General features: G+C 38.4%; 1 protein-coding gene across 2 annotated transcripts; it reads right to left on the reverse strand.

Annotated features, from left to right (window-relative positions):
• Positions 1-5,668: 5,668 nt before the first annotated feature.
• On the reverse strand, positions 5,669-38,614 carry LOC122726819 (p53 apoptosis effector related to PMP22). Of its 2 annotated transcripts, none has more exons than XM_043964809.1 (3): positions 38,209-38,614; positions 9,314-9,454; positions 5,669-7,147 (listed from the first exon to the last, which is right to left on the reverse strand). In XM_043964809.1, exons 1-3 carry the CDS (start codon positions 38,426-38,428, stop codon positions 6,924-6,926), a joined length of 585 nt encoding a protein of 194 aa, XP_043820744.1. In that variant the 5' UTR covers positions 38,429-38,614; the 3' UTR covers positions 5,669-6,923. The 2 variants fall into 2 exon arrangements, with proteins under 2 accessions (XP_043820744.1, XP_043820743.1); XM_043964808.1 differs by lacking the exon at positions 38,209-38,614 and adding an exon at positions 24,971-25,359.
• Between the last annotated feature and the right edge of the window lie 33,475 nt (positions 38,615-72,089).

Here is a 72,089-nt window from a genome sequence, read left to right on the forward strand (position 1 = left end):
AACAATGCATAAGTGTTACTATTTTTTTCATGCTTCCTCCAGGAGTGAATACTCCTACCATTTTATCACCTTTGTCAATTTATTGGGCATGAAGTGAAACCTCAGAACTGTTTTGATGTCCAGTTCTCTTTATTATTAGTGACTTAGAATATTCTTTAATATGATTTTTAACAGCTTAAAGTTTTCTTTTCAGAATTGTTTGTTTTTATCTTTGGCCAACTCAATTATTGGTGGTATGGATTTTGGTCTTATCTATTTCTGTTCATTATCTATATCTCAGATATTGAGCCCTCATCAGAAATAATTGATGCAAAGTATTTTCCTGTCAAACACTTGTCATAGATGTATTAATTTTGTTTGTTCAAAGCTTTTTAATTATATGTTATCATAATTTAGTTTCTTTTTTGTAGTTGCCTTGATCTCTTGCTTTATTGAGAGTTCATCCCTTACCTATATCTGTGAAAAACATGTGATCTACTTCTCTTCTTAGTGTTAAGATTTTAAATTTTCAGGTCGTGTGTCCATTTAGAACTTATCTTGGAAAATAATACAAGGGGGCAGCTAGGTGACACAGTGGCTAAAGTGCTGGCCTTGGGATTCAGGAGGACCTAAGTTCAAATCCAACCTCAGACACTTGATACTTACTAGTTATGTGACCCTGGGCAAGTCACTTAACCCCTGTTGCCCTGAAAAAAAAGAAAAGAAAAGAAAAGACAACTATACAAGATGTTGTTCAAAGCCTAATTTCTGCCTGACCAGAAAAAAAAATTAATTGGGAAAAAATTGGGTTTCTTCTCACCAAGTCTCAGTAATACATATGAGGTTAAATTTGCCTCTGTACATTAGACTTCCAGGTCTTGTTTGTTGCTTAACCTCTGGGAATTTGTGAATATGTTTGAGGCCATGGGTTTTACTATGGACTCTTTTCTTAAATTTTGCTTATTATGAATTTCTGACTATCTTAGCTGCTATTCTTTTTTTTTTTTTTTTGCGGGGCAGTGAGGGTTTAAGTGACTTGCCCAGGGTCACACAGCTAGTAAGTGTCAACTGTCTGAGGCCGGATTTGAACTCAGGAACTCCTGAATCCAGGGCCGGTGCTTTATCCACTGCGCCACCTAGCTGCCCCAGCTGCTATTCTTAATCTAAAGCTTTTCTGTTCCCTGGCTGTTAATCCTTCCTGCCTCCTGAAATGACATATTTCCTTCTCTATGTATATATTGTATTTTCCCTACCTTCCAGCAGGGTGCAAACTCCTTGAAGGCAGGGACTGTTCCATTTCTATCTTTTTATCCTCAGTGCCTTATATGGAATAGACATTTAAATGTTCATCAAATTTATTTAAATTTCTTCTGTAACCTTTACTTGGGTTTTAACCTAAGGAGCAGAATATATATTCAAATTATATTTTTTCTTTCCTTGAAAACTGAAAAAGTAATATAGTATCTATAATTGTGACTTCCTCTTAATTCTTTTTTTTTGTTTGTTTTGTTTTTTTGTTTGTTTTTTGTGGGGCAATGGGGGTCAAGTGACTTGCCCAGGGTCACACAGCTAGCAAGTGTCAAAGTGTCTGAGGCTGGATCCAAACTCAGGTAATCCTGAATCCAGGGCCGGTGCTTTATCCACTGCACCACCTAGCTGCCTCCCTCTTAATTCTAAAGGAAATCAGTCAAGCCTTTGATTTATCATGGAAGTATAATTTGAGGGGGTTAAATAAGGTCCCAACTACTCCAAATTTCTTTTCCTGCCATACCTAACATTTTTCAGGCTTTAAGCCTCCACAATAGTAGTTGAATGATGGAATGAATGGATAAAACATTTATTAGGCACTTACTATGTGTAGCTAGGTGGCAAGTGGATAGAGTACCAGACCCAGATCGAGGAACACTCATCTTCATGAATTCAAATTTGGCCTCAGACACTTATTAGCTGTCTGACCCTGGGCAAATCACCAAACACTGCTTGCCTCAGTTTCCTCATCTGTCAAATGAACTAGAGAAGGAAATGGCAAACTACTGCAGTATCTTTGCCAAGAAAATCCCAAAAATGGGGTCACAAAGAGTGGGACACAACTAAACAATGACAACATGTGCAAAACATTGTTCTAAGTACTGGGGATACAAATAGAAAATATGACAGTCCCTGATCTCAGGGTGCTCATATTCTAATGGAAGAGACAACATATATTGAGAGTTTCAGCAAACGTCCCATGGTCCTTAGGCTACAACAGTAAAGCAGATGGCAGTGCTTCTTCTTTAATGTCATTTCTACTGTTAAATCCTATCAGTTTCTGATGAACTATTTGACTGTGCCAAGGACTTTGGTAACAAGAATATTCTTTTCTGGGTCTTTAGTAGCTGTAATTATAGCATCTGCAAAAGTAGTTGCCAGGTTGGATCTCTACAGGAGCTGTTTCCCAAGATGTAGCACAAAATAATAATAATCTAATTAAGTTATTACACTAATGTTCTCTCTTTGTGTTGATCCTTTTTTTTAAAAAAAAAATCAAACAATGTCATCACATTTTACTGTCATCCTTGCAGTACAATTTTTAAAGTTAAGGTTAATTACACCATGGAGCTCTATTGTGTGACTACAGAAAAGCTTGATGTATAATTTCTTTGTTCCATCCAATGGTTAATAGCACCAAACATACTGGATTATTTAACAGCTTGAGTGTGAGATAATTGTTTGGGAAACTCTACCTGCTTATTGAAAGAAAATAAAGGGAAGAGGGTGGGGACTTGGACAGTAATGACAGTGTTACTGCCAGCCCAGCTTTACCATGGGAAAATTGCATGCGAGATGTATTCATCTCGAGATAGCTTCCTAGCCAAGTACTTCATTTCCCTCAGGCAGTTTCCAGAAGGTTATTTCTCTGGGTTTGACATATGAGGATCTGCTCTACTGAGTCTTACCCATCAAGGTGTGGAGGACCCAAGCCCTTGCTTCAGGCCAAAAGAGATTTCAGCCAAAGAAATGGTGATTTGTGTGTCATCATCCCTGGTGTGTCTGGTTGAAAGGTTTCTGCCTCATTGTCTCATAAGGAGCAGGAGTTCTATTTTTCTTCTAGGTTCACATCAATAGGATTTTTCTTAATGAGATGAAAAATTTTGAATTAAAAAAAAATCTCATGTTCTTTCTCCAGAAAGATGTTCATTTTAACTTTTTTTTGGGGGGGGGCAATGAGGCTAAATTTGAACTCAGGTCCTCCTGAATCCAGCAGGGCCGTTGCTTTATCCACTGTGCCACCTAGCTGCCCCCAAGATGCTCATTTTAAATAACAAAAGAGATTTTTCTTTTGAAAAACAAACTGGGGGCGGGGCAGCTAGGTGGCACAGTGGATAAAGCACTGGCCCTCCTGGATTCAGGAGGACCTGAGTTCAAATCAGACCTCAGACACTGGGCACTTACTAGCTCTGTGACCCTAGGCAAGTCACTTAACCCTCATTGCCCCACCAAAAAAAACCAAACTGGGATGTGTTATTTAATCATCCCAGTGAAAAACAAATCATTAACTCATAGCAGATAATTATTGGACTCTCTCTCTCTCTCTCTCTCCATATATAGATATGAGGTTTCTAAATACTTATTCTTTGCTTTTCTTCTAATAGGATAAACTGAAATGAGCTATTTATAAATCTTAAACAAGTAACTCAAATCTTTTTCTTTTTCTTTTGGCAGGGCAATGAGGGTTAAGTGACTTGCCCAGAGTCACACAGCCAGTAAGTGTCAAGTGTTTGTGGCTGGATTTGAACTCAGGTCCTCCTGAATCCAAGGCCAGTGCTTTATCCACTGTGCCACCTAGCTGCCCCAGTAACTCAAATCTTAAAGCTAATTTTTCCCCCTGTGTAGTAGTTACATCTTTCTCATCAATCAATTTTTTAAAAATTTAATTTAATTTGCAGGGCAATGAAGGTTAAGTGACTTTCCCAGGGTCACACAGCTAATAAGTGTCAAGTGTCTGAGGCCAGATTTGAACTCAGGTCCTCCTGAATCCAGGGCTGGTGCTCTATCCACTGTACCACCTAGCTGCCCCATATCAATCAATTTTGTGTGTGTGTGTGTGAGGCAATTGGAGTTAAGTGACTTGCCCAGAGTCACACAGCTAGTAATTGTTAAGTGCCTGAGACCGGATTTGAACTCAGGTCCTCCTGAACTCAGGGCTGGTGCTCTATCCACTGCACCACCTAGCTGCCCCCTCATCAATCAATTTTAACACACAGTCTTTCAGTGCCTCCCATGTACTTAGCCATATGACTGACTGGAGGAAAGTGGTAAAGAGCCACTACTCTTTTCCTTGAAGAGTTTGTGATCTTGTTAAACCCATTCTGGAAAGGTGGAGGTCTTGTTTGTCAGAACTTGTGTCCCTATTATCTCACTGAGCTATACTATTTCAGAAGTGTTGTGGTTGAACTGGTCATTGCTTACACTGAATGTCCTACGACCATAAAAGAGGTAATTGTTTATTTTGTTTTCAACAAGATTCACTCTGTCCACATTCCTTTGAGCTTATGTTAGGCAGCACAGGACGTACAAAGCTCACTGGGATACAAGGCAAAGTAACCAACATGTTTAAGGACTTGCCTGTAGCTTTGGACACACGCACACAAAATCTCTATTTTTCTCCCTTTCACCACTATACAGTTAATTCAATTCAGTTTGATTCAACCAACATTTACTAAGCTATTATTCTTCACCCACTAATATCTGATGACCTCTATTAAAGTGTTTCCTTATATGTGCATAATCGAGTCTAATACAGTGAGGATAATTTAAATTCAAGTACATTCAGAGGATGGAGAGAAAGGGGAAATGCTCTATTGTAAAAGAAGAAAAAGGGCAAAAGAAGTAAGGAAAGATGGGTCAGGTAAAATACACAAAGTGAGAATAGCAAGGTCTTAAAAGCTTCATTCCTCTTTAGGTCTAATGCCACAGTAATTCTCAAAGTGTGGTCCAGGGATCCCTGGTGGGTTCCCAAGATTCCTTTAGGGAGTCTTCAAGGTCAAAATTATTTTTATAATAATACCACCAAGATGATTTAATTTCTGATATTGATAGATATAATCTATGTAGATCAACATTCATTGGAGCAAATGAGGCATATTTTCACAGAGACAATGTAGTAAAGTAAATAAAGGATTTGACTTAGAGTCAGAGGGACTGAGGTTCAAATCCTACCTCAGACATTTGGTCAATGTGTGACCCTCAGCAAGTCACTTATGCTCCTAAGACTCAGTTTCCTCATCTTGAAAATGGAGGTAATAATTTCATGTGTTTCCCAAAATTGTTGTGAGGATCCAATGAGATAATACATGTAAAGTACTTTGTCAATCCTATATAGATTTCAGCTATTATTATTATACAGTGTCTTTGCATATAGCAGAACCCTGGTGCATTTCCTTTTGTTGCAAATCAGCATGGAAATGGTCCCATAGTTATGGATGTCTGCAAATCAGCTAATCTTTCCATGCTCCAGTTTTCTTCACTCCAAAGTGAGAGGATGGAGCCTGCTGATGTTTAACATGTCTCCCATAAGTCTATGATTCTATGTGTTAAAGGAATGGAATTCTGAGTGAGTCATTAGGAGGGATCAAAGTTTTGTGAGAATAATAGAGAAAGAAATATTTATTTGTAAGCTTTCTTTTTTTGGAAGTAAACACAACAATCATACTAGAAACAAGTAACAGGTGACCTGGTTTATTAGAAAGAGTTCATAATGAAAACATTTGCATTTGCTTATTCTGCAATATACAAAAGGATAATTTGATAAATAAATTCAGTTTTGACTTCCAATCTGTTGGCTAATATAAATGGTAAAAAAAAAAAAAACAAATATATCATGGTATGGTCATTTATAGAAACAGCATTTCTTACTACTCTTCTATTCAGTGCATTATATTTTTTTTACTTAAAAATTTTAACCTGTACATTAATTACCAAGGACCACCAGACTTTTTGCTGCATTTAAGGCTTTAAGGTACAATCTTTAGACTATTTTAGGCCATAGCAATAAGAATGCAGCCAAATCAGACTGGAACTGAAAAATTGTTGTGTGCATGACATATGCTGCACAAGTTAAAATAACCCCCATTTTTCCAATCTGGTCTAATCTGGCCAGAGTCATATAAACAAAGAAATAATACAGACCAATGAGCATAGTGCTTTTACCTTAGCCCAACCCAAAGTACTACTTTAAAGAAAAAAAAAACCTCATCTTAACACTTTACTCCAAAATGAGGGTTCCAACTCCAATAGGCAGTCAGCCCATTGGGAAGAACAACATTGATCTTCTTTTGTTTTATTTCCCTAAATGATATTTTCAACAAAATGTTGAATTTAATAAAAACTCATGGATTTGTAAGGTTAATAAGAAATCATGAATAATGTTAGGGATGCAGGTTATCACCATGCTTTTTAAAGAGACAAAAAAGGTGAACTGGAAAAAAATACATTGCATACTATAAAATATTCAGCTGACTTTAAAAATATTTTCTCTTTCTCCTTTGGTCCATCATAGGAAACCCAGTCCATTAAATAAAGACAAATAGAAATTTGACCTGACTGTCTAAAGCAATAATTACTTTAGGTTTATAATGTTTTTTACAAACTACATACTAATTTAAAAGGCAGATTTTGGGGGGAACTTTGGCATATTTTCAGCAATGAATTAAAAGGAACAAGTCATATTTAATACAATAATTCCCTTGAAACATGAATATAAAAATATAAAACCACTTAAGGTATTTAAGGTCATCTCAAATTTTTATGGCATTTAAAAAACTTGCTCAAAAACAGCTGAATCCTTTGCATATTACTGTAGACATATGAGTTCGGTATGGTATGGGAAGAAATTAGTGTCTTTCTGTCTCTGGAATCCAGTTGTCAAAGTAGTAATGATATTCTTCTGCTTTTATTCTCAGCTCTTAGGCTGAAGTGTAGAAATACCTGGGTTTAGCATTGCCCAGGAGATCATCTTCATAGTTGGGGAGGCAGCAGAAGAAGAAGGCACAGCCTATCATGATGATGGTAGCTGCCCAGCCAAAGCCATAAGCCCAGTTGTAAATATACCTGGTATCAATAAGACCTTGAAGGAATTGCCGGGTGTACATCACTGGATAAATAACCAGAGAGATGATCTGAAACACAGCTAAAGGTAAGGGGAAAACAGGAAAAAAAATTAATAAAAACAAACATACTAATTTTCTAATCTTTAATATTTCTTTCCTTATATAAATATATCTTCTACTCAAGGGGTAAGAATATTGATCAATCAATCATCCTTGATTGAGCAGCTATCATATACCTAGCACTAAGTGATAGAGTACAAAAGAATTACTGGAGAGCAATGTTTTACACCTAATAGTAACTCAGTAAATATTTGTTGAATTGAATGACATGAAAACATGAAACAAGGAACAAGAAATTATTGTATGGTTGCTTGTGAGTTCATGTAGTATATGTGCACCTTCTCATATACTATATACTATTTTCTAATTTTCTATTCCCAGGGTCCAAGCTTTTTTTTTAAAAATCAATCACCCCATTTGTAAAAATATTGTAGAGTATATATCTACAATATACATAGAATCAAATGTAAATTATATACCTGTACATAAATCTAAGTTTAGTTTTAATGTCTATCATAGCTACAAAATAATGTAGAATTAAATATGAAAGCCTATCATTGGCTTCACTTATCAAATCACAATACTCATTTTCCAGTCTCATCAACCAATTAATTTTGGATGAATACATAGAAAACACAGAAACATGAGAAGACTTTTATGAATGGATGCAAAATGAAGTAGATAGAACCAGTAAAACAATACATACAATATCTAAAACAGTGTAAATGAAAAGAATAACAAGAAATTAAATACTGTATAATTATAATGACCAAGTCTGGCCCCAAAGACAGATATGAGAATGTATCTCCCTTCCTTCTTTGTTGACTCAAGGCATGGATAACTGCATATAATGTCAGTTTTTGGATATGTTACTTAGTTTTGCTAAGCCAAAGTTCTTTCTTTTTTATTCTTTGTCACACGGAATGGCTCTCTGGATAAGGGAGAGGAGAGGAATATAGTAAAACATCAAGGTGATTTAAAAAAACAACAATATAATATCAATAAAAATATGATCTTTACCTCAAAGGGACAGGTTGTGTGTGTGTGTGTGTGTGTGTGTGTGTGTGTGTGTGTGTATGTTTTAAAATATCTGCTAGGTAGCATATTGCTACTTGCCACAGAATAGCTTGGCACTTATAAAAGAAAAAGGGATAAGATCTTTGTTTGATAATTCCTCTAAGTACTTTGTCAGCAGAGTGCCAGCTTTTGGCAAATGCAATCCTTTTGGGACAAAGTTTTTTTGGAGACTTTGTTTGTTTTGGAAACTCTTGCCAAATAAATGCTTCCTGAAGATATACTTGTATTTTTCGAATACCTGAGACTAGAACTATGCAAATATTTTTATGGTTTATTAGATATCTCCCCATATGTACAGATATCTATATATGGAGAGAGAGAGAGAGAACATAGTTGTCTATATCTATATATTTTTTCTTATTTCTTTGTCTTATTTCACAAATTTGGGTATTCAGCTAAGTTTTTAGATGATGAAATTAAGTAGGCAAATCTCTCAAATACTGAAATATATCTGTGATCTTGAGAACTTTTCTCAAATATTAAAATGTATCTGTTATCTAGAGAGATCATAGATATATTTTCATATTTGAGAAAAGTGCCCTCCATGATAACTTTATAAGCAGTATCAAATGCCAAATATGTGACAAGTATTCTAAGTACTGGAGATACAAAGACAAAATTACATAGTCCCTGTCCTCAAAGAGGAGACAACATGTACATAAATATGTTTAAAATACACATAAAAAAAATAAAAAAGGAACTTGGGGAGGGAAGGAACTTTGAGATGGAGGATCAAGAATGACTGCATGTTGGGGCAGCCAGGTGGCGCAGTGGATAAAGCACCAGCCCTGGATTCAGGAGGACCTGAGTTCAAATCTGACCACACTAGCTGTGTGACCCTGAGCGAGTCACTAAACCCTCATTGCCCCACAAAAAAAAAAAAGAATGAATGAAAGAAAGAAACTGAGGGCCCAAGGGGTTAAAAAAGATGCTCAAGGTAACACAGGTAGCAACTGGCAAAAATGTGATTTGAACCAAGGATCTCTAACTCCACAGCCAGAACTCTTTCCACTACACCATAGTAGGATACAGTCTCTGAGAAGATATATTATGTTATTGATGTTCACAGAGATTAGAGAAGAAAATTACTTTTTCAAATACAATCTTACCAGCAAGGGCCAGGAGGCCTCCAATCACTCGCAGGAAAACAAGCATTTGCGGTCCACAGAGAGCAAAAAAGGAGAGGATGAAACAAATCACCAGGAGGATGCAGCCACACATGAGCATGGCAGCCGCTGCTCTTCCCCAGGCTACCCAAAAAAAAAAGAGAGAGGGAGAGATGATAGTTAATGACCAATAAGGTTGCAAAAATATCAAGGACAACTTGTTGAAACACTGGCAGTAATCTACTTTGTTCTATCAGATTTTTTTGGAGGGTAAAGGAGATATTTTCCTTCTCGATTTCTTCATTGGCATCCCCACACCTCCCCCTCCCCCTTTCAAGAAGCATATGATTATGTTCATCCCGGTTAAAAATGTAAACACAACAATGAAAAGCAGTTCAGGAAAATGGCACTTCCTGTATTTCCAATCCCAGGTGTTAGAGTTGTATTCTTTTGCCAGAGATCATAACCACACCCCCTGGGAATCCAGAGCCAAGAAAGAGAATATTGCAACCTTTGTTTCATTGAGCAGGCAGGGTCTGATAGAGCAACCTGTGGCCTCGTCTGTCCCTACTTGAATAGGTGAAGGCTTAGTGATTTCATCCCTGTGGGGAACTAGGGGGTTGAAATTTCCTTTATCCCCTAGTCCTTTCACCAGTTCAGACCTTAACCTGTGTATGACTCAGTCCATATGGACTTCGGAGTTGCCTGAGGCACAAATAGGTTAAGAGATTTGCTGGCAGCCTCAGGTCATCCTAATTCCAAGCCTAAACTCTTTGGTCTTCCATGCAGTCTTTTACTGCTCTCTATAACTCCTTGTTCCACCCACCTCACCCAATATTTCCATATATTTCCAAGGGAAAGTGTTTGCTTCCCTGAGATGAGAATTTCATACCAACTTTCCCTGTTAATAATTTCCTAACCTACCATAGATTGAGTTCAAGTCAAACAAACACTAAATTTCTAATCTGTACAGGTCCTATGCTTCATAAACTGGATTTACAAAGCCAAAAAGGAAATAATCTCAAGTGCTTTGAGGAAACTCTATAAAGGAAACGACACATGACATGCGGGTAACATGTGTACAACGTGTAGATAAATAGCAAATGAACAGTGATATTGGGATGGAGTCGGCACTAGTAACTGGTAGATCAGGCAAAGTCTAATGGAAGAGACACCACTTCACTGAGTTTTAGGTGAAGGGAAGTATCTGAGGTGAAGATGGAGTACATAGATAAAGGTACTCATTTATATGTATATGAGGACAAGATAGAGTGCATTCCAACAGAGGAGACAATCTGTGCTAAAGCATGGAGATAGGAGACGAAATACCATGTGTGTGAGACAAAGTTGCAACAGTCAAAATGAAAACCACATTTTGGTGGGCAGGGTTACTGGGCAATCCAAAAGAGAATATCTTTTGGACTAATTAGAAAAAAACTTATCTTCACATGTATGGAAGCCCATGCATCCTCAACATGTGAGCTGCTTTTTCTGCTTCCTTTTAGACTCTGTGATAGCTTTCTGGGGGTGTAGCAAGCAGAACAATATTCAGTTTTCCAAGTTAAGATATCTTCCAGTTCTGGATAATGTTTCTGGTTGTGTATACCTTTAGTCAGGATTCATATGGTATGTATGTTGCAAACTACACCCACCTCTTTGGAACAACTTAATCTAGGGTTTGTAATAAATAGAAACTTACTGACCTCATTTTCACTTTTAAAGTGGCACCAGTTTACAAGTATGGATATAACAACTATTATCATTTTCAAATTAATAATCACTTTGCATGCTTTATCAAATTCTTTTTGTTCCAACAGGAAAGAGGTAGAGAGCATTGTGTAAAAAGGCCAAATAACTACCCCTTTTTCTAAATTTCATATGCAACAGGCCCTCTACATCGAAAGAGAAGTAGAAAAATGGTGAGGATATAGCAAAAAAATCACAAAAATTGTTAAAGTGATAGCTAATAAGTTTTTTGATAAAGTGTCAATGAGTTTCCAATGTTGAATGTGGAGTACAGGAGCCAAAGAGGTAATTGATTGACTTTGCTTGCCGGGCATTCAGCATGATGCAGCAGAAAGCAAGCTGGATTTGAATCTAGAAGGTCTAGCTAGGTTCAGGCTCTACCTATGCCACTTACTACCTATGTGACCCTGGACAGGATATTTCACCTCTAAGGGGTTGGACTCAATGACTTCCAAAGATCCATTTTGTTCTATTTCTATGAATCCCTGAATACATATTTAGGGAATTCCAAACTTAAGAACTCATACATTATTACTCTAAGGCATCATTCTTATTCTAAGGAATAATACACTAAGTTTAGGCAACTGGGAAGTCCTGTAACCCCATTCTGTCCCTACCCACTCCTGTTAGTTCTAATGCTGTGCACAGATTCTATCAACTGTTTAATGTCCTAAAATTATGAGTACATTTTGAAGCTCCCAAACCCCCAACTTGATTTTGGGGGGGGCAGGGCAATGAGGGTCAAGTGACTTGCCCAAGATCACACAGCTAGTAAGTGTCAAGTGTCTGAGGCCGCATTTGAACTCAGGTCTTCCTGAATCCAGGGCCAGTGCTTTATCCACTGCACCACCTAGCTGTGCCCCCCCCCCATCTTGATTTGCTAATATTTCCAAGGAAAGCATCAGACTTTGGGGATGAAAATAGAATAGTCACGTAAGACACAATTTATTAATTTTCTGACCAGTCAGACAGACTACTGTCAAACAACCACATATTCCAACACACATGACTTCCATTGCTGAGCAATAGCCAGACATACCGATCTATAAAGCAAAACGAATTACACAGGTGTCACTGGGCCACAATTAATTCATGGAAAAGTGCAAAGAGCTATCATGGTATATTGGAAAGACATTTGGAGTCAGAGGATCTGGGTTCAAATCCTAGCTCTGCTACTTGCCTTTATGACCTGAGGCAAGTTTTGCTGCACTTTTCTAGACTTCAATTTTCTTGTCTGTAAAATGAGGGAGGTGGAGCAACCTCTGGAAGTAACCTTTGAAATCCCTCTGTAATATGGAAGAGGAATTAGGCTTATTGGACAAAACAGGAGCAATGGGCAGAAGTTTCAAAGAGGAGAATTTAAGTTTGATGTTGGAAAAAATGCCCAACAATTGAACTGTCCAAAATTAGATTGGACTGCTCTCCTTTGTTGTTAAGTCATTTCAGTTGTGATTAAAACTCTGTAACTACACTGGGGGTTTTCTTAGCAAAAACACTGGAGTGATTTGCCATTTCCTTCTCTAGCCCCTTTTACAGATGAGGAACTGAGGCAAAGAGGTTAGTAAGTGACTTGCCCAGAGTGGCACAGTTAGTAAGTGTCTGAGGTCAGATTTGAACTCAGGAAGACGGGTCTTCCTGACTCCAGGTCATTGTGTCACTTAGCTGCCCTGGGCTCTCTTTGGAAGTCTTTAAATAAAAGTGTACCTGGACATATTATAGTGAAGATTCCTTTTATATTTGGGTTGTACTAGAAGGTTGCTGTCAGGGCTCTTCTAACTCTGAAATTCTGTGATCTCCTCAAACTCTAAACCAATTAGGAATGAATTTGGAGGTAAAATCAGAAGTGATCATCCATTTTGAGGTTGGTGAAAACACCCAATCTACTTGAAACAGCTTTAGAGACTGTTGCCTTTTCAAGGAGGAAGAAATTGAGACAATCACACCACCAATTCCTAATACTCTTTGTATGTTTCATGTACATACGCACATATTTAAATGTGTGATTTTTTGAGCCCCATTAATATTTAACATTACTGTTTATATGTTGAGCATAATGTTAATATTGTTAATGTTTTATTAAAAACTTTTTTTTTCTCCTTTGCTTGGCCCCAGTGAAATTCAGTTTACAGACATTTCTATTAAAGAAAACTGCCCCAAATATTGGAATATATCTTATTGGAATATATCTATTCAGGTAAGTGAGGGATACATCCCTCTGAAAGGATTCTACAGGGAGGATAGTGATCCTCAGGCACAGAACAAGACAAAATGGGCTTATGGCATAGCAAAAAGACTGGGTTGAATATAACACAAAATTTCTTAACTCTAAGGGTAACTGAGGCACTGGCATAGCCTCCCAAAGAGAAATAGTAAATGTCTTACTCTAGAGGTCTAACAACCATCGAACTTGAATGGCTGAGGGGTGGACCTAGTTCTGAGGTACTTTAGATCCTTTCTGTGTGGTTCTGAAAAATTATATATGCACATGCCTGTCTGAAATAGAGCAATGTATGATCATTTCATAAAGGTTTTGTTTTATTTTTCTTACAAGACTGTCTTTGTTAGATAAACACATACACATACATATACACATATAAAAAAGATGCATACCTACATATACACACCCCCATGCAATTCCTACATCTTAACTTAAGGCCTAGTTAATGGGGCTCATTCATCTGAAAAATGACATCATGATGGCTGATGCACAGAAGACCTTCTGCTAACCACTCCTGAAGCCCACAGACTTCAGACCTCCAGATCCACTTATTATCCAAGAACAACAGAGCAATTTGCTGAAGAACTGGGTAGAAGAGGCAGCTAATTAAGATGATTAGACCCCAAATGTCCACTCAATTAGCTAGCTGACCTAATTCATTAGATTAACTATATTCCACATTATGCTGAAATATTAAAAACAAATCAGGGGATATTTGCTTTTTTTCAATGTCTCACCCTAGGATTTCTTCCAAATGACATATTCCTTTAGTGTATTTAAAATAGCTGCTACTAAAAATTCATTTTTTTACACATTTTATATGTGATTGTTCAATCCTTTTCTTGGCTATATTAATAGAGAAATGATCTATTCAAGAGCTGTCATTTTGACTTTAAACTTTACTAAAAAGGTACAGAAACGAGATTACTTCATGTGCACAGGGAAATTGTTTTCGTACAGAGTAAACAGACACATAGACAAAGGGTGTGTGGGGTTAGGGTTCAAAGGGGCATAATATTGAATCATTGATAGCATTCTAAGCGTAGTTCACAGTAAAAAAAATCTACCAATAAACAATGAAAAGAAGAACTTAGAATTATCCTCCAAAAGGAGGATAACAAAAAGAAAGACCCCACATGCACAAAACATTTGTATAGCAGAATTTTTTTTTAAGCAAAGACCTAGAAATAAGGAACTTGTTCATCAACTGGTAAACAGCTAAACTAACTGTAGCACCAGAAGATAATGGAATATTATGAGGTCATAAGAAATGATGAGCATGAAAAACACAGAAAAACATATCAAAATTCTTATAAAGTGAAGTAAGCAGAGCCAGAGAAGCATAACATGCAGTGATGATGATATAAATGGAAGGACTAACCCAAAACCCCTAATATGTAATTATAATGACCAAGCTTAATCTTGAAGAAGAAATGAGAAAATGCACTTCTCTCCCTTCTTTTCAGACATGGGGGACTATGGACACATAAACCTTGAATGACAGGTTGGTTAGTTTTGTTGAATCACCTCTGTTGTTATCACAAATGGTTCTATGGGCAGAGAAGAGCCCAGATATATGTATATAGAAATATTAGTGACTTAAAACAAAAGCTATCAATAAAAAGGTTTCTTAAATATCCTATAAAAAAGTAAAGGGAAAAAAAACCACACACAACAGCCTGCCACTCTTATAAACATTTAACCAAGAGGTTTTCTCGGCAAATGTAATGGGCTGAATTCTCCCTATTGAACTCTGTGTGTGTGTATGTGATCTATTTTTCATTTATTCAAATCTTACCATTCTAAATATAATTGAGATAATTAACAATATAGTAAACTGGTTATTATAACATTTAAAATGTTTGTGATTTTAAAACTAGTTTAACACATTCACATTCATAATAGCTAAAGTGAAGCAAAGTCCACTTTGTACCTTAAAATGATCTTCTCTTTTCTACTTATATCCATGATATTGATTTATTAGCAAAGTAGCATCCAGTTCGTGAACATTTCCATATAAATTTGGTGATTTTTTTTCTTTTCTACTGTGAGGCTAAAATCCTACCACTGGGGCTATACTGTTTTATTTAAAGCCTCAGGCATGAATTCTACATTTAATTTGACAAACATATACACATAAATGCACATACCACTCTCACTAATTTTTTAAAAGTATGTCTACTCATGAGTTGCTTTATTTATTTTTTTATTAGAAACAACTCTAAAAATCACTGCAAATGACATCTGCTTAGTAACTTTTTACACTTAAATTACCTAATTTCAATAGATAAAAATCGAATAACATTTTTCAGTCCTCTCAAAGTACCTATCGGTTTTCCTTGACCATCCATTCATTCAATTTTCCTACCATAATATATTCCATTTCTAAGCTTCTGCTTTTAAAAAGAAAAAAACTTACTTTGGATTATTTCATAAAGGTATTTCCAGATTTCTTTGTAGTCTTTATACCTAAACATATAAACTGCTTTATAATATTAGCAATGAATCTGGGATTTCATTTTTTTTTCTTTTTCTTTTTTTTTTTTTCTGATGAGGCAATTGGGGTTAAGTGACTTGCCCAGGGTCACACAGCTAGTAAGTGTTAAGTGTCTGAGGCCAGATTTGAACTCAGGTCCTCCTGAATCCAGGGCTGGTTCTCTATCCACTGCGCCACCTAGCTGCCCTGGGATTTCATTTTTATAGGAAACCCCCAATAAGAAAAATCCCTCTACTATAGCATATCAGGGGCAGCTAGGTGGCACAGTGGATAAAGCACTGAGCCTGGATTCAGGAGGACCTGAGTTCAAATCCAGCCTCAGACACTTGACACTTACTAGCTGTGTGACGCCGAGCAAGTCACTTAACCCTCATTGCCCCGCAAAAAAAACCCAAAACTCAAACCCTAAAAGTACTATAGCATATCAGCACCAACTCTACAATTTATAGGCTAAGAGAGTTGCCTAGGAAACTGAAGATTTAGTGACTTGCCCAGAATCAGAGCTCGAATTTGTCAAAGGTGGGGATTATACCTAGGCTGTTCTGGCTCCAAGGTCAGCATTCTTTCCACTTGATCAATTCATATCTCATTCCATTATATTAGTGAAGTGCAATTTATTTAACCACATTCTTCTATTGTTGAACATTTGGGTTGTTTCTAGTTTTTGTTTTTTGCAATTAGTCTTTGAATGAACATTTCATTCATTTTAATGGAAATAATTACTTCACTACAAGCAGAATCTGATTCTGAAATCTGAAATATTATTGCTAATTAAATAGCTTTGGGGCAGTTCAACAAGAAAATGAATCCTTTCCTACCCTCACCCCTGTTTAAGGGTTGATTTCATTTCCTAAAGGTAGACTTATCATGTAGCCTCTCATTGATTCCATGAATAAATTTAATTCATTTTGTTAAATTCAATAGGTTACAATCTCTTTACACTTAAACCTTAAAGTAAACAATCAATCAACAAGCATTTATTAAGAGCCTACTACATGCTAGGGACTATGGGTATAAATATCATTTCAATACATATTAATAAAGACTATGACATCTTCTGGCATTGTTGCTATTTAATTTTATATGAGCACTTTGTTGTTATTGTTGTGGTTGTTGAATCTTATTTGACAATTCATGACCACATTTGGGGTTTTCTTGGCAGAGATACTGGAATGACTTGCCATTTCCTTCTCCAGCTCATTTTACAGATGAGAAACTGAGGCAAAAAGGGTTAAGTGACTTGCCCAGGGTCACAGAACTAGTAAGTATACAAGACCAGATTTGAACTCAGGAAGATGGGTCTTCCTGACTTCCATTTAGGCACTCTATCCACTGTGTCATCTAGTTACCCTATGAACACTTATAATATGTGAAGCGTTTCTAGAGTATGAAATTTTATATGGGGACTCAATTAAAAAAAAAAAACCAGACACACAACTGAGGGGCAGCTTGGTGGTATAGTGGATAAAGCACCAACCTTGTAAGACCTGAGTTCACATTTGGCCTCAGACACTTACAAGCTGTGTGACCCTGGACAAGTCCCTTAACTCTGCATAAGTTCCTCATCCGTAAAGTGAGCTGGAGAAGGAAATAGCAAAGCACTCCAACATCTTTGCCAAGAAAACCCCAAGTGGAGTTACAAAGAGTCCGACATAACTGAAAAGCAAATGAACTGATCATATGGAGACATCACTTAACTTAAGCATAACATTTCTTTGCATAACATGCTTTCTAAGCCTTACTACACTATGTAAATGTGAGTTCATGTTATCATTCTCTAGTTTCCCCAAGAATACAAAATGTCTTTATGAAAGGGGAGATTAAGTCTCAAGAGTTTGATTCCAAATTCAGTATTCTTTAACTGAGCCATAAAGACTCTCCATTTTCTTTCCCCACAAAGAGGGAGTGGTTCAAACTCATGTTCATAATTTCCCTCCCTAACATGTAATAGCTTGCTTAAGAAGCTAAATTCAACATTAATTAATTCCCCAAAAGGCATCCACATGATGCTCTTTCCTTTCTCAGAAGACTGGAAAGGGAGGAACTTTGGGTGGAGCAGAGTACTCCATGTAGGTGCATGCTTAAACACTAAAATCAGAATTTTATTTACACAAACAATTCAAATCACCATTTGGATTTCTTTGGGACTAATTTTTTTTGCATGTTTTGAGAAATGCAAATTATAATTCAGGCTTTTTTTAAACCCTTCATTTTACTTAGCATCATTGCTATGCTTCACTTTGCCTGGAAAGACTGTGTATTTATCACCAAATTAATTACACTGGTGTAACTAATGAAGGTGATAGTCAAGCATTTTGTAAGTACAAGGGTAGCCATTTTAAATAATGGTAAGAATGATACCAGCATATTCTCAGTAGAATGAAAATTCCTTGAGGGGAGACTTTTTTGTTTTAGTCTTTATCTCTCCAAGGCCTTGTAGTAGTTACTTAACTGTTGTTTGGACTGAATTGCTAACATACATTAGAAAGTATTCGTATTAACACTGTATTATTTTAAAACCATCTATCTCAAGCTTCCATTTCAGTTAACCAAATTAATCCTGGTTCTAATTTCTGTAAAGTATTTTGGGGTTTTTTTAAGTCATTTGCCTCATTTAAAATTCAATGGCATCTCATTCAGTTCATATCAATTTAGCAAGTCTTTATTGAGCACCTATTACATACCAGGCATTATTCTAAATCCTGGGAAAATAAATCTGAAAATAAGACCGACCCTGCCTTCAGTTAATTGAATTAAATATAATTGACAATCTGGGAAGTCTTGGAAAAATATCTCAGATTCACTTCCCTTGCAGAAGTGAGTTTCACTATGCCCAAAGGGCTATAAAACTGTGCACACCCTTTGGTCCAGCAATACCACTGCTAGGCTTATACCCCAAAGACATCCCCAAAAAGAGAAAAATACCTATTTGTACAAAAATATTTATAGCAGCTCTTTTTGTGGTGGCTAAGAATTGGAAATCAAAAGGATACCCATCATTTGGGGAATGACTAAATGGCTAAACAAGCTATGGTATATGATTATAATGGAATATTATTGTGCTATAAGAAGTGACAGGCAGGATAATTTCAGAAAGGCCTCGAAAGACTTATATGAACTGATGCACAGTGAAGTGAACAGAACCAGGAGAACATTCTACACAGTGACAGCAATATTATTTGATGAATAATTGTGAATGACTTAACTATTCTCAGCAACACAATGATCCAAGACAATCCCAAAGGACTAATGATGAAGCATACTATCCACCTCCAAAGGAAGAACTGATGTTGATGCTATTTTTCACTTTCAGTTTTTTCTTTTGTTCTAGCTTTCTTGTACAAAATGACTAATATGGTAATGTTTTACATAATTGCACATCTATAACCTATATCTGATTGCTTCCCACCTCAGGGAGGGGACAGGGGAGGGAGAGATAGAATTTGGAACTCAAAACTTTAAATAAAAATGTTTATTATAAAAAAAAAAAAGAAGTAAGTTTCAGAGTCCCCCACAAAATGTCAGGAAACAAACTGGTATAATAGAAAGGCCACCATATTTAGAAGCAGGAGTCCCAGCATTGTATCCTGGGTCTGTGACCTAATAGCAACAAATCCTTGAACAAATAGCTTAACCTCTCATGTTCTTGCTCATTTATATGTAAAATCAGAAAACTAGACTAGCTAATCTCTAAGATCCACTCCAATTCAAAATCTTAGGATTTTATGTATAATTTGACCTGTCCCCCAACACCTTCAATTCCTAGGTGATTTACAATTTGTCCTGAGGTTGGGGATGGAGGGCTTCTAGGAGAGCATGAACTTGCACAGCAAAGCAGGGTCAAACTAGATACTGACCAGCCTGGGGCTAGACCCCAATACTTGAACTTTCATATATAAAAAACAAGAGTAAGTACGGTGGAAAATGTGATAGATTTAGAATGAAAGAACCTGGGTTCAAATCCCTGCTACTACCATTTACTACCTTTTAGGCCATGGACCACTTGACTCCTTTGGGCATCAGTTCCTTCATCTGTAAAAATGGTGGTATAGGACTGTATGGCCTCTAAGTACCCTTCAAAGTTTAAATCTACAATATTATGAAATACACTGATGTTTGCAGCAAATCCTTATGTCTCATTGCCTGTGAACAGCAATTAATGTCTCCATTGATAGTGCATGATAACTAGTTATAGCAGTTTCCTTTCCTTCCTCAAAACAGATTAGTTCAGTTACATCAAAGACAGCTCTGAGTAGTTTTACAGATAAACACCAGGTCCACTAATTAAGGTTCATTTTCCCATCTCTTCAAAAAGCAGTATATATCTATCCCTTTTAGGTCACTGTTTTTATGTTCTCACTGTAACATCATTCATAAAACCATGGCCTTTATAAAAACTGAAACTGAGATGGCAAAGGATTGAGGAGCCTGTCCCTTTGGGAAAGTAATTCTGAGACCTTGTGGTGCCACAAGTCTGCAAATAATTTTTCCTAATACTGGAGATTTAATGGTATAGGGCTGTGAGACACCACTACTACTACTTTAGGTTTCAATTCTAAATATCAGGTAAATCATCCACTCATCAGTATTGAATGCATCTCACCAGCTGAGTTTTAGTTATGATATCATATTTAGAAAACAATGCTGTGCCCAATTTGCAGGTCGGTTGCTCAAATAAAGAAATGCAGTTCTACTGAAATAGGTTAAAGCAAGGATTCTTAGCCTTTTTGTGTCATGGATTTCTTTGGGAGCCTGGTAAAGCCTGTGCCCCTTCTCAGAATATTGTTTTTATTTTTATTTATTTATTTTTATTTTTTTGCGGGGCAATGGGAGTTAAGTGACTTGGCCAGGGTCACACAGCTAGTAAGTTTCAAGGCTCTGAAGCTGGATTTGAACTCAGGTAAATGCATGAAACAAAATACACAGGAATACAATCAGTTATATGGAAATAGAATTATAATTTTTTAAAGTTCATAAACCTCAGATTTAGAACTCCTAACAAAATGATGAAAAGCTCTAAGTTTTTTCCCTATGATTTCATTGGTATTAGAAACTCCAAGCACAAAGATTCTTCCCATTACTGCAGATTAGCAACTATCCTCTAACTTCTAGTCTTTGAGAGTTGTCCCAGGCATTGAGAAGTTAGGTGACTTGCTTATGGTTGAAAAACTTGTATGTGTCAGAAGCAGGATTTGAACCCAGAGTTCCTTGATTACAAGACCACTATCTATCATTTGTGCCAGTCTGCCTCTTGAAAACTTAATTAGAATTTCAAATAAGGAATCAAAAAACATTCATACTTTGATTTCTTCTATCCTTAATTCTAAAACCCACAGAGGTATTTTCAAAATTGCCATTTCCACAGATTTAGTAACCCTGGACCAATGGAGTATATGAGTATGTTGGAATCATAGACTAGGAAAGACAGGTAGTATTCTGGAGAACCAAGTCAATATTCAAACATTTGCAAAGGATTAGAGGAGGCTGAATCTAAAAATTTGAATTTAATTGGCATAAGTTTAAAGTCCTATCCTTATTAAAAAGACAAGAACAACTACACAAGTACAAGATAGGGAAGATGTGAAAAAAAAAATTTAGGGGGATCTGGGGTTCTTAACATGACAGACAAAAAAATAATGCCCAGAATAGTCCCATTGAACTTTATTATATTCAGTTTGGGAGATCACATTTTCAAAAGAATATTAAAAAACTCAAAACTATCAGGAAATGGTCACTAGGATGGTGATTGGGGCTAGAGATCATGCCATAAAAGGATTTATTAAAGAGATAGAAGACGTTTAGCCTAAAGAAGACTTGTGTGGGTCATGACAGCTGGGTTGTTTTTCATGGCCCCAAAGGGCAGAACTAGGAGCAATAGGGTTCCAGTCTATTTCTAGGGTGGCTGAAGGGCTGAACTGGGATCGTCAGGATGATCTTCCTCATGGTTCTAAAGGGGTGTCTAGGAACATTCCTTTTCATTTAGAAGTCTTCAGACAAATACTGGATGGCCACTTTTTAGGGGTAGTGTAGAGAGGAATTCCTGTTCATAGATTGTACTAGATAACTTCTGAGGTCCCTTAAATTCTAAAATTCTGTAATCCTGGGAATGTTAAACTTGGAGGTCCAACACCCTTAATTGTATAGATAGGGAAAATAAAACAGGGAAATTGTGACTTATCCAATGTCATATAAAAAGCTAGTGGCAAAGTCAGATATGGAACTAGGTTGTTTGACAGTACAATACCCTTTCCATTATAGCACTCTGTCTCTCATGTACCTAGACCTAAAATTAGAGGGAGGAAAATCAGAATAGCATCATATTAAGACTCTTCTGACTTTTCTTTAATGCCCAATCTGATAATATTGTACCAAAGAAGCTAACGACTTAAAAGAACATTTGAATTAAGTGTGTCATCTTCAATCTGGGAAAAGTTGCCAATAATTTAAATCTCATCAATAAAAAAAAAAGAGGACACTTAATATGATTATATGCTTTGATGATATGTATTGTCCACTGTGGCTCTATTTCAGGTAACCATGAATTTAGGTGGGATGTTGAATATTTATGGGGACAGTTTAGTGCCAAGTACAAATGACCCCATAGCTAGGGGACAGGGCACAGTACTGCATCAGAGCACAAGCAACATTACAAATGCTGGGACTAAAATGGCCAGAGATTTGCTCTGATGATTCAAATGAGCTACCTTCTCCTCCCTGCAGTTAGTTCTGTCCCTTGGGGCATAAGCCTCTCCTTTCTTTGGTTGTGACTTGGGTCCTAGTCATGGTAGGAACTGTGTCTGGTACATTGTTCATACTTAGCACCCTTTGTGTAAGTAAGGAGAACAAACTCAAAAGTTACCCGGATCTTGCAAATTTATTCTTGTTTTTCATAAAGAAAGGTTTTTTGATACACTGCGATGGAAGGAAAATGGGGCTTTCTAAAAGTGCAATTCTAAAACTAAATCCAGTATAGTCTAAACATTTGCAATTTTCCCTTTCAAATGAAAAAGGGAAAGGCTATAAACTTCTACCGATTGAGGAAATATGTATACATATGCTTGTATGTGTAATTTAAATTACTTATGCTCTTTCAAAGTTCAAGGTATTGAAAGTATCATTCTGTGGTTAGTTCAACTACACCCTGTTTAAAAAAAATTAAAAAGTTCAACCTAGCAGTGCACTAAAGAACAACAACAATGAAATGGATGGTGCTTCTTTCATCCTACGGGTCTTTACAAAAGCACATCAAGCTAAGTCATGCTCCCGCAGGAATGAACCTGCCGGATTTTTTCCCTGGAGGCTGCTACCACTCCAAGTACCATAGATCTACTCTGGTGAGCTTTTCTGTTTTTCTGGGCAGGTTACTATAGCTTTTGTTCACCATTAGCCTTTGTAGCTAAATATCTTTGAAAGCCTTTTTTTTCCCAATTAAAAAATGTTTTTGACTCCCTTCTAACTTAGTGATGCACCTCCTATCAAACAAAAAGAAAACCCAAACCTCTGAAACAAATTCTCACATTGGTCTATGGCCCCCCCCAAAATGTCTAGAGCTGCATTGGGAATCCATTAGATCTCTTCTCATCTCTCAGAAAGTTAAAATTGTAACTAGGATATGGGATTATATTCTTTCAAAGGAATTTATTCTTCTCTCTGAAACAGAAGTGTCAGTAAGGGTTTGGGTTTGCTTTCAGGAAAACGTGTAAAAATATTTGTCTTAAAGAAGAGAGCACAGACATTTAGCAAAGTGCAGATTCTATTCAGTCCCTAGCTTTATCATCTTTCCCAATTTACTCCCTGCCTGAAGGATCCCAGGATCCCTTTGAAGGAATTATATAAGGGTCTTCTAAATATTTGTATAGGAGATAAACAAATGAGATCTTCAATAAAGATGATCTGCTGAGAAGTCCTCATATTAGAGACTCGGGGATATTTAAATTTAGTCACAACAGGCAATGGAAAAGGACAGAGATACTTCCTTCTTTTTTTTTACAGTTATCAAGCTACTGTTAGGAAGGCCTTGTGTCAGCCTTGATTAAGTAACATTTAAGCACTATGGCTAGGGCAGTTAGGTAACTCAGTGGATTAGAATGCCAGGCTTTGCATCAGGAAGACTCATCTTCCTGAGTTCAAATCTGGCCACAGACACATAGGAGCTGTGTGTGTGAGCTGGGACAAGTCATTTAACCATGTTTGCCTTGGTTTCTTCATCTGTCAAATGGACTTGAGAAGGAAATGGCAAACTACTCCAGTATCTTTGCCAAGAAAATCCCAAATGGGGTCATGAAGAGTCTGAAACAAATGAACCAACAACAAGCACTGGGGCTGCTTCTACACTGAGAAAGTAAACACTAACATCTTATAAATCCTTGGCACTTAGAGTGCAGTTTTAAAGGGGTAAAGTGAATGGCTTGGAAAAAGACAGGTATTGGTTCTTTTGTTACTGCAATCAATTTAACATTCATCTGCCCACATTCAGGAGATAATAGATCCATTTCAGTACTGAAATACCTGCATGTGGAAATCCTATAGTACAACAGGAAAGAGGGTATCAGGGCATTGCCTGGGAAAGATTTCTGGTTTTCTGGCTCTGAAACTTGTAACCATGATGACTTTGGGCAAATCACATAAGTTCTTTCAACTTCAGTTTTCTTCCTGTCAAACCTTTAGATGACTTCTAAACTCCACCACACCCCAAGCTCTGATCTGTGAACCTCGAAGTTTCCTCCCAGCTCTAGATCCATGATCCATAAACCTGCCATCAACGAGCTTCGTGTCACCATTGTGGTTAACTATCTGAAAAACGACTTTACACACCTTATTTGCATTCCGTTGCCCAAATGAAATGAACAAGCATTGATTAAGCACCTACTCATAATGCAAAGCATTATGTTATGATCAGTGGCTCACAAAGACAACTCAGAAAAACCCAGGCTGCTCCTGAAGGAATTCGCAGGCAGAGAATTTGTCAGAAGTCAGAAACACATTCCTTAAAACGAGAGCTAACATGATCTCACCTTTTAAATAACTAAAGGATCTACTAAAATTATACTTGTAAGAATGTGGCCTGAAAAAACATTTTTCAGAAGAAGAAAAGAGGAGAAAGGGAAAATTCTTGAAGTTGAATCTGTGTCTCACTGGAATCAGGGGCTATTCACCTGAACGACGGGGCCATACCTTCCCCAGACACCAGCCCACTCACCAAAGTCCATAAGGCTTTTGCAGTTTTCCTCATAGGAGCCAGTGCCCCCAGAGACAGTCTCCCCTGGACATTTCCACCAAAGGGAGGAAGTCTGAGAATTGTCTTCAGATTCCAGCCATCCTCTCCCAGAGAGTGCTATAATATCAAAGATGATGGCGCTGAGCAGAAGCAGGGGTAGGATCCACCGACAGCGATCACAGGCCAGGCCACAGCGCAGCATTGTGTCCAACGGTCCAGGGAGCTGAGAACCAAAGGAGGGAAGGAAAGGATTCCAGAAAGAAGAGAGAAGTGGGCAGCCGGGAGTTCTGGGCACTACTGACTATGTTAGGTAAAGGGGGAAGTATTTAAGGAAGAAAGTGTATGCATGAAAGGCTTTGTGGTCAGCAACAAGGAAGCCCCACCTAGATTCCTAATGACTAAGAAGCACAGTGGCTAGAACCTGTAAAGCCAGAGGTGAGCTCTCAGGCAGGGATAGGCTAAAGTCAGGCAGGGTTCAAATTACACACAGTGACGGAGAACATGATTTAATCCTTTCCCCAGTAAAACCCCTAGGAGCGAAGCTTGTGCCTTCACACACATGCAGACAGGTGGCAATGTAGGAACACGGATGAAGAAGGCTCTGGGCTATTTCCTGATTAGAAAGAAAAAGTATTCTATGATTCCAAAAGTACAAAAAGGAGAATGGCTAGTTAGGTAGTAATGGTTCTGGGATAGTTCATCTGAGAACCAGGGAGCAATCCTCTCATAGTTGGTGTTTATTTGCATTTCTGAAGCTAGGGACTTAATTGTATAGGGCTCAGTTCACTGAGCGAGGGTCGAGGCTTTATTCTTCAAAGTTGGTAAGGGAAGATCACCTTACTGCTAAATTCAAAAGCTATTTTTTTATATGCCCATCTTTCTTGACTTTTTATTTCAATGGCAAATAGAAATAAATAGAAATAAAGGGGATTTAGCTATGGGAGAAGAATCCTCTGAAACATCAGAGGTATGGGACCACAGGCAGAATCAGGCTACCTGCGATGTAAAACTCAACTCTTTTCTCACAAAAGCAAACTAAGATCTCAAGCTCTTGGGTCCCCTTTGGCTAGTAAGCTGCCACCCTGCCTCCTGATTTTCTGAGCTTTCTCATAATTCAGACCCCTCTAGCTAGAAAAATTCACAGTCATTTGCTTTTTTCTACTTTTCTACCCCTGTAGTTGCCCTGTCTAGCAGCTATTATTTTCTCTCTGTGTGTGGTTTTGTATATTTTTTCTTTTTGTGGGACAATGAGAGTTAAGTGACTTGCCCAGGGTCATACAGCTAGGAAGTGTCAAGTGTGTGAGGTCTTATTTGAACTCAGGTCCTCCTGAATCCAAGGCTGGTGCTTTATCCACTGCACCACCTTAGCAGCTATTATTTAAAAGGAGATTTATATATGGGGTGATTCTCTGGGATGGTGAAATATAAGTGATATTACAATAAAAAGATGACAAAAATGTACTTAAATAAAATAAGATCTATTTTCAAAAATGCAATTTGAAGTGTGGAATATAACTGGGGATGTACTGTCTTTGAGGGTTTGCCTCTTGCTGTAGAACATGTCCTATACCTCGATACCATGTACCAATTCTATATTGGTCCTTATGACAAGAAAGGTTATTTCAGATGATAGGTGCCCCAGCCAGAAGGAGCCTCAGGTAGCTCTAAGAGTTGAAGGCAGGCTTCATCCATCTCTTTTGGGTCCACCCACTCAAGACAGATTTAACGACAGCTTTCCCTTAGACTTCCAGAGAGTGGCAAAAAAAAAAAAAAAAAAAAAAAAAAAAGGATGCATCTTCCACGCCCAGCAGCAATGGCAATGAGAAGATATATCACCCAGGGGATCCTAGGACTAGACTTTTAGGTCCTGGCTGCCTCTTTGGTTTTGTACTGTTTTCTGACAGATCCCAAGTCACCAAACTGTAATCATGAGGAAATGGACATTTCCAACCCTAGAGGTAGCCCCATGAGTTCAAAAGCTCAGTAGTAATTCCTGAGTGTCAGCTGCCCAATGGGAGGTGCTTCCTTCAATTAGCTTGCTTCTCAAAGGACAAGCCAAAAACCCAAACAGAGCATCCTGAACCTGACTAAAGAGTTATACCTGGCTGCCCAAAAGATCTGGATCTGTGAGTTGCCTTCATACAGTAAGAATCTGAAGTGAATGTGAAATATCTATTCAGTAGTCCCATGAAATTGACTTTACCTCTTAGAACAGTAGAATACATACAATGGGTTATTGTTTGAAGAATGTATTCATTTGTGCTCCAGATTGAAGGGGATTTGTTATTATCATGTTCCTACAGAGGAATGTGAAAGGCACTTGAACCACCATACAGTGGTTCTTAAACTTTTTATTCTCAGTCCCCTTATAAATTATTAAGGATGCCAGAAGGCAATTCATGAGAGTTATATTTATTGATATGTACTGTTAGAAATTAAAATATCTCAAGATTATTATGAATTATTTTTATCTCAGAGACCCCCTGAAAGGTATCAAGGACCACCCCCCCCAACGCCACTGCCAGGAACCCCTAGATCATACTTTTAGGACCACTGGTGTCCACTGGATGGAGATATGGCCTCAGAGTCAGGAATAAATAGCCATCCCACTTCTGATACATACTGACTGTGACCCTGAGTCACAAACTTATCCTCCTGGTTTCCCAGACCACTCTAAATTGCAGATCAAGTGCTGAGCAGCATTGGAAGATGTAGTTTCTTCATTGGGGAGTTCATTATATTAATGAAATTACAGGTCTGGGAAAACCAAAACCAAAACAGGAGAACATACAATTGAAGGTAGGAATAAGATATAATCAATTTTTAAAAAGCAAATATTTTTAAGATTTACAAAAGATTCTTACAGTTAATTCTGTTGCTCATCACTAGTTACAGGATATGTAATATCTTCTCCTTAGAGTCCTCCTACCTAAAATTCTTATTCTGACTATAAGCCTATATATTAACTCATTTTGAATTCCACAGCAGTGGATCTGTCTGATTGGAAATGCAGCTCATCATCCTGATAGGTGACTAGGTGACAGAAGGGTGTAGAGTTAGGTAGGAACTTCATTTATATATCCTCTTTGGCTTGGCCACTTTGGAATACAAAACACTGACCCATTCTCTATAGCCTGTGAATGTCTACCCTGATTCCCAAAATCTTAATGAGAGGTCTGACCCAAATTTCAGGATTTGCCCCACCTGGATGTCACCATGCTTTCGACTCACTCATCTTTCTGTTCTGGCAGATCCCAAAACAAGATCCCAAACAAGAAGATTCTACAGACCAAATCTTCTGGCTGTGTTAGCCCTTGATGGAAAGCTCTCCTCTTCCACCTATGCCACTGTCACAATAAAAGAAGTAGAACAGCTGACCTCTAAGAACTCAAAAGCTGAAGCTGATGCAAATAAAACTAATGAGAGCATCAGCTTTCCCCCTTATTGGAAGCTCCCTTGGCTATCAAGAACAAAATAATCCTGTTCTTCATGGTCTTTCTTTGCTCTCACATTTGGTCCTCTGTAACTCACCAGGTTTCACACATAAAAATAGAGAGAACACAAGTCTCTGGGCTATTGTTCCTAGGGCCATATATTGTGTGTATATCTTTGATTATTTTCTTTTTAGAAAATAATGGTTCATTTTTCCCCAGTTACATGTAAAAACAATTTTTAACATTCATTAAAAAATTGATTTCCAAATTTTCTCTCCCCTTCCTCACCTCCCCCCCTCCCTGAGACAGTAAGAAATTTGTTATAGGTTATACATGTTCAGTCATATAAAACATATTACCATATTAGTCATGTTGTGAAAGAAGACACAGACCCAAAGGAGCAAAAATAAGGAAAAAAAATACAGAAAGTGAAAAATCGTATGCTTCAATCTGCATTCAGACTCCATCAGTTCTTTTTCTGGAGGTAGATAGCATTTTTCATCATGAGTTCTTTGGAATTTCCTTGTATCATTGTATTGCTGAGAATAGCCAAGTCATTACAATTGATCATTGCACAGTATTACTGTTACTGGGCATAATGTTCTCCTGGTTTTGCTCACTCCACTTTGCATCAGTTAATATGTCTTCCCAGGTTTTTCTGAAATCGGCCTGCTCACCATTTCTTACAGCACAGTAATATTTCATTACAATCATATCCCACAATAGTTGATTATTTTCAAACAAAAGAGAGAAACAGAGCCAGGTGTCAATTTTTCATCGCAGAATAATGTGGTTCTAGGGAAGCTTTGTAACTGAGTAGATTTGCTAAATATCTGTGCTTATGCTGCTCGGTTTTATATATTTCTGTCTTGTACACTAGACTCTATTAAAAGTTGAAGCTTTCCCAAGGGCTGGGTGGTGATCAATCAACAAGCATTTTATTAAGCATCTACTATGTCCCAGTTACCATGTAATCAGGAGTGACGTGGCAATGTATTCTAGGCAGAGGAGACTATCACAGAGATAAAGCGTTGTAGGTGAGGAACAGCAAGAAGCCCAGTTGGATTGGAACTTTGTGGAAACTAGCTATTGAGAACCACTGGTATTCAGGGACAGACCTTCACTTTTTTTTTTCCGGGACAATGAGGGTTAAGTGACTTGCCCAGGGTCACACAGCTTAGTAAGTGTCAAATGTCTGAGGCCAGATTAGAACTCAGGTCCTCCTGAATCCAAGGCTGGTGCTTTATCCACTGTGCCACCACTTCCCCCTAGACCTGCACTCTTGAAAAATTCATTCAGTAGCTGGAGGATAGATTGGAAAAGGAAGAGGCAGAGGCAGAGTAATCCATTAGTAAAATATTGCAGTGGTACAGGCAAGAGATGATGAAGACCTGAACTATCAGAGTAGAATCAAGGGGAGAGAAGTAAGAGATATTATAGAGGCAGAAATAACAAGAGCAGACTACTGATGGGACATTCAGGGTCAGGGAGAATGAAGAGTCAAAGATAACATTGCGGTTAGCAAATACTGAGGGCCTTAATGAATGGTGGGCATTATTAATGTAAATAGTTTGAAGTGATATGGGTTTTTCTTAAAGTTTATTTCATTGGATATTTACCAATTACATTTCCAAAAAAATTTTAACATTCATTTTTTAAAACTGAGTTCCAAATTCTTTCCCTCCCTCCTGCCCCCTCCCATCCATTGAAAAGCAAGCAATATACCACTTATACATGTGAAATCATGGAAAATATATTTCTATATTAGCCATGTTGCAAAAGAAAACACAAAAGAAGAAAAATAAGGTGAAAAGGGCATACTTCAATCTGCACTCAAATTCATCAGTTCTTTCTCTGGAGATAGATGGAATTTTTCATCCTGGGTCTTTTGGAATTGTCTTGGATGGTTGTCTCTATCAGAGTAGCTAAGTCTTTCACAGTCGATCATTGTTACAGTAATTGCTAATACTATGTACCATGTCCTCCAGGTTCTCCCTCAGTTCACTTTGCATCAGTTCATATAAGACTTTCCAGGGTTTTTTGAAATCATCTTGCTTGTCATTTTTTAAAGCACAATAGTATGGTTTTGAGGAAAATATAATGAGCTCAGTTTCAGATATAGTTTGAGATATCTATGGCACATCTAGTCTGAGATATACAATAGTCCTGCCATTCTAGAAAGCAATTTGGAAATGTCCCCAAAGTTACAAAACTGGCAATACCACTATTAGGCCTACATATAATGCAAAGAACCTAAATAGCATGAGAAAGGACACACATGTACAAAAATAGTTATAACATAGGGGTTTTATTTGTAGTCACAAAAAATGGAAACTAAATAGGTACCCCTCAAATGAAGAATAGCTAAATAAATGATGGAATAGAAATGTAATGCAATACTATTCTGTATAAGAAATGACTAAAGTTTCAAAGAAAAATGGGAAGACTGGGAAATGATGCAAATTTAAGAGAGCAAAGCCATGAGAACAATTTATACATTAAAAACATGACAAAGACAGACAATTTTGAAAGACTTAAGAATGCTGATCAATGCAATGACCAATGATAGTTACAGAGAACATATTCCCCTTCTTACTCTCTCCTGTGTTTTTTTCCCCCTACCTATATCAGTAAACTCTTTCTCAGTCTCCTTTGCTAGATCTTCAGTCAGGTCAAGCTTGCTAACCATGAGTATCCCACAGGGATCTCTCCCTCCTCTTCTTGCTCTTGATCTCATCAGTTCTTATGGATTGAATGTCTGCTGATGACTCTCAAATCCACCCATCCTGCTTTATCCTCTCTGCTGGCTCCACTCTTGTATTTCCAACTGCCTTTTACACATCTTGAACTAGATGTCCATAAACATCTAAAACTCAACGTGTCCAAAACTGAACTCAATCCTGTCCCTCCAGGATAAAACACAAAATCCTCTGTTGGGGCATCCAAAGCCCCTCATAACTAACATTCTCACACACTTTTGCAGGCTTGTTATACCTTATATGCCTCCTCTCCCTCTCACACATGCATACTCCTTGGTCCAGTGACAGTGGCCTCTTTTTTCTCCCTTGAATGACACTCCATCTCTTGACTCTGGGCATTTTCATTGGCTGTCCCTCATACATGGAACGCTCCTCCTTTTCTTCTCCACCTCTTGGCTTTGGTAGCTTCCTTCAAGTCCTAGCTAAAATCCTACCTTCTACAGGAAGCCTTTCCATATCCCTCTTAATTCTAGTACCTTTCCTCACTTCTTTATTTCCTGTTAATTCTGTTGGTTACATGTTGTCTCTACCATTAGATTGTTATCTCCTCAAGGGCAAGAATAATTTTTTGCCTTTCTCTGAATCCCTCATCACTTAGAACAGGACCTGGCAAATAGTAGACACTTAATAAATGTTTATTGATAGACTGACTGAATCATGAGAGTTAGATAATAGACTTAAAAGACAAAATGAGAGATGCATTCTGGGGCATGCTTGGCCAAATGTAAATATGATATGCTTGACTATATATATTTGTCACAAGGGTTTTGTTTTTCCTTTTTTTTTATTGGGGGAGGATGAGGTAAGAAAGAGAAAATAAATGTTTATTAATTGAAAAAATTGAAATGAAATAAAAAAATAGAAAAAAAGAAATGTGAAATAGGTAGTTGGTAATACATGAATGAATGAAGCTCAGGAGAAGAAAGACTAGGGTTCAGTATAGAGATTTATGAGCCTTCTACATAGAAATGATCATTAAATCCATTAAGCTAATTAGGTTACCAAATGAGTCTATAGAGGGTAAACAGACCAATGGAGGGAGCCTTGGCTTATACCCACCATTAAGGGCTGTGATATGGAGGATGAAACAGCAAAGGATATTGAGAAATTTCTAGAGAGGTAGAAAGAGAACCAAGAGAAACCAGAGAAGTGATCAGTAATATCAAAGGCTATAGAAGTTGAAAAAAATGAAGGTGGAGAAAAGGACCAAAAAATTTTTACTGTTTATAGGATGTTTGTTTCTAGCTCTTTGATATAACATTATGAGCTTCTTGAGGCCAAGGACTGTCTTTTTTTTTTTTTTGTCAGGGCAATGAAGGTTAAGTGACTTGCCCAGGGTCACACAGTTAGTAAGTGTCATGTCTGAGGCTGGATTTGAACTCAGGTCTTCCTGAATCCAGGGCTGGTGCTTTTATCCACTGTGCCACCTAGGTGCCCTCAGGGATTGCCTCTTGCCTGTTTTTGTATCTCCAGTCCAGCTCATCAGGAGCTTAATAAATATTTATTGATTAATTGATAACCAAGAAAAAGTACTGCTTTAAATATTTTTGTACATATGAATCCTTTTTCTCTGACTCTGAAGAACAGACCTAGAAGTGGTATTGTTGGATCAAAGAATATGCAGATTTCTTAATTTATATTTTCCTTTTTTGTTTTTGTTACCTTTTCCAATCTGTTGGGTTTGTAAGAGGACCTCAAATTTGCTTTAATTAAAACTCTTATTATTAGTGATTTGGAGCATTTTTTCAAATGGTTGTTGATAGCTTGGGTTTTCAATATTGAGAATTCTCTGTTCATATTCTTTGACCATTAATCTGTTGAAGAACTCATTCTCTTTTTTAATTAAATTAGTTCATTGATTTGATTTTGAGAAACTTTTAAAAAAAAGCATTTAGTTTTGCTCAGTAATTCTATAATCTATTTGATTTAATTTCTTTCCCCAAAAATTTTTCAAAATTTCCTCTTTTATGCTTGAGATGATTTATTTTCTAGTTTTTAAAAATTGCATATTCTGTTGATTCAACTTCTTTTTTCCATTTTGTTAATGCATATTCATGGAAATATGATTTCATCTCTGAGGACTGATTTAGCTACAACCAGAAATTTTGGTGTATGGTCTAATCATTATCATTTTACAAAGATAGTAATAACTCTCCCACCCAATTTGTTATTTGACCTACTCATTAGTAAATCTCCATTTATGTCTCAATCTTTTGTTCATATTCCTGTCTTGATTACCATTGTGCTACATTATGGTCCATAAAATATTTGTTTAGTATTCCTGCTTATTTCTTTTTACTTATAATTTCTCTGTACAGTCTATTTTTCTTTTATTTATATGATTTTCTTTTACTTATATTTCTCTGTATGGCCCATTTTTGTAAATGTATTATATTAGTACTGAAAATATGTATATTTTTAATATTCTCATTCAAAAGATTCCATAAGTCTTTTAACTCTAAATTCTCCAATCATTTGGTTCCACATTTCCCCTTTTGACTTTGTTAGACTCATCCAGCTTTCCAAGAGGAATATTAAAGTATTCTACAATTGTTGTGTTATCTCCCAAGTCTTTTTGTTAATTTTCCCTTTATAACTGTAGTTGCTGTGCCAGTTGCTATGTAAAAGTTTAGTACAATCCTTACTTGATGATGTTTTTAATATCACTTTTTCTAAACAGTGACATAGTAGCCAGAGGCAACAACAATTAAGAAAACATGTTCATTTCCCATATATTATGCAAGAGGATTATGAAGATCACAAACAGGAAAGGAAAAAAATGAGCGCACAGAAATTTAGACAGGAATGCTATCCAAGCTAGATTACCTCAAGAACATATATAAATGAAACTGACCTCCTACAGGCATCTCAAATTCAATGTATTCACAAGAGTGCTCATTATCTTTCCCTGGTCTCAAACCCTATACTTTTCAAACTTCTTTATTTCTGTTGAGAGGACCCTTATGCCTCCTGTCAAATAGAGTGACAACCTTGACATCATCCTTGATTCTTTGCTCTTCTTCACCCTTAACATCCAATCAGTAGGGGTCAGCTAGGTGGCACAGTGGATAAAGTACCGGCCCTGGATTCAGGAGTACCTGGGTTCAAATCCGGCTTCAGACACTTGACACTTACTAGCTGTGTGACCCGGGGCAAGTCACTTAACCTCCATTGCCCCCCCCCCCCCCCCCCCCCCCGCCAAAGAAAACAAAACAAACAAACAAAAAAACCCATCCAATCAGTAGCCAAGTCTTTTTTTTGGGGGGGGGGGAGGAATGGGGGTTAAATGACTTGCCCCAGGGTCACACAGCTAGTAAGTGTCAAATGTCTAAGGATAGATTTGAACTCAGGTCCTCCTGAATCCAGAGCTGGTGCTTTATCCACTGTGCCACCTAGCTGCCCCACCCCAAATCTTGTTGATTATCCATTCACAATATAACTCACCTATGCCCTTCTCTCACACACTCACTACCCTAGCTTAGAACTTCTTAACCTCTCACCTAGATTTTTACAGAAGTCTACTAATTGGTCTCTCATTGTCCAGGGTCTCCCCTCTATAATTCATCATCTGCAGAGCTAATAAAGTGATATAGCTAAAGTATAGATCAGACCACATCACCTCCTTCCTGCTCAAGAAGCTCCAATGTCTTTATTTTGCCTTTATGGTGAAATGCAAGCTCCTCTGTCTTTAGCAGCCCTTCACAGCCTTCATCCAGTCTACCTTTCATGACTTATTGCACATTATCCTACACTGTGACCAAACTGGACCTATTTGCTGTTCCATATATATGTTTCATTTCCCATCTCCATGCTTTTGCCCTGAGTGTCTCCCATGCCTAGAATGCAATCCATTTTCATGTCTGCCTCACATTCTTTCTTCCTTCAAATCTCTGCTTAAGTGCTGCCTCCTACAGGAAGCTTTTCTTGATCCTGATAAGGTAACTGCTGGCATTGTAGAGCACTGGGGTTGGAGTGAGGAAGATGTGAGTTCAAATCTAGCTTCAGACACTTAGTAGCTGTGTGACCCTGGAGAAGTCACTTAATAGCTATTTGCCTCAGTTTCTTTTTTTATAAAGTGTTTATAATAAAAGGACTTACCTCACATGGTTTTTGTGAAAATCAAATGAGATAACAGCTATTTATTTATCTACCAATCTACTCATTCATTCATTCATTTGTTTGCTTGCGTGTTTTTGTTTTGTTTTGCAGGGCAATGAGGGTCAAGTGACTTGCCCAGGGTCACACAGTTAGTTAGTGTCAAGTGTCTGAGGCTGGCTTTGAACTCATGTCCTCCTGAATCCTGGGCCAGTGCTTTATCCACTTTGCCACCTAGCTGTCCCAATAATATTGATTAAACAGTGCTTAGCACAGTGCCTTGAAGAAGTGGCATTCTTGAAGGTTGGGCCAGTGAAACATAAACTCTGGCAGGTTCTACCAAGCTGGAAAGGCTCCAGGATACTCAAATATGCCCCCTAGGAACAGGGTGAGTCTGTCTTCTGAGGACTGATATGGCTAATTATAGAGGGGTATATCACTAGTAGGCAGACAGATGGTGATGAAATTGGAGAGAGAGATGGAAAATATGGCAGCCCATGCCCTTAAACCAAAGAACAATAAAAAAATGGGCTCCTTTACTGTGTAGTTCCCCTCAACTTCTGCAAGGATGGTGGCAGAATGATGAATAATCAGAAGAATTTTGTTTTAATTTTTTTACAAAATCAGTCAATGGAGTTTTTAGATCATAAACTATGATTTTGGTACTCTGAATTTGAGAACCCTGCCCAATGACCAACAAATGGAGAAAGCAAAGAAGGCTTCCAATGTGTTGGGTCAATTCACTGTAGCAGATTTTGGGGGAGAACATGGACAAGTTGGGATGGGTTGCAAATGATGTCCTTGGCAGGAAATCCCAAATTGATATGATCACAATTCTACTTAAGTGTTACATTTGGCATGTGTGGTCATAAATATAAGTTCCTTTGAAGCAGGGGACTATTTCACGTTTGTTTTTACATCTTTTATATCCTTATTGCACAGCACATAATACAGAAGCTTAATAGATTCTTATAGATTGATGGTAATTCAAGAACATTGGTTTGGAAATAGAGAACCTTGGGTTAAAATCTCAGCTCTGTGACTCACATCGAACATAGTAATGTGATTCTCTGGGGAAAAGTACTGGTTGTAAAGTCAGAAGACCTGGATTCAAAACTCAACTCTGTCATTTATATCTAATATTGTATGTCAAGTCCCACACTCGAGTTCTGTAGGCGTCCCAAACTCAATATAACACAAACAGAACTCATTATGTTTCCTTCAAAATCTACACTGCTACTAAATTTCCCTATTTCTGTTTGGGCACCATTATCGTTCCAGTTACTCAGATTCTTTTCCATTCAATCACCTTATATATCTAATAATGGAGGCAGCTAGGTGGCGCTGTGTATAGCATTCTGGTCCAGGACTCAGGAAGCTCTGAGTTCAAGTTTAGACAGAATCACTAATTAGTTGTGTGACTGGGCAAGTCATTTAACCTCTTGTCCCTTTTTGACTCAGTTTCCTCAACTGTAAAATGAAGATAATAACAGCCTCCACCTCACAGGGTTGTTGTGCGGATCAAACGAGATACTATTGACAAAGTACTTAGCACAGTGCACGGCACATGGTAGGCACTAGAGAAATGTTTATTGATTAATGTTTATTACTCCCCCCCATCATTGTAATCAAAGTATATAATTTGGTTAGTTGCCAAATCTTGTTTCTATCTCCACATCTCTCTCTCCCTTTTTTTTTGGTGAGGCAATTGGGGTTAAGTGACTTGCCCAGGGTCACACAGCTAGTAATTGTTAATTGTCTAAGGACAGATTTGAACTCAGATCCTCCTGAATCCAGGGCCGGTGCTCTATCCACTGTGCCACCTAGTTGCCCCATATCTCCACATCTCTTACATCCATCTATCTTCTTTTCTTAACAAACACAGCCAGCCACCAATCTAGTTTAGTCCCTCGTTACCCTCTCTAGGACTATCACAATAAACTCCTCATCAATCATTCTCTTCCCCCACCCCACCCCACCCCACCTCATTCAAGTATCTTCCGCCTCCAATCCGTTTTCCTTGCTGTCACTAAACCTTCTAAAGTGCAGGTCTGACCACTTCTCTCCCCACTGAACAAACTCCAGTGGTTCCCCTTTGACTCCAAGCTCAAATAAAACACCTCGATTGGGCATTTAAAGCTTTTCAGAACATGATCCAAACCTCCCTTTCCAGTCTTACTACCCATTGCTTGCCTCTACAAAGGACACTATTTCCTCTCTCTTCACCTTTGTACTGACTAGCCCCTACCCACAATAGGACTCTCCCTCCTCCAACCCCTAAACCCTTTGAAATCTCTGTATTAAAAACATTTCAGAAATCCTCCATGAAAATGTACAGTGCACGTTTCCAGTTACTTTTTCTGGGACGCCTCAATAGTAACAGCAGCAGTAGCATTCTGAGAGAAAAATAACTGTCAGCTCCGTCAAACAGCATCCTCCCCGCTGGGACTGGGAAGGGCTGGTTGGAATCTAGACTTCCAAATTTAGACCTGCTGATGTTCTCCCGTCTTTGGAATTAGAGTAGAGTTGTTGTTTCTCTTTTTTTCCTATTTTTGGCATAGACCCCTCTGGACCTCTCAGGAAGAGTATAATAACCCTTTCCTGAGAAGAATATTTCTAAATGCATGAGATTACAAAGGAAACCAATTATAACGAAATAGTTATCAAATATTTCAGAAGTAGGTTAAGAACTAAAGACAACTCTTTTAGCATGAGTGTACCAGACTATAGTATTTTAAGAAGGAAAAAAAAAGAAAAAGACAACGCAAACGTCTATAATAAAATCCCTGGAGAAGATGGGTGGGAGTGAGGGGGTTCATGTTGATTTCCAATGGAAAATGAACACTTTGAGAGTTTCATCTTTTGGTCCCAAACCGTGAAGCAAGAGCTGGTATTTTCCTCAGTCCCCCCAGCCAGCTTCATAAACACTCACCATAGTGCATAAGGGTCTCACAGCCTTCGTCAAAGGAGCCAGTGCCGCTGGGGCCAACCTCGTCGGGGCATTTCCACCACAGGGACGATGTCTGGGATTTGTTCCCCGACTCCAGCCAGCCGCGTCCAGTCAGAGCTATGATATCGAAGGTGATGGCGCAGACCATAAGCAAGGGTAGGATCCACCGGCATCGCTCACAGTCCAGGCCACAGCGCAGCATCGTGTCCGACACTCCAAGGAGCTGGGAACCGAAGGAGAGAAGCGGACCACAAAGTCAGCGAGAGAGCTGAGGTGTGGACAGCTGGGAGTCCCGAGCACTACTGAAGTTATCAGGTGAGAGGGGAAGTGTTTAAGGAGAATCTTGGCAGAAGCACGCGGGAAAGACTTTGTAGTCAGCAATGTGGCAGCTCCACCTAGATCCCTATCACTTAGATGAGCAGGAGCTGGATGCTAGAGGGTCCAGAACTGCCCCGGGGGGAGGGATAGGCTGGGTCCTGGTCGGTAAACAAGTCTGGATAGGCGGGCTCTGGCTGGCAAACCGGGCACGGTTCAGATTACACCCATGGGCCTGAAGAGAACGGCAATTTAACCCCTGCTGCAGGGAATACAAGGTAACCCTGCCCCTGTACACCTGAAGACAGAAGGCAATTTAAAAGCAGAGGCAGAGAAGACACTGGGGAAATTCCAGGCTCGGGGAGATGGGAGGAACACCTTGAATGGGATGAGTTGATTCTCACAAGAATCTATGATTCTCAAAGTGCAAAATAAGGCATACTTTTTTAGGTCAATGGCTCTTGAAGAGATGGTTATGGAACAAGCAGTTATGTAGAAAGGCTCCCTCTGAATGCTGTTTCTGCGTATTTCCACAATTGATCAGTCAAGAAGGAAAGCTCATTCCAGTCAAGAAGCAATCCTATTTGACTTGTATTTCTTTACATTCTGGAGGTCTCAGTTAGAATAATATAATCAGTTCAGGGATTCAGTCTGATAGAATGGAAATCACAATGCATTCGCAGTTAATAGTTTCAAGTTTGGGTTGTGACAACCTTGAGCAAGTTGCTTTTTGTCTCTGGGCTTCAGTTTCCCTATCTATAAAATGAGGGGGTTGGTTGCCTTGGTAGTCTCTTCTGTCTCTACATCATGATCTTTATTAGGCCATATCCAATCCAAATTCAAAGGATTTTTTTTTTTGCTCACTGGCACAATGAAAAGTAGATGATTTTGTCTCTGGGGTAGGAGGGGAACCTCTCTGAACATTCAGAGGAAACGCCTATAATTAGGGTTGTGGCACCATGGACAAAACTAGGTCATCTGCACCCCACTATTTTCTCCCAGTGCAAATCAGCGTTTCAACTCATATGCTACTATGGGTTTCAAGCTTTTTTAATTTCATAGGGTTCGGTAAATTGTAGTCCACCCCCTTCCATCTCAATAGCAAGGGTTTCATTTCTAGTTTGAGTAGTGACTAACTACTGGACTTCCAATCTTTTCTCTTTAGCTCCCTTCTGCCTAAGATTCTTCTCCATATGGGCCTTGATAGTAATGCAGTTCTAGTTCCATAACCATGTATTTATCCATTTAGAAATGATGTTTACAACTCTTACATGTGGCATACAAAAGTATGCACCTGAGCAAAAAAAAAATATCCCTGAACTATCTCCCTAGCTTGGTTATTTTGAGATAAATCCTACTTCTGTGGTCTTCACAGCATGGAAAAAACTACCTCTCCCCTTTCCAAGAAAGTATTTTTCTCTGAGTCCCAAACTTGCCTGGCTCAAAATTTCAAGGTTTGAAAGAAGTAACTATATTCTAGTTCCTTCAGAAGCGACTCTCTTGCTGCCACACTCATCTCTCTGTTCTGAATGTTCATTTAAGTAGATTCTATAAATCAGATTTCTTGGTTTCCCTGTTGGGCTTTTTTTCCCCTTTCTTTTAAATCATCTCTTCCCCTTACTTTATTACCATAATCAGGGAGGAAAGGCAGTTGAGCTATGGGAACCCAAAGGAATAGCTGATGCAAATCACTCTAACAATGATTTTAGCCTTTCTTCTAGTCTGAAGCTGCCTGTAAGCCTCATGTAAAGACAGGAACATAGGTTTCTGTGCTATAATTCCTGTACTGGTCCTTATACTGTGCATTTACAACTGATTGTGATTTTTTTTTTTTTAAAGAAGGATGGTAAGAAAGCTAGGTGAGATTTCTTTGTAGCAGAATAGTGTAGTTTTGAAGAATCTGAATTTTTGAGTGGCTTTCTTTCTGTATTCCTCTGTATTATATGGGGTCCCTGGGAAAATCTTGTGCTTTGGGCTTCGCAGTAAATTGCCTGATTTCTTAAGCACAGGGTACACCAAAGGGCTAAGTGGTGATGATTTATTGTGACTGATAACTGTATCCTTGACAAGAACATCTGAGACCTTACCTATTCTTTAGTATGTACCTGTGTCAGAGACTTGGGCACCCCTTCAGTCCCAGATCACAGAGTTGTGAGCTATGCCAATTGTTCCTTGAGGCTTATGACCAAGAGAGCCCTCTTGAATATGTATACCCATACTCTCCATAGCATGATTCTCAACTTTTATTGACCTACAATGAATTAGATATGTATTTTCATGGGCTTGGAGTCTGGAAGACCTGAGTTTGAATCTGGCCTCAGATACTTATTAGAAGTGTGATCTTGGTCAAGTCACTTAACGCTGTTTATCTTTGTTTCCTCATCTGTAAAATGAGCCAGAGAAGGAAATGGAAAACAACTCTAGTTTTGGACAAGAAAACCCCAAATGGGGTCACAAAGAATTGGACGTGAAAGAAATGACTGAACAACAAATATATTTGTAGTTCCAAGTAAGTCTTCCCTCTAACTCCCCACTACCAGATAAGCTAAATTAACAGAAAACTGAAGGGCTATAGAGTCTGGGCAACTTTCTCTTGTCCTTAGTCAGTATCCAAATAATTTCTCTCCACAAAGTCATGAGTCGCTGGCCCCCTTTGGTTTCTTCCCTCTGATGACTACCTGTTTTTACAATATTTACATATGGTTCTATGATCACATCCTTTTGGGGACTTATTTCACCAGTAAAGATCACAACATATTCATACTACTTCTATATATAGTAGATTCACCAAACATACGGGACTTGTTCTGACTCCGTTCATATGTTGGGGGTAAGAATTAGACTGTCCATCTGTTATTTATGTCTCTTGCGACGTGACTAGCCTGCTTTCTTTTCCAGACCTGTATGTCCTTGATGATGTTTTTTAACATAACTGCCAAGACAAGATATATGATAGTTAAGGGCAGCACTGGCATATGTATGGTATAAGTCACATTTCCAGACATTATGGGTGAGGCTTATGGGAGATAATAATAGAGGAGAAGGCAAACCTACAGAAAGCCTGACATGAAACTCAACTAAGCTAAATTATTACCAGATAAAACTAGGAAGGCAATAATTAGGCCTAAATGGAACAGATTTGCCAGTGTTTCTGTAGTGAAATACATGTCCTTTTTAATTCAACAAATATTTATAAGCACATACTATGTGCCAGGCTTTATGACAAAGACAAAAATGAAACTTCTCTTCCTCTCAAAGGGCTAACATTCTGTTTTTATTTTTTTTGCAGGGCAATGGGGGTTAAGTGACTTGCCCAGGGTCACACAGCTAGTAAATGGCAAGTGTCTGAGGCCGGATTTGAACTCAGGTACTCATGAATCCAGGGCTGGTGCTTTATCCACTGCACCACCTAGCCGCCCCAAAGGGCTAACATTCTAATGGGAACAATGACAGTAGAAACACTTCATTTCAACCCTTAACATCTAGGTGTTTTCTATGCCAACATGATAAATTCCTCTGTTTGGTATTTAACAACTTTTACAATGTGACTCCAGCCTATATTTCTAGACTTATTACATATTTTTCCCCTTCACAAGTAGACAAATTGGACTATTTGCTATTCCCCATATTCATCTCTCATTTCCATGCCTTTGCACACCCAGAATACATATTCCCTTCACTTTCACCTATTACAATGCCCAAGGTTCCTTCAAAACTCAGCTCAAGTGCCTCCTCATATATGAGAATTTTCCTGATTTCCTTTCCCAAATCCTGATTTTTCAAGTACTTTATTGTTTCCAGGTTCAGGTGCTAAGTCCTCCTGACTAAAATTAATTTGTGTTTACTTTACATTTTGCATTTACTTATATGTATGCATATTGTTTTCCTGGATAGAATGTAAACTCCTTAAGGGCAGAGACAATTTAGATTTTGTCTTTGTATCCCAAGTTCCTTGCATGGTACCTGTCACTTAATTGGTGCTTAATATATGTTTCTTGATTGATTGATGAGGAAGTGGAAAAGAAATATGTAAAGTGAGGAAGAACAGGTGGACTTAATAAAGAAATCATCAGAAGAAATCCATGCTGGAATCACACAATTTAAAGGCACTCAATTATCAATTTTCTGAATTGATCTTAAGCTCCCTGCCCCCCTTCAAGAGATTCTCAGAAAATTGGGGTGGGAATAAAATCCAAAAGAATGGGGAAAAAAATCAGACTTTATTATTACCACCACCACCAGAACTGAAAACAAAAATAACATATCCACACCTACTCCCCATGTGCCTACTTTTTCATGTCTATCTTTATGACAATGATTTATGAATGTTTTGAGGGTAACCTTGATGAAAAATATGAGAATAGAACAGGTGTGTTATCACAAAAAAGAGATCTTTGGAGATCTTTTGGCTTTCTCATTATGATGACTGTTTTAAATCAATTAAACTTTTCTAAGAAACGGCAATAATCAGGTTATGATAACAAGAGTTTTATGGTCACAAAGAACCATCTTCTTCTCTGCCCCAATACCTGTAATAATCAATAAGGATCATTAGGATTATAGATTTAGTGCTGGAAAAGCCATCAAGTTCAAACCTTTCATTTGCCAGCAAGGAAAGTGAAGGCCAGAAAGCTTTATGTGAATTGCCCAGAGTTACACAGTTAGTAAGTGTTGGAGATGGAAATTAAAATGAAGTCTTCTCACATGAAGAACCTTTGTTTATTAGTCATCAGAATAAGAACACTTACTTTCAAAGTCTGTGCTACTTCTACTGTTATCACTCCTTTCTTGCTTCCAAAGGGATATTTCTATGACCAAAACCATGTATATAATCAAAATACATATACACAAAGTGCAGGAGCTAAAACCTTAGACCCTTATTTCTATACCTCTACAATTAAATGTCTACCCAAGTATTCTGTGCCTAGGTTTCACAGAATCATAGAATTGAACCTTTGGAAGGGACCTTGTTCACCATCTAATCCAACCAAAAGGAATCCTTAGGATAGCAGGAGGAACCAGCTTGCCCATGTCAATGACTCAGCTCCTGGTGACCATCCCTGTCGCTATCAGGCAATAGTTGCTTTTCTGGAGAGGCAACAGGCTACTCAAGCTTAACTAGTGCCTCTCCTGGTGCCTCAAGAGACTCTTGTATTGGCATTCTTGGCAGTGACAACTCTCCCTACTTTTCTGGAGGCTTGTCAGACAATTCCTCCGGGTCAGTTCATCTTTTCCCTTCCCCAACAGTTCTGCCTTGCCTTCTGTCAATCCCCACCTGACTCCCTCCACCAATAACCTGGGCTCATCCCCAGCTGACTTTGAATCACTGTGACCCCTAGAGTACCCCCTAGCCCTAGAAACTCCTTCAGTTCTTTTTGTTTTGTTTTTCTTAATTGTTTTTTTTTTCAAAAATTTATTTATTTGCATTCTTTGCTTTTTAAATCTGAGTTTCAAATTTTCTCCCACTCCTTTCCATTGAGAAGGCAAGCAAAATGATATCAATTATACATGTGAAGGGGCAGCTAGGTGGCACAGTGGATAAAGCATCGGCCTTGGATTCAGGAGTACCTGAGTTCAAATCCAGCCTCAGACACTTGACACTTACTAGCTGTGTGACCCTGGGCAAGTCACTTAACCCCCATTGCCCCGCAAAAAAAAAAAAAGAAAAAAAAAAGAAAAAAAAATTATACATGTGAAATCATACAATATATTTCCATATTAGCCATATTTCAAAAAAAGTGAGAAAATGATTCTTCAGTTTGCACTCAGAGTTCATCAGTTCTCTCTCTAGAGGTGGATAGTATTTTTTTTTTATCATGAGTCCTTTGGAATTATCTTATTATTATATTGAACAGAGTAGCCAAGTCATTCACAGTTGATCATCATTACTCTTACTGTGTACAATGATCACTTTACTTTGCATCAATTCATATATGTCTTGCCATCTTTTTCTGTTTGGCTTTTAAAAATATTTCTTTTTTTCTTTTTTCTTTTCTTTTTTTTTTCTTTTTTGTGGGGCAATTGGGGTTAAGTGACTTGCCCAGGGTCACACAGCTAGTAAGTGTTAAGTGTCTGAGGTCAGATTTGAACTCAGGTCCTCCTGAATCCAGGGTCAGTGCTCTATCCACTGTGCCACCTAGCTGCCCCTTGCCATCTTTTTCTGAAACCACTCCCCTCCTCATTTTCTATAACACAACAGCAGTCCAGCACAACTATATGCCACAACCCACTCAGCCATTCCCCAAATAATGATTATCTCCTTTATTTTCAATTCTTTGCCAGCACAAAAGAGCTAATATAAATATTTTGCATGTGTGTGTGTGTGTATCCTTTTCCTTTTTCTTTCTTTAATCTCTGTGGAATACAGATCAAGTAGTGCTATTGCTGGGTCAAAGCATATGCAGATCTTTATAACATTTTGGGCATAGTTCCAAATTGTTCTCCAGAATAATTGGACCTAGAATGGAGTAGTTCACTACTCCACCAATAATTTATTAGTGTACCTATTTTCCCTTTTCCCCTCTATCATTTGTCATTTCTGATAGGTGAAAGGTAGTACCTCAGAGGTGTTTTAATTTACATTTCTCTAATCAACAGTGATTTAGAGCATTTTTTCATACAACTATAGAAAGTTTTGATTTCTTCAGAAAACTGTCTGTTCATATCCTTTGACCATCTATCAACTGGTTCTTAGTTTTATAAATTTTTACTCAATTCCCTATATATTTGAGAAATGAGGCCTTTACTAGAGATCTTGCAGTAAAAAAATTTGATATTACTTCATTGTCTACTGTACTTGTTAGCAAAATATAGTTTCCCTGATTATCTCTTTTAAATAAGACTATTTTTGCTTTAGCTTTGTCAAGGATCATTTTTAAAAATTTCACCTGAAGATTCTGCTCCAGAGAATTCTGTTTCCAAAATTCTGTTTCTTTTTCTCTTTCTCTTCCTTTCTGTCCCTCCTCAAAAGTCTATTTTGCTTCTAACCACTACCTCCCTTAATCTGCTCTCCCCTTTATCATCCCTCCCCCTCTTTTCTCTTATTCCCCCTCCTCTCCTATTTCCCTATTGGGTAAGACAGATTTCCATACACAATTAATGGTATGTGTCTCTCTTTGAACTAATTCCAATGAGAATGTGGTACAAGCATTGCCTGACACCTGCCATTTTCCCCACCACTGTAAAAACTTTTCCTTGAGTGCCACTTTTGCGTGAGAAAAATTTCCCCATTCTATTTCTCCTTTTCCCCTTGTCCCAGTGCATCCCTCTTTCTCATCCCTTCATTTTTTTCTAGAGTTTATTCCAATAAGATCAGCTCACATCCATGCCCTCTGTCTAGGTAAACTCTGTTTAACTCCCCCAATAATGATAAAGTTCTTAGGTGTTACATAAATCACCTTCCCATATAGAAATGTAAACAATTTTTACCATATTAAGTCCTTTATGATTTCTTTTGCATGTTTATCTTTTTATAATGTTCTTGAGTTTTATTTTTGAAAATGAAATTGTCTACTCAGCTGTGGTCTTTCCATGAGGAACACATGAAAGTTTACTATTTCATTAAATATCTGAGGGTTTTTTCCTCTGTGAATGATTATACATAGTTTTACTGGGTAGGTTATTCTTAGTTGTAATCCTAGCTTGTTTTTCTTCCAGAATAACATATTCTAAGCCCTACACTCCTTTAATGTGAAAACCACTAAATCTTATGTGATCCTGACTGAGGCTCCACAATATTTGAATTATTTCTTTCTAGTTGCTTGCAACATTTTCTCCTTGACTTGGGAGTTCTGGAATTTGGCTATGATATTCTGGGAGTTTTTATTTTGGGACCTCTTTCAGGAGGTACTTTCTGTATTCTTTCAAATTCTGTTTTATCTTTTGGATCTAAGATATTGGGGCAATAGGGGCAGCTAGGTGGAGCAGTGGATAAAGCACTGGTGCTGGATTCAGGAGTACCTGAGTTCAAATCCAGCCTCAGACACTTGACACTTATTAGATGTGTGACCCTGGGCAAGTCACTTAACCCTCATTGCCCCATGCAAAACAAAAAAAAGAAAGAAAGAAAGAAAGAAAAGATATTGGGGGCAATTTGACTCTAATTTTTTGGTCATAGCTTTTAGGTATTACAATAATTCTCAGATTTTCTCTCCTCAATCTATTTTCCAGGTCAGTTGTTTTTCCAGTGAGATATTTCACATTTTCTTCTATTTTTTTCATCCTTTTGACTTTGTTTTACTGTTTCTTAGTGTTGCATGGAATCACTAGCTTCCAATTGCCCAATTTTAATTTTTTTCCAATTCTAATTTTTAAGGAATTATTTTCTTTAGTGAGCTTTTGTACCTGTTTTTTCTCCATTTGGTCAATTCTGCTTTTTAAGGAGTTCTTATTTTCCAGTGAATTTCATACCTTCTTTTCCTTTTGGATTATTCTTTTTAAGATCATTTCTTCAGTGAATTTTTGTGCCTCTTTTATTAAGCTATTAATTCTCTTTTCATAATTTTCTTCCATCACTCTAATTCCCCCCCCCCCAATTTTTCCTCTACCATTCATGTGTTTATGACACTCTTCCTGGAATTCTTGTTCACTTTGTGTTCAATTGGCATTTTTTTCTTTGATGCTTTGATTGTAGCTATTTTGACATTATTTTCCTTTGAGTTTGTGTCTTCATCTCCCTTGCCACTGTAGAAGCTATTTATGATGAAGTTCTTTTTTGTCATTTGCTCATTTTTCCAGTCTATTTCTTGACTTTAAACTTTATGTTAAAGTTGGCTTTGCTCACCTGGGGGTGGAGAGGCACTATCCCAAGCATCAGGTTTTTTGGTGCTTCTCTTTTCAGAGCTAGCTCTGGTTATCTACAAGTTTTCATTGCTTCCAAGGTAATCGGGGGAGAGGTATGGTCACTGTTCTGGTTTGTTTGCTGATCTTTACCCAGAAAGGGACCCTATTCTCCTACAGCCATAAACACTAGCACTCTTTTAGCTCTAGAACTGTGACCAGGACCAATGCTCCCTTGTGACTATTCACAAAGATCCTTCTCCACCCTACAACTGTGACATAGAACTTCCTAAGGCCAATAGAGTTGCAATCAGCACCAGATATACCCAGTGCTAACAATAGGTCCCCTGTAATCTCTGTCTTACTAGTTATTCAACCCCTTTACTGTCTCTTTGATGAAAAGCCCAAAGCTGTTGCTGTTGCTGCCACTATTATTGCAGCCATGTGTGTACTCTCGACAGGCTTTCACTCCAGTATCATAGACCTCTCCTTCTGACCACATAAGTTTTCTTATTCTGAAAAAATGTCTCAACCTGACCTTTTGTTGGATCTACCACTCTAAAAATTTTATTTGTAGTGTTATTTTAAAGTTGTTTGAAGGGGAATGTTGAAAGAATTCACTTGGGTTGCTTCCTTTAATCCACCATCTTGGCTGCTCTACCCCAAACTCCTTCAGTTCTTCAGGAACATCCAAAAATTCCCTGGCTCCTGCTCTTCTACAAGAGAGTATGGGAAGACTTTTTCTACCCTGCTCTGTTAGTTTATGGGTTGCATTCTGGCTAAGTATAAATGTATTAGAGTTGTGATACACAGCAAAACCATGAGGCTAGTCCTCTGTACCAGATAAAATCCAGAACAGAGACTTGCTGTCACCATGTATTAGATGATTAGCTTTAACCACCAGGCATTCCTCCTCTTTTGCTGCTTCACTGTTCACACAGCTTAGATCAAATGGGAGTGAACAACTCTATCCCTTTCAGTGACATGGAGGACAACAAGACCTTACTATCTACCAAGTCATTCATTACCTTCCAAGATTCTCTAGGCTTTATCACTACTCTACCTCTGCTCTCTGTTGTCCTCTCATACTTACATCTGAACTACTTATGTAACCTAAGGACTCCTGAACCTTGACATTCACCCACACACTGCACCCACACAACTCCCAAGCCTTTCCATTTACACTGCCTCTGAAATTTCTCTTAGGGACTGTCTCTGCTGATTAGAATGTGAGCTGCTTGAAAGCAGAAACTGTCTCAATTTTTCTATTTGTATCTGCAATACGTAGAACTATACTTGACATAAGCACTTAAATGTTTTTTTAATCAATCATTCATTCTAATAACACACCTAACAAGTGTGTGGAGCTTTCATGCCTGTTTTAGTCTGTTTGAAGACTTCATGTGAGAGACTAGGGCTAGATATATAGATCTGGAAGTCATCTGCATCGAAATGATAATTGAACAATGGAAACTGATGAGATCACCAAGCAAGATAGTCTGGAGGTGGAAAAAAGCCTAAGAGGACTCTTAGGGATTCTTAAAATGAGTGGACATGATGTGGATGAAGCTCCAGCAAAGAAGATTGCAAAAGATTAGTCAGAGCAGCAGTCAGTTTACTTATTTGCAAATTTAAAAAAATCACTAGTGGGGTTGACATTAGAATCCATCAAGCTCTGGCCCCTAGCTAGCTTTCTTGACTGATTTCACATGGCTCTCATTCCCATACACTCTGTTCAAGCCAAAATAGCCTATTGTTATCCATCCATCACACTTCATCTTCTGCCTCTAAGCCTTTGCATAGGCTACCTGTCCTCCATGCCTAGAACATTCTCTCTGCATAAGTCCAACTCTTCAGATCCTTTATTCCATTGAAAACACAGCTCAAGCAAGAGTCACCTCCTTCAAGAGACCTTTCCTGATTGGAAGTCACTATGAAGATAAAGAATAGGGTTAGAGGTCATCAGATATAGAGGAAAATAGAATGATATAAGGTTATGACCAGAAAAAAGAAATTTGGGGTCTATGAATATGGAATGCTAAGTTAGCTTTTACTCTTGCCAGGCAATATGGTCAATAAGAAGAAAACTGTTAGAAGCAGAAAGGAGGAAAACCAAGAGATAGTGTCATGAAAACCTAGAAAAGAAAAGAGCATTTGGTTCCATTCTGGAATTTCATTCCCTCAGCACCTGGGACCTCCTTACCCTGGAATATCCCTCTGCAATGCAAGTCCCTATATCCCACTGATGATTTTCTCCCAGTGCTTCCATTTTGGAAGAGACCCTGGTCAACCATAACTTTTCATTTGCTGACCTCCATGCTTGGCATATTCTGCCTTCTTACCTCTGACTACCAGCTTCTCTTGCTTCCTTTAAGATAGATCCAATACTACTGCCTGCAGGGGACCCTTCCCAATTGTCAGTCTTGCCCCTTTCCTCTAAAATTACCATTCACTTGCACTATATGTATCTTGAGTGTACATAGTTATTTACATGTTGTTTCCCCCATTAGAACATGGTTGCCTGCCAGTCAATGACCTTTGTATGTTGCAAAGTTGTCTGATGGGTTTGGTGGTTGGGTTCAGGATTTCAGATCAGAGTTCTGTGCTTGGCTCTTAGTGCGCTAAACTCACTAGAAGCAAGAGCAGACACCTCCACATCTTTCTTACCTGTTCCTAGCTGTTGTAGCTTCTGCTTCTGGATCTCACTCCTGCTTCTGTTGCTATATCAAGCTCTGCTTAACACCCTTCCTCCAGGGCTTGTTCTCTTGAGAATGAGGAAATTGAAAGCCCAAGTAGGCAAGAAGGAGCTTGTCCATTTTTTTGTGTAGTACCCAGGCCAGGAGAAGGATGAAGTGTGCACAGCTAGAAAGAAGCAAGGGAAAGATGCTGGGCCAGGCAGATAATGGCAGCTAATCTGCCTGCCTAGGGCAAGCATGGTTAACCATCTAATGTTGCCTGCATAGGATATAGAAAGGGTCAGGCAAAGAGGCAGAAGCAGACACTGGCTTTATGTACATTGGACAGCTGTGCTTCTCTACTCAATTCTATTTTTTTTCCCTTTCACTCCCATGGATCATCTTGTACTGTGCCTAGGGTATACACATCCAACTTTGAAGACCACTGGTCATCACTCTGCTGAAACTGCTTTTTCAATGGGATATCCTAATCACCACATCCAGTGGTTTTTATTCAATCTTCATTTTCCTTCATTTGCAGCCTTTGACACTTTTAACTGCCAACTTCTTTTGGATACTTTCTTTTCTCTTGGTTTTAGAGATACTATATACTCTCCTGCTTTTCTAACTTCTGTAAGCATTCCTTCACTAGAACTTTGTTTTCTTCCTGACACTTACTGGCTTTCAGGTGTTCCCTGAAATTCTCTCATTGTGCCTCTTGGCTTCTTACTCTCTCCCTTGTCAGTGAAGTGGAAAGGTGGCATAGAGAAAAAAAGTATTGGGATTAGAGTCAGACCCAAATTAAAATGTTTCCTCAGATATTTACTTGTGTGTGACCCTAGGCAAGTCACTTAATGTCTACCAGCCTCAATTTCTTTATCTGTAAAATGGGGATAATAATTGCACCTACCTTACAAAGTTATTGTGAGGATCAAATAAAGGAGCTTGTGTAAAGTGCCTTGCAAACCTCCAAGTGCTATATAAATGCTAGTTATCCTTATTATCTCACTTATCATACAGCTTCAACTGTCATCTCAACTACATGACTCCCAAATCTGTCAGCCCTGACCTCTCTTCTGAGCTTCAGACATATCTAACTCCTTGTAAGAGTCTAGAAGATTACTACTTAAGTAGTTGGTCAATAGTCAGTGAAAAACACCTCCTATATGCCAGGGACTGTGGTAAGCATTGGAAATACAAAGAGGCAAAAGAAATAGTCCTTGCTCTTGAGGAACTTATAATCTAAAGAGGAAGACAACAAGCAAACCAATATGCACAAACAAGCTACATTCAAGAAAAATGGTACATAATTTTTTTTAAGTAATAAACATTTTTATTTATAGTTTGGGGTTCCAATTTTTATCTCTCCCTCCCTCCCCTCCCCCCTCCCTGAGGTTACAAACAATCAGATATAAATTATACATGTACAATTATGTAAAACGTTACCATATTAGTCATTTTGCACAAGAAATCTTGAATTTAAAAAATGACAGAAAGTGAAAAATGGCATGCTTCAGTCTGTTCCATCAATGTCAGTTCTTTCTTTGGAGGTAGATAGTATGTTTCAGTGGTTCTTTGGGATTGTCTTGGAACATTGTATTTTTGAGGATAGTCAAGTCTTTCACAGTTTTTCATCAAACAATATGTCTGTCTCTGTGCACAACTTTCTCTTGGTTCTGCTCACTTCATTATTTATTCAGATCCCTTATTCCATTGAAGACACAGCTCAAGTAAGAGTCACCTCCTTCGAGAGACCTTTTCTGATTGGAAGTCACTATGAAGATAAAGAATTGGGTTAGAGGTCATCAGATATAGGGGATATCAGTTCATGCAAGTCTTTCCAGACCTTTCTGAAATCATCCTTCTTGTCATTTCTTATAGCACAATAATAATCCATCACCATAATATACCAGAACTTGTTTAGCATTAATGGGCATTCCTGTGATTTCCAATTTTTAGCCACCACAAAAAGAGCTGCTATAAATATTTTTGCACAAATAGGTCTTTTTCTCTTTGGGGAGATTTCTTTGGGATATAAACCTAGCAGTGGCATTGCTGGATCAAAGGGTATGCACAACTCTACTGCCCTTTAGGCATAGTTCCAAATTGCTCTTCAGAATGGTTGGATCTTTTCACAATTCCACCAACAGTGGATTAGCATCCCAGTTTTCAAAATGGCACATAAATAAAAGAGATAAGTCACTAGAATTAAGGGTTGGGAAAGACTTCCTATAGAAGATAGGATTTTAGTTGGGATTTGAAGAAAGCCAGGGAGGCCAGTAGGTGGAAAGGAAGAGGGAGAGCTTTCCAGACATAGGGCACAGTCATCAAAAATACCAAGAGTTGGGGCAGCTAGGTGGCACAATGGATAAAGCACTGGCCCTGGATTCAGGAGGACCTGAGTTCAAATCCAACCTCAGACACCTGACACTAGCTGTGTGACCCTGGACAAGTCACTTAACCCTCATTGCCCCCCCCCAAAAAAAAGCCAAGAGTTGAAAGACTGAATGTTTTGTGTGTAGAACAGCAAGAAGGACAGCAAGTCTATGGAGGTTGGGGGAGGAAAATGTAAGAAGACTGGAAAGGTGAGGGGAAGGGCCTAGATTATGACAGGCCTTGAACCACAAGCAGAGGATTTTGCATTTATTTCTGAAGACTATAGGAAGACACTGGAATTTATTGAGTAGCAGAATGACATGGTTGGACCTGCACCTTAGGAAAAATATTTTGGCAGCTGAATGGAGGATGAATTGGAGTATGGAGAGACCTGTAGCAGATAGACTCACCAGCAGACTATTAGAGTAGTCCAAGTATGAAGTGATGAGAGGCTGCATCAAAGTAGTGGCAATATCAGAGGAAAAAAGGGGGCATATTTGAGGTAAAATTGACATGGAGTAGGGAGAGTGAGAGATAGTGAGGAAGCAAGGATAACACCCAGTTTGTGAGCCTGAGGGACTGAAAGGATCATCTTGCCCTTGACAAATAATAGGTATGTTAGGAGTTGGGGGGGCTTTCAGGAAAGATAATATGTTCCATTTGGGACATGTTGAGTTTAATATGTCTACTGGAGGGGCAGCTAAGTGGTGCAGTGGATAAAGCACCAGCCCTGGATTCAGGAGGACCTGAGTTCAAATCCGGCCTCAGACACTTGACACTTGTTAGCTGTGTAACCCTGGGAAAGTCACTTAACCCCCATTGCCCCGCAAAAAAAAAAAAAAAAAAGATGTCTACTGGACATCCGAATTGAAATGTCTGAAAAGCAGGTGGAGATACAAGGTTGGCGGTCCATAGAGAAGTTAGGGCAAGATAAAATTGAGAATCATCAGCATAGAGATGGTAATTAAATCCACAAGCACTGATGAAATCACCAAGTGAAGTAGTATAGAGGGAGAAAAGAAGGGGGACCAGGACAGAACCTTGTGAGACACCTATGGCTAGATGAGGTTAGAAGAAGCCCTATCAGCACCTCATACCCAAACTTATCTCTTTCCTAATGCCTTCTTTCCCTTTTTATTAATCTGTTTCTGTCAGGGGCACAAACATTTGCTAGGTCTTCCATATTTGAAACCTTGATGGTATCTTTTTTATTACACCTCTCACATCTTTCATTTCTATTTGATTTATAAGTCCTGTTGATTCTACCTCAACACTCTCAGTCATATAAAACACATATGCTTCTTCCTTACTATTTCCATTATCACCACTACAGTATAGACTTCATTACTATCTACCCAATAATCTCCTTACAGGTCTTCCCACCTCCACTCTCTACCCTCCATTCTGATATCACCTTTACTGTTACTAGATTAATCTTACTCATGCAAAGATCTCATTATGTCATTGCTCTGCACAAAGATGTCTCCACCACCTTTGCTGGCCAGAAAAAGTTCTAACTTCTTTACGGAATATTCAAGGTCTTCTTCAATCAGTCACCATTATATTTTTCTAGTCTTAGAGGAAATGTGATATTATAAAAAAAAAAAAAAAGGTCTGGATTTTACAGGAGAAAACTTTGGGTTCAATCCAAACCTGAAACTTATTCTCTGTGAGATCCTGGGCAAGTCAATTCATCTTTTTAAGCCTGAGTTCCTTCATCTGCAAAATGGGAAAAATAGTATCAGTTGTATCTATCTCATAAGGTTGTTGGGAGAAGCAGATGTGATTTTTTAAAACAGTGTAATATAAAACAAAAGCTATTATTATTTTAAATAGATTTTTATCTTTTCTTTTTATGTCGCCTAAGCTTCCATTTTTTATTCCTCCACCTCTAAGAGAACCAACTCTTAGAATTAAGAATTTTAAAAGAAGAAGAAAGAGGGGGAAAAAAATCAGTGAAACCCATCAATATATTGAAAAAATCTGATGTGTATGAAATGTTCCACATCTGTGGACCACAACCTCTGTAAAGTAGTAGAGAAAATTATCATATTTCTTCTTTGGGGGAATACCTATTCTTTATGATTTTACAACAATTATTATTGTTTTGTGTTGGTCATTCTTTCCATTTATATTGTTATAGTCATTGTGTATAGTTTTCCTGATTCTACTTGCTTCACTTTGCCTCAGTTCATGTAAGTCTTTCAATGCTTCTCTGTACTCATCATATTGGTCATTTCTTATAACACGTAGTATTCATGTACCACATACCACAATTTGCTTAGCCATCCTCCAATCAATGAATATCTAACTTGTTTCCACTTCTTTGCAAGTTTTTTTTTAACATTTGCTAGAGATTTGTTGCCCTCCATATATACATAGCAAAAGCAAGATTTGAAACAAAATCTGAGGTGGTTATCTATACCCTGGAAAGGCTCTAGCAGGAGTTTTTAATTCTTTACATTTCTCCCTCCTCTTTCATTTCCATGGAAGACCAAAAATGATCTAGAGTTTGAGAAAATTGGGTGAAAGTGGAGATGGGGGTCTTCAAACCCACACAACTTTTGGTGATTTGTTGAAAGGGCAGCTTCTGAAATGATTCTGAAAGGAGTGATGATTTATGATTAGAAAAAAAAAGGAAGACAAAAGACTAGGCCTTTGTCCCAGATGTAGAAAATTAAAAACAAAACAAAACTATATCTAATCTTCACTTGGGGGCACTTTGCCTGCCTTTGGTTCCAGATGAAGTGTGGTGGCTTGGAGCCTTAGCTATAACTAAAGGACCGGCAAGGAGAGGTATTCTAACCACTGTACCTATGCAGTCAGGTGAGATAGCTGTCTTGTGCACTGAAGAAATGAAGCTTAGAAATTGGTAGCAGAGAAACATTCATCAGTCATAAAACCAGCCAGCAATAATGCCTGTGAGAGACTAAAAGCCACACCTGCATGCCAGTGAGTTCCATAGGTAGCAGAACCAGCAGGGGAAGCATGATGATATTACTAAATGATGGTGATTGTTTAACAACAGAGGCATGGGATGCTCTACTGTGGGTGTATCCTGTTAACATTCGTTCTCTATGTGGTCCTCCTCAACATATCCATTTTGGCCACATGTTCCCTGTTTGCATGTCCACTCTTTACATGGATGGCGTGCTTAATTGTGGAGGAGTAGGCCCCAGGTTTAGATCAAGAATCTATTCTATTGCTTCTTTTCATATCAGTTCATTAAGCACCTTTTGCTTTTAACTAATTGTGTCATCTGGTTGACTCATTCCTCTCTTGGCTCTGTTTCTGACTCCAAGGACTTGGATACTGTGCCTCAGCTACCTATACACCCTGGAACATCTATCCGCCCCTGAAGCTTTCTCACTCTGGAACCCCCTTCCACCTTATAGCCCCCCCGCCCTTTTCCATTATGGAATTCCTCCTAGAACCTTCAGACCCAGACCAGCCATTCTTCATTCCTCTCCTGGCTCCACTTCTGAGGTTGCTCTCTGTAAGGTAGCTAAAATTCTAGCTAGACTGTCTAAAAATCTAGTGAGTGGTCGCCAATAAATTTGAAGCTCTAGCAAGAGTTTTGACTTTTAAGCATTTATTAAGGAGAATAAGAATTTGGTGAGGAGAGAGAAAGAGGCCAAGATGCCTTCATCTATCTATCTAAGGGAGCCAGCATCTCTGCTCCACTCCACACAAGGTCCCAGCAAAAGAGAGAGCCCCCTCACCCCTTCTTCCTCCCAGAAGCCTCCCTCAAAAATGGAAACAGGGCTGTCCACACACACACAGCTCCAAGCTAATTGGCTGGTAACTTTGATGGACAGTACCCACGAGCAAATGTCACTTCCTGATGCCAAGGCCACATGGCTTGTCCTCAGGCCAGAGCTCACAGGGGGCATTATTCTAACTCTCACAGTGGACTTTGCCACACTTCCCCAACATGGGTCCCCCTCCCCATGAGTTTTTCAGCTCCCTTTTATTTTATCTTTGTCTGGGAGGTGAATTTCAGCTGGGAGAAGGGTGCTTACTAATGGCTCCTTTCCTCCCCCTCCCCAGCAATCAGGATCATATGATGAGAGAGACCCAGGGCTGGTCATGTCGGGGAGGAGTTTAGAGGGCTGCCCCTTTGACTATACTGCATTCCAATTAGCTAGCATTTGGCGCCAGTGTCTTGGCGCAAAGATTGTAACTGAGGAAGAAGGGCAGAGCCAGCCCGTTAAGAGATAAAAGGGTCCCGAGTCCCATGCTCACCGCCATTTCCATTAGGGAGCTGGCCCATTCATGGGTGAGTGTATAAATAAAGGCCTTTGATACTTCTCCAACACTGAGTCCCAGAAATTTTAAAATGGGGTTTCTCACAATTTTGTTTCTCACAATATAGTTTGACACAAAAGCCAGGTTTTATACATGAACAGTCAACTATAATACTACTTTTATAACCAAGTTTTTTGTTTGTTTGTTTGTTTGTTTTTTTACTAAGAATCCACCAAGAATTCAGCAGGATCCATTAAAAGAGACAGAGACCTTGAATAGCACCTTCATTAGCAAAATGTGTTTAAAAGTACCCTGGTAAGGAATAGAAAATAATAGATAACTAGTTCCCTCTGCTGGTCAATGAAAGGAATATTGAATTTTTGTCAATTACTACATGTTACCCAAACAGAAACTGGAAGGACTAGCTTTTTTTGAGTCCCTAAGTTTGAAAATAATGTTTTCAAAGAAAAAGATTTCAAATTTTGGCCTAATCTACCCTACATGTGCTGTCCTCTTACCAGAAGGAAAGGTCCTTGAGCACAAGGCTGATCTTGCTTACTTATATTTTATATTTATATTATATTTGTATCATCAGTTCTTACCACAGTGCTGGCATACAGTAAGTGCTTAATAAATGTTTTTCATGATTCTTAGGTCTATTAAGTTCAATTTAGTAATTCTACTCCTTGAGTATTAAAAAAAAAAGAAAAAAAAAGAATGACCTTTTCAGTAATGACTGTTTACCACCTTCTAAGACAACTGTGTTCACTTGCTTGATTTAGCCAACTTAAAAATCTTTCAGTCCTCAGATCATCAGAATGTTGTTCTTACGTGCCTCTTTCCTCTTTCTTCAAACTTCCTACTTTCTTCACCCCTTAATGAGGTCCCTGCATTTAATTCCAACCAGATAAGAGAAATTGGTAGGTGAAATGGAAAATATGGGAAACCTTAGAGAAAATTAGAGTTGTCAATAACCAAGAAGGGGAATGTTGAATATCCCCTAGACTTTAGGAGGATGTTTTTTTAAAATAAAAAGCTAGGTATGAGCTTATGGCATGTAACTCTATAGGCAATATGATTCAAGTAAGTTAAGAGACTGTCAAGAATAAAATTCAAACAACTAGAACTTTGACCTAGAATTTTTGCTCCTGGCATAAGTGACAAGAAAATGCCTTTAGTTGAGAGGCCTGTGGGCAGATGAGATACCACTCTGTGGAAGGTGGAGATGAAGGGAAGCTCATATGGGAGGTGGAGCCACAAAGAGAAGCCAAGGAAGAGTTCACCCCCAGCTTCCCATTTTAGCTAAATATTCTAAGTATGTGCTAACGTCAGTTATTTCATCTATATCCTCCATATTTGATCCCTCAGTGCAACATTTCTAGGTACAGCTCTTCTGACAACACAATAATGGATGATTGCAATGAGGAAGAAAAGATAGAAAAAAAAACCAGATGTGGCTGTTTAGGGAGTTTTCCTAAGAACTCAGATTTTTACAAAATTTCTTTTTTATTATTAAAAATATGAGTATTTAAACATATGAATAAATATGAACTTTCTTTACAAAAAGAACAAGAGAAAAATATTGCGTGTAAAAACTTGAATCTCTATTATATACAATTTGATTTCTTTAAAAGTATATTAAATTGAACGTAGTAGTTCCAGCTTGCCTATGTTCATTTATGAACTTCTTTCTGCTCTCTTCTGGGTATTTTGAAAATATTTCATTAATGAAGAAAATCAGATTCTAAATGGATATGTACAAAAGATGGAATCGAGGACAGATCACAATGGACAAATAACACAGATCTGCAAGAACACTGTCACAAAGATAGCAATAGTGAAAGGTTGTAAAAAAAAAAAATCCTGAAGACAACAAAGGGGCCATTTGAACCCTATTCAGAGCAACTTGGAGAGCAAGAAAGGGTGGGCCCACTGCTTAGGGGCAGATAATGCAATGTTAACAGGGGCAGCTAGATGGTGCAGTGGATAGAGCACTGACCCTGGAGTCAGGAGTACCTGAGTTCAAATCTGGCCTCAGACACTTAACACTTGCTAGCTGTGTGACCCTGGGCAAGTCACTTAACTCCAATTGCCTTACTAAATAAAAAACCAAAACAAACAAAAAAAATAAAATAATGCAATGTTAACAGATGACAAAGAGAAAGTCACACTGTTCCCTTCCTATTTTGCTTCCATGTCTCTGGCCAAAATAGCTTTGAGATTGAAAGAAGTAAAAATCACAAAGTTCAACAGGGAATTGATGATTATAGAAGATGCTTAAATAAGTTTGTGTCAATCAGTCCATCCATCAACAAATATTTATTAAATGTGTACTATGTGCTAGATACTAGGGATAAAAAGACAAAGAATGAAACAATTACTACTCTCAAGTAACTTAGTGTACTTTATAATGGAGGAGATAAGAATATATATAAATATATGCAGAATAAATACCCCCAAATCATAATAAAATGGCTAGCATTTACATAGCATTTAAAGTTTGCAAGGCTAGTCAGCATGGGAGACTGGATTTGAATTCAGGTATTCCAGTGATCTACCCAAGGCACCACCTAGTTTCAAGATTACTTAGTCAACTGAGATGAATTAAGTGGCAGGTGCTGGGTCAAGTAAGATATGTATGTGAATTTCAGTGAAGGTAGAATCACAGGGAGTTGATGTGCAGTTGTACACATTATTAAATTCCTAGTAGAGATCTGTACTACAGAAATAAATTTGAAGTCAGAGGATCCAAGTTTGGATCCCATCTTTGCCATTTGATATCTATGTGACTTTAAATAAATCACCTAACTTCTCTGGACTTCAATTTCCTGATATGCACTGACAGGAGAGGGAGAATTTTATGCTTAATGAAAAACCTCATTGCTACAGTCTGTTAGAAGAATGTCCCTTTTAATAGCTCAGTCAGCTTTTGGTCACTTCTGTCTTTACCCCTCAACCTCTGCTTAATCACCCTCCTCTCTATAGGCAGCTAGTAAGATACAAGTAATTTGTGTTACCAGAGTCCTAACGTGAAAGCTTACAGGCTTTCTCCAGCAATTGCTATATAAGGGGCAGATTTCTAGCCCCTTTTGTCCCCCCAATTAATGGCCCATCTAGGTCCTGATTAGTGAGAACGACTCCCCTGAAATGGTTGCAGTATTTAAATTTTTTTTTTTTTTAGTGAGGCAATTGGGGTTAAGTGACTATGTTCATTTATGAACTTCTTTCTTCTCTCTTTTGGGTATTTTAAAAATATTTCATTAATGAAGAAAATCAGATTCTAAATGGATATGTACAAAAGATGGAATCAAGGACAGATCACAATGGACAAATAACACAGATGTGCAAGAACACTGTCACAAAGACAGCAATAGTGAAAGTCACACAGCTAGTAAGTGTTAAGTGTCTGAGGCCGGATTTGAACTCAGGTACTCCTGACTCCAGGGCCAGTGCTCTATCCACTGCGCCACCTAGCTGCCCCTGCAGTATTTAAATTTGCACTGCACATTTCCATTGGGCTGGAACCTATGATCATATTTTATATAATCATAACTTCAAATAGTACAAATTTGAATACATGACATCACCTCTAGGGATTCATCATCTGTACCAATTACCTAGATGTAATTACTGCCTCACTGGAGGCAGTAAGAATCAATCAATCAGTGGAGTTGATTAGTTGTTGTTCAGTTCCTTCCATCATTTCCAACTCTTCATGACCCCTTTTTGGGGTTTTCTTGGCAAAGATACTTGGAGTCCTTTGCCATTCCTTCTCCAGCTCATTTTATAGATGAAGAACTGAGGCAAACAGGGTTAAATGACTTGCCCAGGGTCATTCAGCTAGTCAGTGTCTGAGGCCATATTTGAAGTCAGTCTTCCTGACTCCAGGTCCATCACTCTTTCCACTGTGCCACCTAGCGGTCCCATCGATTTATTATTCCTTTAAAAAAATGAGTGAAATGAAAAAAAAGCATTAATTTGGCTCTATAGATGGCAGCAGAGCATTGATTTTTAGCAGGTGCTTTCAGAAAAAGTGTGTCAGTAAGTGGCTCCTGTATACATATTATCAGAGAATCATAGAGTTGGAAGGGACCCTAGAGGTAATTTTGTCCAACCCCTCATTTTCCAATTGAAGTGCCCAAGGTCACACAGTGGCACAGTTAGAATTTGAACCTATGATTCCAATTCCAGTCAAGTGCTTTGCACATTGTGAACACATTAAATTCTTCCTTCCTTCCTTCCTTCCTTCCTTCCTTCCTTCCTTCCTTCCTTCCTTCCTTCCTTCCTTCCTTCCTTCCTTCCTTCCTTCCTTCCTTCCTTCCTTCCTTCCTTCCTTCCCCACTCACTCCCTCTGTCTCTCCCTTCTTTCTATTTTTCCTTTTTTTTTCTATTTTTCTTTCTTTTTCTTTCTTTCTTCTTTCCTTCCTTTTGTCTTTCATCTTTTCTTCCTTTCTTCTTTTTTCATTGTTTTATCCTTCCTTTCTTCTTTTCTTCCTTTCTCCTCTTTCATTCTTTGTTTCTTTCATCCTTTTCTTTCTCTTCCTTCATTTTCCTTTTTCTTTCTCTTCATTTCTCTTTTTTTTTCTTTTTTTCTTCCTTACTTCCCATTCGTTTGCTTAATCACCACTCTACTTAACCTCCTAGGATAATAGATTTGGGGGTCTGATCTATACCAGCTCCTCATATTACAGACGAGCCCCAGAGATATAAAGGGCCTTGGGCAGGTAATAAGTGGCAGAGCCCAGAATTTCCACTCTCAGGATAGTGTGTTTGATTGTTAGCAATTACAATCCCTGGTGTATTACCTCATCTATAAAGTGGATGTATAAAATACCCATCAGAGTACTTTAAAATCATTTATTTTTCATTATTCAGAAAGAGATACACCAAGTAAACCAAGACCTAGCTAGTATTCTCATTCTATAGAACTATTGGTAATATAAATAGAAATGTTCAGCTTGTCTCATTTGTTTTCCTTTTGTCCTTTTTTAGTTTAATTTAGCTACATGCCCCTGTGCTGAGACCACAGGGCAGCATAGCATGACAGAAGTTCAATTTCACCCCACCCAGGGTGACCTGTGGCAGATCTCATGGTTCTGTTAGCTGAGTCAAAATGAAAGCTACCATTTTCAGGGAAGGGTATTTCATCTTACTCTTTGGTATATCCACGTACTTGAAGACAGGAAATTGATGAAAGGTTAGAATAGGCTGAGCTAGAGAATCTGTTATCCAAATCAACCAGGGAAATTAGCTTCAGGCTCCCAAGGGTATGGGGAAATAGAGAAAGAAGTGCTGAGTTCAGTTAGTGTCACCAGAGACCTCAATAGTTATTTAATATGCAGCATGAATATTCTTTAAAAATTATCTGAGCACATTTGAAAATTGTCCAGGCAACAGACACCACTGCCAATGCATATTCCAAGGCTCTACTTATCTCTCTAAGCTGACTCGGGGCACCTTATTTCATTATGGGACATAAATGCTGGCCCTGTGGGACCCTCAGGAAAATAAAATGTGTATTTCATAGAGTTCTTTTAGCTAGAAAAATTTCCAATAAATATTCTGCTAAGATTCAAATGTGTGACATTGGCCTTTATAATACGTGACAAAAACCCATGATGGGTGGTGGAGGTGGGGTAGAGGAGGAATGAATAGGGATCCTTATTAGTGATGTGAAGACCTGCATAATAATCACCAATTCAACCAATTTCAACCCATTTCTAGCATTTGAAATATATTTTCACTGAAATATCTAATTAATGAACCTAAAAGCATGATCTTTCCACTCAAGATCCACTATGAAGTCTTATGAGACTGCTCCAGACCTCACTGATTTCTCCCTCTCCTGAGATCCTATAACCCTTACCTTACACTCATTGAACACATCATACACTGGCCTTTATTAGACATATTTTTGATATGTAAATGTCTTATCCTTCCAGACTGGACTAGGAAAATATCATAGACAATGATCTTATATTATCCTTCTTTGGATGAATGAATGAATGAATAAATGAAGGAATGCATGAACGAAAAGTATGCATCAAACACCTACCTTGTTTCGGGCACTGTGCTAGGAATAGAGAATACAAATATAAAATATGAAGTAGTCCCAGTCTTTAAGGGGCTTACATCCTAATGGAGGATGCAATACATTCAGAGAAATGGTGACTAGGGAAGCACATTTTACTCAAGGAAGTCATAGGGATGGTAGAGAGAGCCAATAGAGGCAATAGATTGTCACACACTTTCCAGAAGCAATGGTAGCATTGATTTAATTAATTTTGGGGGTAGGGGGAGAGGCAGAGAGACAGAGACAGAGACACACACACACAGACAGAGAGAGGTAGAAACAAAGGGGGAGAAAGGGGAATATGGCACACAAGGAAAGGCAGATGGTGGGATGGCTGGGATAGATGTCTGGAAGACTGAATGAAATGTGAAGCATGATCTGAGGCTATCAAGATATAGTAGGTCAGGGGGCAGCTAGGTCACGCAGTGGATAGAGCACCAGCCCTGGAGTCAGGAGTACCTGGGTTCAAATCCGGCCTCAGACACTTAACACTTACTAGCTGTGTGACCCTGGGCAAGTCACTTAACCCCAGTTGCCTCACCAAAAAAAAAAAAAAGATATAGTACGTCAGATGACTTTGTATTCACTAGTACCTCAATAGAATTCTTTGCAAATAGTCAGTGCTTGATGGGTTAATGTGTTGATGGATTAAGTGAATATCATCAAATAGTTTAACACAAATATTCATTCAATGTTGCTATATGGGTATTAATTATGGAACACTACAGTCTTCAAAGATTTAAACTCGATGATAATTCAAAGGGCAGTGGGGAGTTGAGTAGTTTGCAACACATTCCAAAAAGGAATTATTCAGGAAATGTACTATAAGGGACATTACCAAAGAAATGCATAATAAGCAAAGAAAATGGGCTGGTCATAGACTAGCTAGCATTTATGTAATACTTAAAAATTTGCAAAGCACTTTACAAATTTTTTTTCATTTGTTCCTCACAGCAACCTGTGAGGTAGGTGCTATTAATTTTTTTTTTTTAATTTTTTTGTTGTTGTTATTGGGGTTTTTTTTGGTGAGACAATTGTGGTTAAGTGACTTGCCCAAGGTCACACAGCTAGTCTAGCACCATATCCACTATGCCACCTAGCTGCCTAGGTAGTGAGATTTAGGGATAACAAATGGACTGCTGAAAGCCCCATTGCTAAACTGTTTATGTCAAGGGACTGTGAAAAGGGCACTTTGGATAGACTCGCTGCACAAAATTTATGGTAGGGCATGGAGGAGAGTCACATAGAATGATCAGGCACAGATATGCATGTTTGGAGGGAGTACATTTGTCAATGAACCATAACTCCATGGGCATTTTGTAGTATACTAAATAATTAATTTTAATAGAAAACTGACCAGTAGGGAAGCCTGTCCTTAGAGCATACCCTGGGGGCTCTGCCTACTGCCCACCAACAAGGGAATTTGGTGAACTTGGGAATATGTAATGGAGTGACCTGACCTTTTCTTTAGAATATGCATAGGTATTCTATGAGCCTGTCAGGCTCACTGTGTAGTGGCGAAAAGTCTCTTAAGTGGCTGCTGAGTCAGAAGGCATAAACCGATGAAATCTCTCACTGTTCCCTAGTGGTAATGGAAGGAATAACTGGCATTGTTTGGCGGGAAGGGGCCTCAGACTCTTTCACCCAGGCTACCATGTGGTCATAAATGCATGATCTATATTTTTTCTGAGCCTGTTGTGTTTCTTCTTTCCTTATCTTAGGTGAATGAGTCCTGGGAAATGGAATGGACCAGGCTACAAACCTGTGAGCTTTAAAAGGTGAGAGGAGTGATCAGAAGTCTAGGAGCTAATGTCTGAAGCAGTTTGATTGCAGCTGAACCTGGTAAGGAGTCAGGTCTGAGGATCTATCTGCTTGATTCAGCCTAGCAGTGAGCTGACCAGCAGCTGAGAGACCATGAATTTCCAGCAAGGGAGTGACTTATCCATCAGTAACTCTACAACCAGAAATGAACTTAGTGCATGTTTAGCAGTAACCACTTTAAGTTGGAGGCCAGTCTATCCAGGGACTGAAGTGGTACAAGAAAGCGTGCTCTAAGTTTCAGAGGTTTTTGTACTTTGAGTCTTACTATATATTCTCAGTAAATATCCCTTTATAAAAGCTAATGTTAACTAGTTATTTGATGTTTAAAGGGGGTCAGTGACTAAACTGATATCAGGGCATTAATCACTAGTTATATTGGAAATATGGTAACTGGTTGATTGATATTTAGGGGAATACACTGGATTGGGGCATTAGAAGAAGCCCACATCTTCTCAAGGATGCACCTTGAATCAAGAGTGGTAAAGAAACAGTAATTTTGTACTGGGGACTAAGGAAAACTAATATTTTGCTATATCATTTAATAACCAATATTACTCTGTAATCCTCATTTTGTCAAATCCCATTTCTCAGCCTATCTTAAAATGTTGGAACTAAAGGCATGGTTGAGGAATATTTAAAGTGGGACCCTCATTTCTGTTTACTTATAAACAGAAGAACTGGCTTAGCCTGAGTCCCTCTTCAGGGAAGGGCTCTCCTGTTCTTGATTTTCCTTTTCAAAATTAGGGGTGACTTGGTCCCCAAGGGGAAAACTAATGGGGTGGGGGAGGATCCTGATTAGGATGGTTCTGTTTTTCTAGCCAAGATTACTACAGGCAGCTGAGTCTCATAAAGTGATTAACATTTCTTAATTGTCAGAGAGGGGCATGATCAGTCACACCTGAAGGCCAACCCACTTTCCCCAGTTGCAGCTAATTATAAGGCTTTTCTACCACTTACCTTTGGTGTCTTAATAAATATGGTCTTGGGGCAGCTAGATGGCGCAGTGGATAGAGCACCAGCCCTGGAGTCAGGAGTACCTGAGTTCAAATCCAGCCTCAGACACTTAACACTTACTAGCTGTGTGACCCTGGGCAAGTCACTTAACCCCAATTGCCTCACTAAAAATAAATAAATAAATAAATAAATATGGTCTTTTCAGTCACTAACCCACTGAGGCAGGAGACAATGAGACCCATTTTATTAATATTTACATGTGTCACTGTTAGTAAACTGCTATCTTGACAGGAAAACTTGCCTGAGTTTACTTTTGTTGCATTTTTACTTGCCACGGGACCCAACCTGCCAGTTGGCAGTGGAGGTTGGCATAGTACCCTTTATATGTGCTGCAGGATGAATTTTCCTCATGGGTGGAGATGAGATAAGAAAATGAGCATATTTTAATATCATGGTCATTCTGTAAAATTTAACCCATTTAATGTTGTTATTTAGTCATTGTCAGTCATGTCCAACCCTTTGTGACCTCTTTTGGGGGTTTCTTGGCAAAGATACTAAAGTGGTTTGCCATTTGCTTCTCAAGCTCATTTTACAGATGAGAAAACTAAGGTAAACAGACATAAGTGACTTGCCCAGGGGCATACAGCTAGTAAATGTCTAAGGTCATATTTGAACTCAGGTCTTCCCAACTCCAGGCCTGGTCCTCTCTCCATTGTACCACCTAGCTGCCCCCATGTAATGTTACAATAGCTTAATAAATTGTTGTTTTGGAAGGGTTGAACATCCATAAAGTTATTCAGGACATCCTCTTCTCAGATTCAATTGTTCTAAAAAGTACTTTTATGTATCAGAGTACTAAGCATGTCAAAAGTGCCAGCCAGACAGAGATGAGATCCAGCAGCAGCCAAGCAACTGATTATTTTTTATAATGATCAAAGTGTTGTTGTTTATCCATTCAGTTGTGTCCAACTCTTCATGACTCTATGTACCATAGCACTCAAGGCCTTTCTATCCCCCACTATCTCCCCAAATCTATTCAAGCTCATGTTCATTGCTACCATGACACTATCCATCTCATCCTCTGCCATCCATCCCCTTCTCTATTGCCACCAATCTTTCTGAATATCAGGGTCTTTTCTAATGAGTCTCATCTTCTTATTATGTGGCCAAAGTATTTAAGCTTTAGCTTCAGTATTTGTCCTTCCAATAAGTATTTGGAACTAATTTCTTTTAAGTATTGACTGATTTGATATCTTTGCTGTCCAGGGAACCCTCAAAAGTCTTCTCCAGCACCACAATTTGAAAGCATCGATTCTGTGGTGCTCAGCTTTCTTTATGGTTAACTCTCACAGTCATGCATTGCTACTGGAAAAACCATAGCTTTGATTATACAGACCTTTGTCTGCAAGGTGATGTCTCGGCTTTTTTAGTATGCTGTCCAGACGTGCTGTAGCTTTCTTACCAAAGAGCAAGTGTCTTTTAATTTCATGGCTACAGTCACCGTCTGCAGTGATGCTTGAGCCCAAGAATATAAAATCTGACACTGCTTCTAGGTTAAGCAAAATGTAGAGATTTCTTCTATAGAGTACAAACAACATAAGCAATGGAAGTCCAGGATATTTTTTCAGACCTTTTTACCCAAATTAATCCAAATAATTAATGTAATTCTCTGCTTCATTTTCCCTGAAGGAGCCTGGCCTTGGTGTGACTTTTCTGAACTACTAGTTGGTCAATGCTTTCATTAATATATTTATAAATAAGTATGTCCTGTGCTTTAGTGGGACAAGTATCCTTAGTCTCTCCTCATTACACACACATATACAAAACACTGTAGGTCAAATCAGACTGCTTTGCTTTAATAAATAAGCAAGAAATCTCCAGTTTGGAAGAGATAATCTTTGTTTCATTTCTATATGAATTAATTTATCTAATGGATTTGTTAATCACTTTCAGTCTTGTCATTTCAGTAGCCAACACAGGTAGACTTCGAGGGAATTCAACATGTAAAAAATCCCAGATAAATTAAGGGAAGTTATTTGCATTACAAAAGGATTCTTCATTCCATCATAATAAGAATTCCTTGGGATATTTGTGTGACTTTATAGGCATTTGATTAAGGACTGGATTAATGAAAAAGGATTTAGAGCCTACTCAGGGGTGTGCTGGTAAATGTTTAACAATCAAATCTCTGAAAAAATGCATTCATGACACTTTTCAGTTTAGTATGTATTATTAACATTTTCTCCATCATGTTCTTAAGCCTAGACAATCAATGAAACAATAATTCATATCTTTATTTGTAGCATTTGCTGATTTCTGAGGTGTAAATACTCACACTGAAAACTTAATTGTCTATTGAAAGTTGTAGGAGTTGACTCCAGCACACTCCCCCGAATCTAAGCTCCCCTTACCACTCTCCTTGTCGGCTCCAGGCTCTCATCACCTGAGTAACACCCTTCTAATCAATCTTCCATCTCTAATCTCTCCGTGCTCCTTTTTGCTCTTCATGACATCTTCGGGTCAAATCTTAGAATCAAAGAATCAGTAGTATGAAACTCGAATGGAAATGGAGGCCGCTAAGCATACATAAGGATCACTGTCAGCCATATGTCGACTTAGAAAATCACATTAATATTATCTATATTTTGTTGTATTTTTATTTATTTTGTTCAATATTTCTTAATTGCATTTTAATCTAGTTTGAGCTGGACTCCGGAGTATCGTGGAACACATGCGGCATGTTTGACACCTCAGATTTAGATCATCATGATAGACATAGTGGACATCATAATGCATCTTACCATGATAAGATCACACCATCACTAAAAAGCCTTCAAAGGTTCTATTTTCTCTATCAGTAGAGCTCTAACATTCCTCCTGTGGAAAACTCTTCCCTAGGCCTGGGATATCCTACACCACTTCTCATCTTTAATTCAATCCCACTCATCCTTCAAGATAGAGCTCATCAAACATCTTATAAAGACTTTCTTGATTCCCCAAGAGATATATCAGTGAAATGGGGAAAAAAAGAAAAAGAAAAACACTAAACAGAATCAGTTGTTTTATTTTTTGTGGTTATTCGTGTCTGACTCTTCACGACCCTGTTTGGTGAAGTGGTTTTTCATTTCCTTCTCCAGCTCATTTTATAGATGAGGAAACAGAGGCAAACAGGGATAAGTGACTTATCCATGGTCACACAACTAGTAAGTATCTAAGGTCTGGTCTTCCTGCCTCCAGGCCAGGCACTCTATCAACTGTGCCACCTCATTACCCACTGGTTTTGGGGTTTTTTTTGGTTTTTGGTTTTTTTGGTGAGGCAATTGGGATTAAGTGACTTGCCCAGGGTCACATAGCTAGTAAGTGTTAAGTGTCTGAGGTCACACTTGAACTCAGATCCTCTTGAATCCAGGGCCAGTGCTCTATCCACTGCGCCACCTAGCTGCTCCTACCCACTGGTTTTAAAAATTTTTTTGCAGGGCAATGAGGGTTAAGTGACTTGCCCAGGGTCACACAGCTAGTAAGTGTCAAGTGTCTGAGGCCAGATTTGAACTCAGGTCCTCCTGAATCTAGGGTCAGTGCTTTATCTACTGTGCTACCTACCTGCTCCTACCCACTGGTTTTAATACCTGTCTCTAATACCAAGAGGCATTTTAAAATTTAATACTTTAAGAACCTTAAAACTTTTAAAAATGCAGTTTTAAGTTTTAAAACTGCACTAAAACTTTTGGGACATTTTATTACCTTTATGAGCACTGAAAAGTCACTCTACCCTATTTGCCTTAGTTCTTCATCTGTCAAATGAGTTGTGGAAGGAAATGGCAAACCACTCCAGTATCTTTGCCAAGAAAACCACAAAATTGGGTCCCAGAGAGTTGGACATGACTGAAATGACTGACCACTACCACCAACAAAATATGGTGGGGTTTTTTTACAATTATACTAGGGTATCTGTTCAGTATAAGAAAAGGCAAGAACACTTTTTACCCACAAAATAATATTATTTTCACAACACCCAGGAGCGAAATTTTTGTAAGATTTTTCAATTTTTGGTCTTTCTAAATAATAATGAGATAACCTATGTTCTTTGTTAGCTCAGTGATATGGAGAATCTAAGCATATGTAGAACATGGACCAGGCATCTACTCTTCCCCATAAAAAGCCAATAATAGTGCCAACATACCTTATCTACACCCTTTGAAAGCTTATGGAGAAGGGGCGGCTAGGTTGCGCAGTGGATAGAGCACTGGCCCTGGAGTCAGGAGTACCTGAGTTCAAATCCGGCCTCAGACACTTAACACTTACTAGCTGTGTGACCCTGGGCAAGTCACTTAACCCCAATTGCCTCACAAAAAAAAAAAAAAAGAAGAAGAAAGCTTATGGAGAAGACCAGTTCTCTAATCAGAACCTAAGTCTGAATTACAGAGATGGTTTCAAAAGTAGAGGCCCCTGTCTTAACCCTTCTCCCTGTGTCTTCTCCTATAAAATAGTACAGGAGAGAAGAAGGGACAGAGAAATGAAAAAATAAAGTAACAGAAGTTCTAAACAGGTGTTCAGATTGTGCTGATAAATGTTTAACCAGTTCCAGGTGACCACACTTTTAAATTTAATTTGTTTTATGAACATTTTCTTCATCGCTTTCTTAAGTCTAGATGATTAATAAAACAATAAATCAAACCTAATTTGTAGCCTTTGCCAATTTCCCACATGTAAGTCCTCTCATTTCCCAGTTGGGACTGGCTGTGGCTCACCCTTGAGGATAACCCATAGCCCATTCTTGAGCTTTCACAGTCTAGGTTTCAATCTTTGGCCTTCCCTTTAAAACCCCTTTAGTTTGTGTGTGTGTGTGTGTGTGTGTGTGTGTGTGTGTGTGTGTGAGGCAATTGGGGTTAAGTGACTTGCCCAGGGTCACACAGCTAGTAAGTGTTAAGTGTCTGAGGCTGGATTTGAACTCAAGTCCTCCTGAATTCAGGGCCGGTGCTCTTTCCACTGCGCCACCTAGCTGCCCCTTGGTTTGTGTCTTTATCCGGGAAACATTAGAATTTGTGTCCTTCTCCTAGAAACATTAGTATTTGGCTTCTGTCTCATTTGGGCTAACAAAATATGAATGCAGAACAGGTTTTATTTGCACAGTAAAGGGCACGGAATCCACAAGAGTCATGGCAATTTCCACTCCATCTTTCTTGAACCTCCATCTTTCTCAGGGATCTATTCAATACTCCTGACATTATATTACCCTATGTGGGGCAAGAGTACAGACTTCAGGGTTGCTATGGAGTTAAAAAAAATTCCCTCTAGGGAAATCCATCTTTTCTTTGTCTACATAGTCCATATCTCACAATGCCAGAAAAGGGATTGAACTAGATTGCTTTTCTATGCCTTGGTTCCCTGTTACACTGATTCTTCTTCTTTTTGTCCTCGTCTGGTGATAGATCTTTGTCTCTGACATCTCCATCTCCTTAGCTCTCTGTAGAGTCTGCATCAGGGTATGTCTCCATCTGGTGTTGTTTTTTTCCTCTCCTAAAGGGCTTCACAGTCCCCTTGAGGGGCCAACCAAGCTCACGGGACTCTCTGCAGGGAATACAACCCCAACAGCATGTTTCTCTCTCTCTCCAAATTTCTTGTCACAAGTTCTCCTGAGTACTGACATAATACCCTTTTAAATTTTTTAAAATAATATTTTATTTCCACAAATTACATGTTAAAACAATTTTTTAACATTTTTTGAGTTCCAAATTATATTCCTTCCTCTATTCCCTCCTCCCTCAGATGGTGAGCAATCTGATATAGGTTATACTTGTACAAATGTATAAAATATTTCCATATGAGTCATTTTGTACAAGAAGATTTGAACAAAAGGAAAGAAAAGGAAAGGAAGGAAGAGAGAGAGAGAAAGAAAGAAAAAGAGAAAGAAAAAAAGGAAGGTAGGAAAGAAGGAAAGAAAGGAAGGAAGGAAGAAAAGGAGGAAGGAAGGAAGAAAGAAAGAAAAAAAAGAAAGATTCAGTCTGTATTCAGACAATGTCATCACCCTTCTAAAGTTTAAATCCAAAGGAATAGTTATAAACTTGAGTCACTGCCAAGGAATAAGTCTTCATCAATGGGGGATGTGGACCCAGTAGATGGGGAAATCATACTATGTCAAAGAGATACCAGAAGGTTGAAGAGAGAGTCTTCTGACTCCTTCTGCAGGTTTGCCTGACACTTCCTGATATATATGAGACTATAAAAGGAGAGGAACAGCAAAAAGTACCTGAGATGCCCTGGAGCTGAAAGGATAGGCATGGTCCCTTAAAATGTGATGTAGATTTCATTCTACCTATACCTACAGAGGGCAGTATCTTTTTTCTGATTTTATGGTCCATGTCTGAGGCAACATGAACTTATACAGAAGGTATTGGACATGATCAAAAGTGGTTCAAACTTCAGCTCTGCTGAGCTCAGCTCGTGTGGCCTTTGAATTTCTCTGGACCTCAGTTTCCTCACCTATAAAATTAGGGTGTTAGCCTAGCCAAACTCTAACAATAACTAGAATTTAATGCTATGAAGCACTTTACATATATTATGTATTTTATCCCTAAACCCTGCGAGGTTGATAAATGAGGTAATTGGGGGTAAGAGGTCAGTGA

The sequence above is a fragment of the Dromiciops gliroides genome, chromosome 4 (genome assembly GCF_019393635.1).
Source record: "Dromiciops gliroides isolate mDroGli1 chromosome 4, mDroGli1.pri, whole genome shotgun sequence".
Taxonomy (NCBI): Eukaryota; Metazoa; Chordata; class Mammalia; order Microbiotheria; family Microbiotheriidae; genus Dromiciops; species Dromiciops gliroides.

Bases quoted from the DNA above. Each gene is read 5' to 3' on its own strand.
- LOC122726819 (XM_043964809.1), bottom strand. From the start codon at position 38,428: ATGCTGCGCTGTGGCCTGGACTGTGAGCGATGCCGGTGGATCCTACCC. The intron at 9,455-38,208 runs GTGAGTGTTTAT...TTTTTTGGGTAG, and splicing joins TGAGACCCTTATGCACTATG to CCTGGGGAAGAGCAGCGGCT. The intron at 7,148-9,313 runs GTAAGATTGTAT...CCTTACCTTTAG, and splicing joins AGGCCTCCTGGCCCTTGCTG to CTGTGTTTCAGATCATCTCT.